At 45.4% G+C, this 58,028-nt stretch overlaps 2 protein-coding genes and 1 long non-coding RNA gene across 3 annotated transcripts; 2 read left to right on the top strand and 1 right to left on the bottom strand.

The window, feature by feature from the left end:
* Positions 1-3,250: 3,250 nt before the first annotated feature.
* NKX1-2 (NK1 homeobox 2) lies at positions 3,251-6,405 on the top strand. Its single transcript, XM_075107551.1, has 2 exons — positions 3,251-3,567; positions 4,566-6,405. The coding sequence occupies exons 1-2, from the start codon at positions 3,336-3,338 to the stop codon at positions 5,132-5,134; spliced, it is 801 nt and encodes a 266-aa protein (XP_074963652.1). The 5' UTR covers positions 3,251-3,335; the 3' UTR covers positions 5,135-6,405.
* A 1,637-nt stretch (positions 6,406-8,042) lies between these two features.
* LOC142063650 (uncharacterized) lies at positions 8,043-17,166 on the bottom strand. The gene is made up of 4 exons (XR_012662819.1): positions 16,755-17,166; positions 12,346-12,422; positions 11,478-11,619; positions 8,043-10,921 (listed from the first exon to the last, which is right to left on the bottom strand). It is a non-coding gene; the product is annotated as an uncharacterized LOC142063650 (long non-coding RNA).
* Positions 17,167-17,416: 250 nt separating this feature from the next.
* OAT (ornithine aminotransferase) lies at positions 17,417-31,979 on the top strand. Its single transcript, XM_075107617.1, has 10 exons — positions 17,417-17,519; positions 20,642-20,868; positions 21,820-22,044; positions 22,170-22,265; positions 24,951-25,078; positions 26,737-26,859; positions 28,495-28,623; positions 29,598-29,711; positions 30,513-30,657; positions 31,632-31,979. Exons 2-10 carry the CDS (start codon positions 20,670-20,672, stop codon positions 31,790-31,792), a joined length of 1,320 nt encoding a protein of 439 aa, XP_074963718.1. The 5' UTR covers positions 17,417-17,519; positions 20,642-20,669; the 3' UTR covers positions 31,793-31,979.
* The last annotated feature ends 26,049 nt before the right edge of the window (positions 31,980-58,028 follow it).

Genomic DNA, 58,028 nt, shown 5'->3' with positions numbered 1-58,028 from the left:
GCCCGGGCTGCTCGCTGCCCACAGCCCGCTGAACGGGTCGGCAAGCACCACCGGCAATAAAAAAGCAGCCCAGCGGGTCAGCGAGAGCCAGGGCTCCTTCCCTCTTTCACGATAAACTCCCCCAGACACTGCGTTCCCACGGGAAAACCTCCATCCTCTGAAATACACTCGTCACCTGAGTCAGATGCTGTCAAACGTAAAGGCAACATATGTGCTTTCTTAAAAACTTATACTGCTTTTGTCATTCCAGGAAGGGCTCCAGACCCTCAGCGATACCTTTGCAAGAGCACCCCAGGTCTTGATTCAGCTCCAACTCCTCCGAAGCAATGAGAAGCTCGGCCTGTTCCCATCCTGCAGCTCCCCTCGGGAGCGGGAGCGCGGTGGGACGGCCCCCGGTGTGAGGGCGGCTTCCCGCGCCGCTCCCCCGGCCACCGCAGGACTCAGGCTTGCTGTGCACCCCAAATCACACCCGGTATCGCCGCGGGTGCCTCTGCGGGTCTGCAGGGACTGAAGCAGGGCAGGATTCGGCCCTTGGGGACCATGGCACTGATCCACACAGCAGCAGAAGCCTGACGAGACGCGCATCAGCTCAGCCGAAACGCTGATGGGGCCGTGCCCTGCCTCGACGGTAACTTCTCATACGTGCCCAGCACTTCGGATGGAGAACCGAGAAAAAAAACACTGACCTGTCATATAAGAAGTGAACTGATCCCCTGCGTTTTACAATCACAGATAAGATTTTATCAACTGTGTTCCAGCTTTACCGATAATATTGTTTTCTCCTTCGATAAAGTCCAAATACTTTCTTATTACTAATACTATCAATAGAGTGCCACAACTCCTGGAATATGTAAGGAGCTGCAGTGGAATTGTAGTCCACTTTGTTTTAAGAAAAGCAGAGGAGCCTTGGCAGCATTGATTTGCATCACCGTTTCTGGAATAGCCTCTGGCTTCTCCTTAAAGATAATATCTAAACTGTGAAATTCATTAAATAGACCCAGAAATGGATCGGGTTATTTAAAACAACATCACTAATGGCGCAATATCTCAGCTGTCTCCACCGATAGTGAACATTGTCTTGGATAGTGTTATCAGTCCAGGACACCCGCTATGAATATTGATCTGCAGCTTGTTACAGCCATCACTTGCCATCAGGACAGGTCAGGGTTGAAACCCACCTAGCATCAAAGCAATTTAAAGACAGCACTCAGGCTGAATTTTAATGCCTGAGCTGGGAAACGGACCAACTTCAAACAGACTGCTAAAACTAATCCATGCAATGTGTGCTTTTTCGTGTGTGCCTTTCTACACGCGTGCATGTTTTTAGGTCGCTGTGCATGCACGTGTTAAACCGATGATGTTTGAAGATGTCTGCTAGCTCACAAATTAATCTCAGCGCTACAATTTCCCTTCTCGGCTCCTGCAGACACAACAACTCAAAGAGAAGTATTTGTAGTCTCACATATATCAGATTAGAGTTTTTTTTTCCTGTAAAACACAAAAAAAAACCTCTGCCAAGGCTTGCGAGCATTCTTAAAATAGTCAGCCATGCACTTACCTACCATATGACAATACATATGATTTCTCCATGTAGTTTGAAACTAGATGTTGTGCCACAAAAAGAATCTTGTTTTAAAAACATTAATGGGATCTGCACTAAGATTTCGTATCTATTTTCTGTACTTGATCTCACTTCTGCAGCATGCTGTCCAGTAACTGCAGCTGATCCTTTCCCCTTCCTTATCCTTCTTCTGCACCTCAAGGAACTTTAAATGCCTAAGCAATACTTAGCGAGCACACAGGAGTTCACCACTGCCTTCATTCTCACGCAGGGTGCAACCCCAGAACTGAGCTTTATTGGTCTGTAGCTCTAGCGTGTGAACTTCTCAGGACAGAGCTCCCTTCTCTTCTACACGTGTGTGGTATCCCATTCCAGCGGCCAGTGCCAAACAGGCTCTTGGACGCTGCCGCCACATAATTAACAATACCAATTACTTGTAATCATGTCACCCTGCACATCTTCATCTCACCTTCTTCCTCTCCTGTTACCTTAAGGCCTATGCCTTTGCAATGGCAAATAGAAAGCCCAGTTCTGCTGGGGCTGAGACACCTGTAAAGAGGAGGAGGGCTGTCATCTGCATCTCTTCCTAGGAATAAAAGCAGATTCCCACCGAGGGCTGCCTTCCCTGGCCTCCTCCGGCTGAAGGGAGCCCCTTCATCTACACCTTGGCCTGATTCACAGAACCAGAAAACCACTGAAACGCTAAGGAGAGGGGAAAACATCCCCCTGAAGGGATACAGATGTATGGAAAGACATTGCTAGGAAGTTTTTGAATGAGCAGGGCTGGCTAGGAGTGCTCATCGTCACGGGACAGGTGCAGAGGCTTGACCCGCTGTTGCCTACGCTGTCCTCATTACAGGTATGATCAGACAACGAGGCAGTTCCACTCCAGGCAGGGAGGGTTGGTCGGGGGCTGCTTGGTGGGGCAGGTACTCCCCCAGCGCCGGCATGCCTCAGTTTCCCTGCCTGTAAACTGGCACTAGTGTAAACGCCACAGGTGAGCTGCAGGAGTTAGGGCCCAGAGTCTGGACTGGACAGACCCTGAGCTGCCCCAAAACGAGAAGTCGCTCATTTCTCCCTGTGGACCGTGCAATAGATTCACATCCAAAACCAGCGGCCGCTGGCAGAGGGAGTGCATCAAGTCTGGAGCCTGCTCGGTGCAGGAGAGGGATGCGGGAGCCATCCTCGCCTCCCTGGGTCCCTCTGAGGCAGGGGGTTCACCCGGCTGGCCCGCCGCTGGCCCGGGGGAGCTGCAGGTGGGTCGGCGGGGGGGACAGAGGCAGCCGCTGGCTCTGCGATGTGCGATGCGATGTGCGCTCGCATCCCCGCGCTGCCCCGGGTGACGGAGCGGGCTCTGGTGCCAGGGCTCCGGGCCGCCCCCGGCTCACCTCGCTGAGCATCCTCCCTACCCAGCCCGGGGCAGGTAACGGGGAAAGCCCCGTCGCCAGGAGGATGGGATGCAGGGACGGAGGAATGGAGGGATGGAGGGACGGAGGGAGGCGACCGCTGCGCCCCCGCGGAGCCAGCGCGGCGGGGAGGGGGCGCGGGGGCGGCGTGCCAATGGCTGCGCTGCCCCCTCCTCTGCCCCCTCCCCGCCCGACCCTCCACCTCCTCCTCCTCCTCCTCCTCCTCCTCCTCCTCCTCCTCCTCCTCCTCCTCCTCCACCTCCTCCTCGGGAGGCGACCCGGCTCCGCGCCCGGCGCAGCCCTCCGCCGCCGGCTCCGCGCTGGGAGCCAGCAGGTCTCCGGGAAGCGCGGAGGGTGGAGGGGGGGTAATGCCGGAATGCCCGGACCGCGGGGCCAAGGCGGCCCCCATCCATCATAAAATCTCCTTCTCCATCTTAGACATCCTGGATCCCCAGAAATTCAGCAGGAGACGCGAAGCGGCCGCGGGGAGCTGGGGCAGCGCCCCCCGCTCGGGAGAGCGGGAGAAAAGTTTGGGAAGAGTTGAAGTAGGAAAGGACGCTGCAGCTCCCGGCAGCGGGAGGAATAAACTAGAGGCACATGGTAGGAACGCGCTCGAGTTTCTGCGGCCGGCGCTGGCGGGGCGAGCAGGTGGAGGCGCCGGCGGAGGGGGACCCCCGGCCCCCGAACTGCGCTCCCGGCGCGGGGCTCCCGCAGGAGGGTGGAACGGGCAGGGCCGGGGAAAGGGGGAGCTGGAGCCGTATTTTAAGTCTGGATCTTGCAAAGGGAAAAGTTCTCGGCCTGTGTCTCCGTCCCCACCCTCCTCCGCCGCGGCTCCCGCCGTGCGGAGCGTCCTCCGCCGCCCCAGGAGGACGGGGCGGCCCGGGGGTCTCGCCGCCCCATCCCGGCCCCGAGCGAGGGGCCGCGGTTCTTGCCAGGGCACGGCACGGGGTGGGTTCCCCCCCCCCCGTCCCGCAGCAGGGCGGCCCCCGGGGCTCCCCTTTCCCCGGGGCGGGCGGTGGTCCCCGAGCCCCCGGCCGGGCTGGGTGATCGCTCCGCCCGGCCCCGCCGGAGGATGCCTGAGCTCCCCCTGATCGATATCCTATTACCGACTCCCGCCTATCTCCTGCCCGCAGCTTGCAGGTGCCCACTTCAAACCTCCTTCCCCCGGCCTGATCCTAATATTGTTCGATTAAAACTTACCTTTAATAGATGACATCTATCGATCCGGCCCTCGCAAATCTGAAACTCCATTAGCGCGGGGATGGGGAGGGGGGGAGGGGATTTATTTCGCCTCAGAAGGGGACTTTAATAACTTCTTTTTTTTTTTTTTAATTGGTAAGTAATCCATACGGGACCCCCCCCCGCCCCCGCCCGCCGCAGGTGCGATGGCACGGCGGGGAGCGCGGAGGTGCCGTCGCACGGCCGGCGGGGTTATTTTTTTCCTATTTTCCCGCCCCCTTTATTTTTATTTTAACGATCGCCCTTATTTTATCGCGTTCGGGGGCGTCGGGGAGGAAGAGCCGGGTTCGGCGGGGGCGGCTCGGGGCGGGAGGAGGGCTCGCGGCCGCCCCCCTGACGAGGCCGCCATCTCCCCTCAGATGCGCACTCCCCGGCGGAGAGCGGCGCCGAGGCAGCGGGGCACGAGCGCGGCGAGGAGGAGGACGGCACCGGGGCCGGCAGCCATCCCGCCGCCCGCCCGCCCGGTGCGGAGGAGCCGGGCTCGCCGCGGGGCGCCCGGCGGCGGCGGGCCGAGGCGGGGTGCGGCAAGCCGCGGCGGGCGCGGACGGCTTTCACCTACGAGCAGCTGGTGGCCCTGGAGAACAAGTTCCGGGCCACGCGGTACCTGTCGGTGTGCGAGCGCCTCAGCCTGGCGCTCTCCCTCAGCCTCACCGAGACCCAGGTGAAGATCTGGTTCCAGAACCGACGCACCAAGTGGAAGAAGCAGCACCCGGGCGCCGACGGCGCGGCCCCCGCCGCTTCCCCCGCCGCGGCGGGCGGCAGCCCCAGCCCGCCAGGCCCCGGCGCGCTGCCCTTCCAGACTTTCCCTTCCTACGCCGCCGCCAACGTCCTGGTCCCGCCGGCCGCCGCCTTCCCGCTGGGCGGCGGCCCCTTCGCGCCCTTCCTCGGCCCCGCGTACCTCGGGCCCTTCTACGCCCCGCACCTGTGAGGCGGGCAGAGCCGCCGCCGGCGGGGCGAGGGGCTGCGAGGGGCGACGGGAGGCCCCCGGGAGCCGGACACGGGCCTCGGCCCTCCTCTCCGAGCGGGGCGCAACGCCTTCGCTTCTGGTGGTTGCATGGCGAGTTGAAGTGTAAGTTGATTTTTTTTTTAACCTAGTCGTCACAGCAGCATGTTTAAGGTACATACTTTGACAAAGAGAAAAAAACCCACTGTAACCACTGGATTTTATTAGCACGTTCGAGATGTAATTATAGGCGTCGGAGATGGGAAAAGTAACCCTCTTTACACATGCCTGACACTAATTCCCTCCAGATTCTTCTCCTAGTTCCTTTTTAAAACACTCCTCGTTGCCGTTTGGCTTGCCAGCACATGTCTGAAACCTCGAGAGCGCGGGAGCTGCGGCGCCTGGTACGACTGCTGTTACCCTGATGCTGCTGCGCGCGGCCGTTTCAAACCCCGGGGATGCTCGCCAGCGAAGACGTCCCCAGCATCTGCTTTTGCCCTGTTTGACCCAAGTTTTATTACCGTTTCTGACTTCTGAAAACCGCAAGCCGTGTACTTGGTACCTTACCTGGAAGAGAGTTTTTCTTTGTGTCTGAGAAGGTGTAGGAAATTGCCACTCCCTGTCATCAGGCGACGAGCAGGAAATCTGCCCGGTCAGTGGGAGAGCGTTCGGTTGCTGATGATGTACGTGGCCCTTCTGCCTTTCTTTTCAGCTCATCCCCAGTGACTTCAAAGCTTTTGGATGAGATGTCTAAAGATCATTCTTTTTGCAGAGAACAGTTGTTCCTGTAATAACGCAGCATTAGTGCCAAATGAGGCAGAAAACATAAATCAGAGAAAATGATTACATTATTCATTTCTTTAAAAATGGGGCATTTGTGGTAGAAGATAAGTAAAACGCAGAATTTCCAGCATGCCGAGACCTATTTTCCATAACAGAGAAACACATGCTTTTTGGTTTTTGCTTTTTGGAGCGTTTGTTAGAAAGGAAAATCACATTTCATCTTCATCGTTACAAGCACCGGAATGAAAAGGAATTTTAGCTGGGGGCTTCTCTGTCCCTGAACGGATGGGAAGTAATTGGTTTAAAAAAATCTGTCTCATGCAGTTTCACAAATTATTACAACACGCTGTTCAAGACTGTATCCCCTTGGTCTCTTATGAATGCTTTAAAGTACACGTTGGCTCTCCAACCAAAAAACTTAGCTCACAAATCCTATCTAGCTCTTGTGTTTGTCTAAATAAAAAGGTTTTTTTTAAAGTATTCCATGTTTAATTGTGTTTAATTGTACTCAGACGAAGAAGCATTTGCTTCGTGGGCTGCTTTGCCACTGGGTGTGGATCTGGAGAGTGCCCCGAGTCATGCAGCAGCGACTGCAGGTGGTACCCCACCGCCCCGGGCGGCTGCAAGGAGGGGCTTCGCAGGACACCCCTCTCTCCCAGGCATCACCTTCCCGGCTTCCAGCTTCGCACGGAGCCAAGGTGTGACACCGGCACGGCCAGGCTCAGGGAAGGCGGCTGCCCATACGCCGCCAGGCCGCTGGGCAGGCTCACTGGAATCGCCTGCAGTTGTCTCTGCACACCACAGAGGAGGCATTCGGCCTCTTCTCAATTATTTGCATAGCTATTAACAAAACACGAGGTTCCCCTCGGGCCATGATTTTGTAAGTCATAACTGCTGCATGAATGTATTTACTTGCAAGTTAATTAAAGTAACTTTTTAACTCTAATTTGACTTACGTTAGAGTTACAAAAGATGGGGTCATGACAACCGCTCAGCACACATTCAGAGCCGCCTTGTCTGGCTGCTGAATCAGCAGTGCCGGGTGTCTGAGCCGCCAGGACGCAACGCTGCTAACGGGCCGGCTGCCCCTTTGTAGCTGCCTGAAGTCAGCTCAGAGCTCAAGCCCCGCAGGAGGAGAAAGGCGTTCCAGCAGGCTCGCCTAGTCCATTTTCCCTGTCTCGAGTTAGGACAAACCAGACCTAAATCCTCTTGACCCGTTTGTGGCCTTCTACTGGTGACTGTCATCACTGTGCATGCGAAAACGGGTTCTTGGTTCTCTGGCTGTCACTAAGACATTACCAGAGCACGAAGTCGTTGGTCACCTGCAGCGTACTGAAAGCTCTGGTGGAAAAACAGACCCGTGCCCTGTCGTTTGTCATATGATTAGATCTTTTCCTTAAAAAGTGTAAATCGTAGCAAAAAACTGGGAAGGTTACAAATCAAACTAACACGAATAGTATAAATTGTTTCCTTCAAGATGCAGTTCTGCTGTTTGTGGACCTTTTTGAGACTCTCTGGTTTGCCTTTGGCAAAACTACGTGCGCTGTATAGGAAACCTGAACCCTTGGTTCCTACGCAAGAAACGCCAGCCTCTTTTCCACCCCTCCGTTCGGTCACTCCTATAGCCCTGGAGTCACAAAAGGTTTACGATTAATTCCAGAGAACATAACGACCACGGTTCCTGCTTTGCGTGACTTGCACCTCGTGCAGCATGGGAAAGGCGATGCACAGCAATGGCACTGCAGGCTTTGGGGCACTGATCCCAGGCCACCAAAGCTTTTCTGGCTAAACGCTTCCAAGCCCTTCGGACAGACCCTTCCCCTCCTGCTCTGCCGAGGGGGCGGCTCCTGGGGTGGGTGATCTTGGCTTCCAGTGAGGGATATGGCAACTGGCCACTTATTAGCGCTGTAATTCAAAACAGTCCTGGAAATAGCAATTGCTGTCAAACACCGCATTGTCCAGATTATGCATTTCGCACTGGTGACGCTTTTGGAAGTGCCCCACTGAGTATCCATTATCTCTAACAATTCTGAATACAGACTTGTGCAATATTTTCAAGCACAGACAAAAATTGACTTTACTTGCAGCTGAATATAGATGTTAAAGGGAATCACAAGTAAGTCCCATGTGTAAAAAGCAAAAAAAAAAAGCATCTATATTAAATTAAAAGATTTTAAATTCACATGCTCCGGAGAGAACAGGAAAGCTGGTAGCCTCCCCCTTCCCCACCATATCGTCCCTAATAACAGTGTCTGCAGGGAGCAGGCGTCGGCAGCTGGGTTTGAGGCTGCCCAAACCATGGTGACTTCTGGGTTGCGCAGCCCTCGGCAGAGCCGTGCTCATATCCTCTGCACTTCTATTCCAGAAGGTAAAACGGCAGCCAGGGCACGGGGCCCGAGACCTCCCCAACAGCAACAGCAAGCACTTGGTGCTTCACAGGACAGTGAGGAAGTGTAGGCTGTGCTTCAAGTGTAGAAAGGGAAAGCTCTTGGCTCATACAGTGTTCACCTCTGGACAAAAACCATAATTCTTTGGTACCTTCTCTCTGCGCAGGCAATATTTATCAGTGGTCCAAGAATCACAAAAGCACTTTGGAAATCAACTTCATTTAACCTGATAATGAAAGAAGTAGATGGGGGAATGCCAGGATATCACAGTTAGGGAAGTGTTAGAAATGGCAATTTAACCAGACTTTCAGACCTGTATTTAAAAAAAAAAGACAAACTCATGTAGTTGGGTTTGCAAAGTCTGAAGAATACACTGAACAATTAAACACACTGAGGAACAAAAGATAAAATATCTATTGAAATGGCAGTGAGCAAGCATTTTTCATGAAGAAAACCAATATGATTTGTTGTGTAATACATGACTGGAAAATTAAACTGAAGTCTATGTCCTCCCACCCCCCCTTCCTCCCTCCTACCCCCCATTATTTGCTAGGACATCTGTAATAAGCTATGTGCTATCTATACACAGGTTCCTGAGCTGAGGATAGAATCCCTTAGTTTTCAACTGGGGACTTTTTCCTTACTGGGATCAAGTAGGACCATTTAGAGAGAGGCAGGGATGGCCCAAGCCCAGGAGCAGACAGAGAGCTCAGAGGCCTCCCACTGCTCCCAGCTTCTGGCAGAACAGCTCCTTCAGAAGGAACGCACCCACTGATTCTTGTTGTCACTGCGGAACATGTAAGTCCCACCTCCTGATGGCAGCACAGGTTGTGTTTACATTGCGAGGTGTGTAGCAATGCCTTCTGGCAGATGCCCTCTTGGCCATCCACACCCACAAAGACTCACCCGTGCTGCGTGGGACGGCAGATGCACAGGAGATGCAAACGCGGAGGTTTGCTGCGGCTGTTCCCCATATCAGCTGCCCTGCGGGCTCCAGGTAGCGATCGCTGGACTAAACTAACTCCTTGTGCTTACGACTGGAGGGGCTGACTGGGAAGATGCGCAGCAGGAAATGTGCCAGGTGTTTCAGTATTAGTTACTGCGGGCTGGGTTCCAAACAGCAGTTTTCCTGTAGGATATGCACGCAGCAGACCGAGTCCCTTTTAAAGACACAGATATCCAATCCTCCGTTGTATTACAACAGGTATGTGCAAACCCAGTCTTGGTATACTCAGTCCCACAGCTAGAGTCTTGTTATTGTTCACCTCATTGCATAAAACACCCCAGATACTATCTTTGGCCACCTGCCCGCTCTATACCATGTTCACAAAAGCAATGAAAGTCAGGGTACCCATGTGTTTATCAAAGGCCTCACAAAATATAACAGCTGATCTATTAAATGCCTCATCAGCCCACTAAGTGGTCAGGTGACTCAGGAATGATTGAGAAGTGTTGCTGTGGTCCCACCGACCGGTCACAGACGAGATCAAAGTCTGATTTTCAGCAGCTTTACAGCTCACAGGCAGACTAGACGTCTAGCAAAATATTTGGTGGGTGAGATCCTCCTGAAGAAAAATTGATAATAGGGTTCTTGCATCACTGGACTTGGACACGACTTTTGTTTTCCAGTATGAGCCCATATCAGCTGAAGTCACCTTGAACAGATCTTTACGGCACTTTCTTGACACGGAAAACTCGTGTTCCAGGCCCTGTTTCTGGTAGAGTACTCAATACAAGCTTCTGGGAAGGTCACGATGCATGCAACTAATTTACAAGCTGCATGTCACAGGTTTGCTTTAGCCTCTTAGTTGGCACCTTTGCCATCTTATTCACACGAGCTGTTCTGTGGTTGCTGTGATTCGTGTAGCCTGTAGCAACACTACCTTTGCTTACTACTGTACCACAAATATTAAACTCAATTTCTCTTAGATTTTCCCCTTCAAACACTGAAGAGTTCCCAAGCTAGATTTTTTCCTCAAGTTGATAATCTAATTTTCTATGTTCTGTGTAATGCCACATGAAAAATGTAATTAAAAATGTGGCATTCCATGGGGCTTAGGCATGTTGTAACATTGCAGAGGGATTTCAGTTGTGTTCAGGATCCAGGCCCTTCCACTGAGAAGCTTCTGACATACTGAAATACCTTCAGAGATACCAGATCTATGTACAAGATCAACACAAACAGATGATTTTACTCCTTTCTACACACTTTCTGCTGACTTGTTATGGTAGCTTTGATCATGGAAGTTATTTTATTGCTATTGTTTAAAAAAAGAAGCCTTAAACATTCATTTTTTTAAAAAGAAGGGGAGAATACAGAGAGATAAATAGCCTTTGCAAAATATGAACCTTAAAAGATGTCAGGTTTGGTGGGTCTTTAAGCACCTGACATAATAAATTGAGAGTCATCTGAGTTGAAACCTTGTCCTCTCAGGTTAGGTCAGTTCTGTGATGATGTCCCAACATCCAATACCTTTGCTGACACCTCTTGTGTAGTGCTGGTGGACGGCCGTCAGACTGACAGCTTTTATCACTCAGCCCCTTCCGTTGAATGACACTGAGAGTCACAGGTATCGGCGAATTCAAGAAATGCGGCATTTCACTGAAATTACCACGGAAGAGCATTTTAGTTTGAAGAAATGATAAACAAGCCACAGAAAGCAAAGAACAGATTAAATGTTTTACTCGTTTATTCGTCCCTTCTAAGGAACAGCCGCGTGATAGTTTAGTAATAGGTAACTTCTGTCAAGATCTTTCTGCTTTCTGAAGATCCGACTTCCTGTTGGCAATATGCCAGTCATATTTCTGATATTTCAAGTTGTGTGATTTTTTGAAACAATAATTACAAAAGAAATTGTTTTAAAACAATGGATTTTAAAGCAAAGTCTTTTGTCCTAACATTATCAAGAAAGCCTGTAATTTTCTGAATTATCTGGTATTCTAGAAAATGTAAGGCTAGTTTAAAGTCGTGAACGGGGAAGTTCAGGAGCTGACAGCATGTCATCCTGAGGTAACAACAAGTGACAGGTGATGCGATAGGTTACCTCGCTAATCGTTCACTGCAGTGATGCCAAGTTAAAGTCTGACTTGGACGAGGAATTATGTAAGTAAGTTCTTCAGTTTCAGACTACAGTAGCCCCAAGCAGATGAGTGCTCACCATTTAGCAAGATTAGCCATCTTTGCTGCAGCAATGTCAAACACTTGAACAGCAGGGCCCGCGGGGATGTGCCATGGCGGAATTTTGAGAAGAGTTTCCCAGCTCCCGAGATAAAGTGTATCCAGATGTTCAGTGCTCAGTCCTGAGATTAACCAAATTGACAAGATATTTATTCTTATTACACAGTTAGACGTATTTATGTTCATTTTCTGTGTGCTCTCATGACAGTAATAGCTGCCATCTGGGTCGGATTTTGAAAGTCTGGAGAGCAGGTAAAGCAGTTCTCTTTTCCAGAAATCACTGTCCTGATAAAATCCAAGAATGAAGTCGACAGAAGTTAGGAAGCAGGTCTGCAGGATCAAAACCAAGATATATTTGTACAAAAAAGAAGCAAGCTCATACAGGAGGCACCTGAAAGCCTGAAATTCAAACTTAGTCTCCCTCCAATTTGTTTTGGATTTTATTTTACTACTGCTAATTTTTATGCTAAAAAATGCCATTTATCAGGGTTCTGTGGCTTCTCAGTCTCTTGCCAAATTTCTCCTCTCACAGATCTCACACTTGGATCACGTTGCTGCTGGAACTGCAGGTACACAACTGTCAGAGTTGCACGTCAGGACTTGAGAAGAATCTAAACCCAGTCACTAGTGAGCTGATGATATACAGCTCTTTTCATCTGTCTCAGTACATCTGAAAGTTGTTTCTCCCAAACACTCTCCTATTTGTGTCTTCTTGGTAGTGTGATGCCCAAGGAATGTGATTGATGCTCACCAGAACTGTGAGCATCACATAGATATAGAAAATATAGAAAAAGGCTCTTCCGTTTAATTAACTACAAGTTCAGGAAATAGAAGAGCTGATCATTTACCTTTAACTCCAGGCTTCACAGACAAGTAAAATGTCTCATCTCATTTGTGGAAGGCTCTGGGCATAGGCATCGATAAGCTGCAAAGGAAAAGAACTGAACATAAGTTCAAACATTGGAAACACAGAAGACAGTAACTTAAGCTATTTTGATTCTATAATTCAGTTACCCATGCTGTCATCTAACAAACAGAACATCACTGAAATCTTTGTGAAATAAGCCAACAAACAAATTGGGGAGGATAAGTATTAACTATAGCTCAAGGCTTATATTGCAGTAGGAATATCAGCTCTAAGGGTTGTTCATGGTGCTTTGAGCTGTGTTAACTAACGCCCACCCAATAGAACGGCACTATTTCGAGGGGGTTATGCTATGCTTTGCTAAACTATCTTGAAAGATACGAACTAAAAAAGAAATCTCTAACTGCACTTGAGAGGCAGTTATGGTTTGCATGCATTACAATTTGTTGCTCCTCTGTTTTGACACACTGCATTGTAACATATTCTAGCTGTGCTGCAGGAAAGACTAAAGTTCCTCATTCTGCAGGAAATGTCTTAATGTGTAATTCTGCTGTCAGTAAATAATGAGAATAACATGAATATGGGCCATGGAAAGTGATTTTTCTGTATAAGGCACTATCAAAAATCAGCATGAACTTCAGCTCTCGCTGATGAAAATGCAAGATGGAAGTGTACCAGTAGAAAATTCTTGAGATCACCCACCGACCCACTGGTATCTTATCACCAGAGTAATAAAGCACCTTCATCTTCTTGCATCTTGTCCAGAGGCATCTTTTCAAACAGGAGAGACATCTGCCACAGAGGATTCTCACCCCTGTGTAGGCTCAGTACAACGCCAGGTGCTTTCTGTCAGCGGCCAAACCAAGAAACGTTTATGGGCTGTGTCTCCCTGCATCCACACCTACACGTGTTTACCAGAGTCCCATCACTGCAGCCTGTTCTCTTGTCAGTCCCTGCTCAGATAACACAAACATCTGCAAGGTTGGCCTGCAGAGTACGTGACACCATCGCACTCGTCTCAGAAAAGTGTTTGGCGTGAAGAACCTGGACAGCGTCAGACCGGGACTGTAGGTTGAGTTCTCCAGGGCCATATGCTACCCGCTACGTTTGCCTTAAAACCTGCCTTTGCCTCAGAGAGGCATAATTTTTTTTGCTGAGTGGCAGCACAGTTTCAACATGAGGAGAAAGCGTGAAGACTACCCTTGTGGCTTTCCTAGGGATGAGAAGAAGGTTGGAACTGTCTTTCTGCCAGCACTGTAGACTTGTATGGGTTTAAGCTAATTATGAACTTACACCTTGAGCCTCATGACTTGGATGAACTCCATATCCAACCTGCTGACTGCCCTGGCTCTCACTCTAGGCTGAGGAACTCTTCCTCTGAGCTCAGTAAGAAACTCTCGTGCCATCACAGAATTGAACGCTTGGTGCCGCATGCCTGAATGTTGGCTATCGAGGCACTTCGGACACTTGCTGCAGCAGACCTAAGAGAGTGTCAAACTGAAGAAAGGGTACTGCAACCCTGCCACTGGTGCCTTCAGCAGCTCCCACAGCAGCTCCCTGGAGCGCACGAAGCTTGTGCAGCCATACCGACTTAGGAGGCCACAACTGTAATTCCCTCATATTGGCCCTACCCCTAAATAACCACAATAAGTGGGATGCAATTCCTCAGTCTCTTCACGTGCTTAATTCCCAATGACTTCAATGAGCATTTCTGCCAGAGACAGAGCTGCAGAATTAATCCTAACAACCGGCATGACTTAACTTGTTCCTTCTTATAACTTTATGGTTTACTTACATGTCAAATTGTATTTTCTGGATAAGCGGAATGAATATAATAACCCTCTTTCCTCAAGTAGGTCAAATTTTCTTTTCTGAGGGGCAAATTACTGTAAAATATGAACATTTCATGTCTTCTGTTTTTCATATTTTGGTTACTGTCATGTGGAGTCTTTCAGGTATCTACAGGTAACTAAACAGTGCACATGAAGCTTCTGTTTTCCTTTTTTAAACCACAGGAAGTACCACACCAGGCTGAGAGCAGCTGCCTCAGGTTCTATGGTAACAGCTTCCACTGTGCACAATGTGAACAATTTAAAACTCCAACTTGATAGCATTTAAAGAAGAAAAGTGAATGTTTTCTGCGTCTTGATTATAAGTGCCATAAATAAAGGAGGAAAGAAAGTGAGCCACAACAGGACTACGCTGACCCTGCATAGAACTGCGATCAAGCTTACAGTAAGTAGGGGTTGGAAGTCACTCTCTCTCGAGTGTTGAATAGCTACATTCCAGTTGAGAGTTATTTCATACTCGTAACTTTTTAATCTCAGAAACAGTCCACAACAGCATTAAAAAATACATTTACATGTGGCACCTATACATTCCATATTATGTCTATATCTGAGCATACAAGCCTTTTATCTTCTTCTTTCAGGCCTTGCAGAATCCAAAAGAAAGCAGCCCATTCTTGCTTGAGGGTTATTTCTTTGTTTGATTTTGAAACTCTGCATTTTAGACACAAATCTTCAATGTTTACTTGGGTACGTGATCGCCGTTTTCCCGGGAGTGAGGCTGGATGCCTGCCTCCTGAAATCACCTCCTGGGGCAGGATGGCCCCAGCTCCACGTGGCACAGCCTCAATGCAAGATTCAGCAATTGATCTTGGCTGCCTTTCGTTTGCATTCTTTAATTTTTCAAATGTATATTTTCCTCATACAATGTGTGCTATTTAACCCTTTGGACAGATCTGTCCTTTCTACATTTTTGTGCTTCCTCTGAAAAATGTATGGCTGGATGAATCTAAAGTAATTGGAAGTGTCCTTGAGAAAAACAGCATTTAAAGGCAGGCAAAAGGCTGCTTTTGAGCTGAGTCTATGAAAGATAAAAAGAGTGTAGCTCCCAATCTTATTTTTGTGGCTAAATAGGTAGAAAGCATCATTAGCATGACTTTGGCAAACTGATAAGCTATCTCCTGTGCTAATGAAATACCAAAGTAAAAAAAACCAAAAGAAACACCAAGCCAGGTGGCTTAAACCTGCATTTCTTACCCAGGAAAATCCCATCAATCTCACAGATTGCAAATCCTGGCCCCTGTCTATCCAGGCTATTAAAGACATGTCAGTGTACAACAAACAAAATTATGGTTTTTTTTTCCTTACACCAGCGATGAACCGGGACCAAGTATAATACTCAAAACAGATGGGCTATTTTCAGCCTTAAAATTTTAGGTTTTTCACAAAAAAAATATACCTTTAACTAGAATTAAAGGGATTTCAATAGCTCCTAGATAATGACTGCTTCTGGACTTAAGAAACTTGACACACTACAACCATGTAGTCATTCATCAGACATGACTGTGAAATGTGTTTTGCAGTTTTGCACCTAAGGCACGACATTTTGGTGCTTTATGCATTCAGCTTTGGCAGCTGATGTAGGGCACTATTCACTTGCAGAGTTAGGCTAGTAAGAGACATAAATCTATTAGCAAATTGAGCCTTACTGTATGTATATTTATAAAAAGCACAGTATCATCTGTTCTACTCCCAACCCTCGCTGCATCAAGCTGACTGCACACTGGGAAAATGTTCTCTGAGGGCATTGTTCTGCAAATGCATAAGCAATGCTGCTCCCTGACAGCCGAGGTTTGAACAATTTGGTTAGAAGATATGATATAAGAACCAGGAATATTTTCAAACATAGGGTCGCTTTAGCAGGGGGAAGATATGCAAATTCTCTGTACTGGCAACCTGGGATATCATGGGTTTTTTGTGGGGGAAAAAATGAACTCTTTTCCTGCATTGATAAACCTGTCAGGACAATTTATGAACAAAAAGCAAGAGGCACCTAGCAGTCATCACTGCTAAGACTGAGTCTTTTTGAGTTTTTTTTTTCCTCCTAGTGAGGTGGGTAAGATAAAAAGGAAAATGTTCTCAATGTTCTTTTTTTGGATTACAACTAGCAGGTATGTATAAAACACATCACACAGTTCCTTGTAAACTTCCAGACTTTCTGGTCACAAAATGCTCTGCAAGTGTAATTTAACCTGGGGAAAGGTCAGGGTTGCTAGTTACAGCCTGCCCCTGCCCACCTGCTGGCTCCCAGCTGAAAGCTCCCTGCCAGAGCATGCCGGGCCCTCCTGCAGCAGACCCCCTGCCCCACACACCTCCCTCCCTCCGAAGGCAGCAGGGTGTGAAGACCAGGGCTCCGTCAATGCCAGCGGAGAGCAGCAGCCAGTTCCTGGCACAGTACCATGCTGGAGGAGCTGTGGAGGAAGTCGGCGCATTTTACACGTAGGCAGGGAACCGTAAGGAATTCATCAGCAAACAGTGAATCCCTATTATTTTTTGTAAGCCACAGACTATCAAGTATGAGAAGATAAGGAATAAGCTCACGTACAGCTCTTGTGAAGCAAAAGAACAGGACTGTCTTCCACTATCCTCTCAGGAGCACTTCTAAAAATACCAGGGCCGTAAAGACCTGCAGACACCACTACTCATGCAGGCAGGCCACGGGATGGCGAGCAGCAGCCACCACCGGCCAAGAGTTACCACAATCATCCTACAAACCTTCCACTTCCATCAATTTCTTCCCAATCCCTATAAAAATTTTTCTGTGCTCGTCCTTTTCTACTAGCTTCCCAGACGGGGGACAAGCGTGCCCAACGGCTGACGGGTACTATGGAGGAGCCGGCTGAGCGGTGACGCCCGGCCGGAAGGCGCTCGGCCCGGCCCTCGGACCTCGTAGGGTGGTGATGGGGAATTCTATGCCTGCAAAAAATTGTCCCGGAGGCCCAGCTCGGTGGGGCGGAGCGGAGGCCGGCGGGGGCCTGAGGGAAGGGGCGAAGCGGCGGGCGAGGCAGAGCCTCGGAGGGGAGCGAGAGTCAGCGCCCGCCGGGGCGGGGCCTTGGCGCGCGGGTGTGCCGGCATCCCATCTCGATTGGCTGAGCGCGGGGCGTACTCGCCACTCGGGGAGCGGTCCGACCAATGGGAGGCGGCCGTGGACGGGAGGGCGGGGTGGAGGCGGCCAATCGGCGGCGGGCCGTCAGCGAGCATGGGCGTGGCGGGCCGCGGGGCGAGGAGCGGTGACAGGCGCCGCGGGCAGCCTCCGCCTCTTCGCCGCGGGCTCCAGGCCGAGAAGCAGCAGCAGCAGCGGCGGCGGCAGGTACGGTCCGGTGCGGCGGGGGCGGCCCGGCCCGGCCCGCGGGGCGATCCCTGCCTTCCGCGGGGCCGCCGTGCCCCGGGTTCCGGCCCGTGTGCGGGCGAGACCGCGGCGGGCCCCGAGACCGAAGGCGGCGGGAGGGGTCGGCCCGCCCCACGGCGGCCGGTTCCCGGGGCAGGGCGGCGGCGCCGGGGACGCCGAGCCGCAGAGAGGGCCAGGGCCAGGGCCGGAGCCGCGGCGGGGCCGGGCCGCCGCCCGTCCGCGCTGTGCGGGGAGCCGGGGAGGTGCCGGGCCCTCCCGGCGGGCTGGGCAGGCCGAGCCGGCGGGGAGCCGCCTTCCCGCCCCGCGCCGGTTGCCAGCCTCGCTCCCGCCCTCCGTGGGGTCCCGAGGGACGCGGTGTCTTTGCCTTTGCGGTGGCCTCAGCCGAGGGACGGAGGCGTGGGGCTGGGATTTCTCCGCCGGGTTTCTTACTCTGCCTTGGCTGCCAGTCTAGGTCCGCAGCTGTTTGTGATTTGGTGCTAGCCCGAAAAGGTGGTTTGGCATGTCCAGACCGATATCCCTCCTGCTGTAGCCTGTCTTCTTGAGCGCTCACCCCTTTTGTATTCCCTTGGTAAAGGCTGCCGTGCAGCATGGATTCTTCTACGCTGTATCAACATGCATCTCAGCGTTTTTCATGTATCTGATAATATATGCCGATTTACCTTGGGGCGTATTTCAGTGTACGTCAGGGATTGGGTATATAGAACCATTGAATTTACCTGCGAGGTCTGCAGGTGCAGTGCTCTTGTCTGGATATTCTTGCTTGGCACTTGAGCAAAGCTGCTCAAGGATGTTTCACAGCTGTGCTTTGAGTAGCTTTTCTATTCTGATGCAAGACCTTTTCCACTTGGTGAAATGCCCTGGCTTCTGATTCCGGTACCACATGCTGTAGGGCATGGTCATATTTCTCACTTCCTCACAGCTGGTAATAAGTTTTTCAAAGTTTTTTTTCCTCTTACTGTGCTCCTCTTTCCTGAAATTTCTGTTCATCTTGTGTTGCTGATCATCAAAACCAAATTTTTCTTCACCTATTAACTCCGGATTCATCCATAATTCTCAGCTTTGCTCAGCCCTATTCCGTGTAACCTCCCACACTTCAGATAAAATGATGTGGCCTCACTAGTGTAATTTGCAGGGCATTTCTCCTCATGGAGGGCAAAGACCTTTTAAAAATTTCTGTGTAAGATTTTCCAACCTGAAAGAAGTAAAAGAAGAATCTCAAATTGGTGGGCTGTAATTCTTAATGCAGAAAGGTAGCTGTCTGTTACAGGGCAGATGAAAGTTTCATTTCTCTACAGCTTTCATTTCAAGAATGTCTGGAAAATCTCCAAAAATATAGAAGCGTGTTACAGAATCAGCTGCTCTGTCGTGGAGCTGTGCCAGGGGCCGGGATGTCACTGACCAATTAAATTTTAGGAGTTAAGCAAGTTGTAATTTTGGGTGGCGCAGCTGAGCTGAGTTTCTGTCAAAACTTGTTCCTGCACAGAGAGGTGTTTGCCTTTTTTATTTGCAACATCTTTGAATAATGCTCTTGAAGAGTATTAACACAAATAGCTAATATTTAATGGCATCGATGATAGCTGGTAAATGCCCAGAGCTGTGGAGCTGCCATTCATCTTGCTGGGATGGAGGCTATTGACTCATCCTGAAGACTCGGATTTTGGTAGCTAATTTTGGTAGAAGCAGAAAATAGTCTTCTGGCTTTGCTTAGAAGTGAGGAGCAGCAATGTAATATCTGAGGAGCCTGCGGAAAGAAATGCCTCTCTGTTTAAGGTGCACATCCAGCGTGCAGACCTTTTTCCAAAATAAATTTGGAATAAATCCGTGACTCAATATTTCTGTCTCTGCAAGCAGCCTGAAATAACACACTTGTGTAAACCATCACTGCGTTCTCCTGTTGATATTTAATAAGTATATTTTTATACTGTATTTATAAGTATAAAATAAGTTCTACAGTATGCTTTTGGTGTTAGCACAGCAGTGTCAAGATTACGCAACTCTTCAGTTTGCTGAGGAGTACGTTTCAAAGGAGGCTGTGTTTGATAACCAACGTGCTTGTCACTGTAATCTGCAATCTTCCTTTTGGGTTTGTACCTTTTGCTGTTTATAAGCAAGACTAGAAACTTGAGCTTTGACAACTCTTGGTCTTGCTCAAGCGATCATTGCTTCCTTGCTGGCTCTCTGCCGTTCCCAGTACTTGGTGCTGTGAGGAGAGCTTGCCTGAACAGCTTTTAAAATGCCAATGTGGTTTCCCCTCTCTGGGATGTATCTTTGCATTGGCTGAGGTGAAGGCACAGGGCAGAAATGCAAGTGCGTTGTCTCATGGAATTCTACCCTCAGATTATCCTTAGATGTTAACAGTACAAGGTTATTTGGGGGAAATCACGGAGTTTTACTGAGAAAACACAGGGTGCTATAAGGTTCATTAATATCCAACATACTAGCACGTTCCATCTGTTTTTTTGATGGTCTTAAAATGCTACTAACAGTGAGTGCTTTATGTGTGGGTGGCAACATTTTAAAAACAAGAATGCTGTTTATATAAAAAGTCACAAGTTCTGTTTCTTAAAGCTGACCTCAGTTAAAACTAATCAGTCATTTATAAAATCTGATAATATTATCAGCTAAACAGTATATGGGCTAGGGGCTTCTTTCTGGTATTATGTTATTTACGTCCTGATTTTGTGACAAGATTTGTTTTATGGAAATCTTTGTTAGATGAAAGGCATTTCAATAGCACGAGAAGTTTGATAAACTTAACGTTCTTATTGTAGTTTATATAAATCTAGTCACAATTTAAGGCACAATGAAAAAGGAACAGTTATAGCAAAAATCATGTGACTATTTCATAGATTTGGTGAGTCACACATCTTAGTTTTGTTTCTGTTCGTGTACGTTAACATAGAAAAAAATACTTATTTGAAGCTAGTACCGCAATCATTTATACTTCATGTAAGCTTTCTTGATTGAATTGCAAAAGAGTTGAGAAACCTGTAATCCTGGCAGTAAAAGCAGTTTAATCGCATCATACATTTCTTCTGAAGTATTCTTAGTGCTAATTATTAACTTTCCTTTTTCCCCCCCAGATCTATAACAGCATACCTGAAGTCAATAATGTTTTCCAAACTAACCCGCTCTCAGAGCATTGCCGTTCTCTGTCGAGGTGTTCATACTTCACTGAGTTCTGCTACCTCAGTTGCTACCAAAAAAACCGTTCAAGGACCTCCATCCTCTGATTTCATATTTGAACGTGAGGCTAAATATGGTGCCCACAATTATCACCCACTACCTGTTGCTCTGGAAAAAGGAAAAGGTATTTTATTTAGGTCTCCCTGGGTGGTGTAGATAGGATGTGTGTGTGTAGATGGGACGGGATCATGGCTTAATGATTTTGACCTAATAAATTTCTGAGCCTTTGGGGGCTGGGGGTGGGGTGGGATTGAGATAATTGATGAAATAAAGACAGCTAATTGCTGGTTAGAGAACTGGATCGTTATGCATGAAGCCACCTGATAAAACTGTAGTCTTTCTAAAATGGTTTATCTAAACAGACGTCTGAGTTCTGATAATATTCATAATTCAGAATAACTCAGCAAGAAAGTTTTAAGGAACTTTGTTTCTTCCCTTACCTTGTGTGGAGAGGTTTAATGTTAATGTGAACACAGAAAGGTGCATTGGAACCCTGTGTAAGTCCTTGTGTACTGTATTATTGCTTAATTTAAATTTACTCTGGCCTTTAATTATGTTTGAGGGGCTTTTATACTCTGCAGGTTAAATTATTTGAGTTCATATTGAAATGCTATCAGTGTAGTGATCCAATAGTTTATCAGTAGATGTTTTGACAGCTCAGAGCTGCCAGTCTCAAGTTTTGAGACTACTTGGTTTCTGTTGGTTTTGTTCTCCAATTCTTATCAATCCTCTTACAAAAAGTGTTCTTCTCTATCTACTTTTCAGGACCCAAAACAGGGACTTGAAGGGGAAGTAATATTCTGATATTACTTAGTGGAATGGCAGCTTTATATGGGAAATACTTATTTTCTCGATTCCTCATTGGGCATTTATTTGTTCTATACTAGTTTGTTGCTCATGCTCTCCTTGTCAACTGATTATTTTCTAGTTAGAGAGCCCTTCAGGTGTGCCCTAAGGAATAGCGAGAATACCATTTATATTTGACCGGGTTGGGTTGTAGCTCTTAGCTTATATCATTTAGTATTACCTCACGTCTCCTTTTATTTTGTGATTGATCATACCTTTGTCTTCCTAGGTATTTATGTGTGGGATGTTGAAGGTAGAAAGTATTTTGACTTTCTGAGTGCTTACAGTGCTGTTAATCAAGGCCACTGTCACCCAAAGATCGTGAATGCTCTGAAAGCTCAGTCTGAAAAACTGACCCTTACATCCAGAGCATTCTACAACGATGTACTTGGTGAATATGAGGAGTTTGTCACCAAAATGTTCAATTATAACAAAGTTCTTCCAATGAACACAGGTAAAAAACTAACTTTATTTCCATTATTTCTTGTCTGTGAGGTTCAACTGTTTTGTAATGTTTGGTACTGCATCAATGGCCTGTCTCGTGTACAAGGGTGATAATGGTATTGCTTTATGTTTTAGGAGTGGAAGCTGGAGAAACTGCCTGTAAACTGGCTCGGAAGTGGGCATACACTGTAAAAGGAATTCCAAAATACAAAGCAAAAATAATATTTGCAGGTATGTAAAGTGCATGTTCAAGTTGAGGTACTGAGGAGGAAGGGAGCTCTAGACATTGGATATAGCACTCTCATTTCTCCTATAGCTGTAGCGATTACTTCGCAGTATTCCTAATGTTTCATTTTTTTTTCACTGAAGCACGTCTGTTGAACGTCTCTGTAAGCTTTGACATATTAATAATGTAAGCTAAGATCTCAACCTATAATAGGTTTTGTTGTACTCGCATATCTGCAGTTGGTAATTCTGATTAAAAAACTACTGCTCTGGCTACAACAGTCCTTACAGGACCTTAATGTTCTCTTGAGTGCCACCTTCTAAATTGTGAAGTTCAGTCTTAAATATATTCTGTTGACAAAATATTCTGTGTATGCTTCTGGCTATTTGATTTTTAACCTTAAGTAGTTCCAATGAGTTATAAACAGTTTTTAAAATGTAACATCCTGTAGGAAATGCATGTGATTGTAATGGAAGTGATTGTAAAAGCAAGAGGAATGAATATAATTCCTATGACAAATGCATTTCAGATCTTCTCCCTTGTGGAGGTGTATGCATTAAGAGGCAATGAGGGTAGTTGTGCTTTGTCAGGAGCTGCTGGTGTAATGTCTGTTTTTGCAAGGGAAGTGCGACGATGAACTTAAATCCAGGAAGGAAACCATAGTTATTAAGGTGGTTTATAAAGCTTTATAAACAGCAGTGAATATATAAAGTGGACCTTATTTGTACTACTTAAACTTTTTGGTCATCAAAAACTGAGTGACTGCCTGCCATTCAGTCCTTTCTGCTCTTTTAAGCACTGCTTGGATGTTAAAGTGCAGTATCTTTTTATTCCTAATTGGTTGATTTTTATATACCTTTCTCTTTAATTCATTCCTCAGATTGCTGCCACCCCTCTCATAGATTCCGCATTTGGGTTAAGCCTGTTTCCCTCTTACGCTTTGCCTGCCCGTGGCTTTCTTCCACATTCTTAAAGTCTTCCAGAAGTTGGCATTAACCCAGTCAAGACATACTGTAGTCTTGATCATGTAATGAAAGTAAAAGCAATATTGCTGAAGTAAATATGGGGCCTGGAAAGTCCATGGTGTATTTCTTCCCTTTATCTGCCTGCTCTGCCTGGCTCTGTAACAGGGAGAAGTTTCCTGCCCCTGAAGAGACCATTGTGCTTTGCTAAAAAAATTCAAATTCAAATAACTTGAATTTGCTATTTTTTTATTACAGTTGAAATATTTTTGTCAATTCTAATGTTATTCAATGGTTCTGTATTTTATAAAACCTTCCAGAATCAAGCTTACTACTTAAATATTGACTTTTTTTCCAATTGCTACAGCTGCAAATACTCTTTTTGACTTTTGGTACACATAGTAGCTGAACCATAAACTGTCATTAGACAGCATTTATAAATTGAAATTCATAGTTGCATATTGCATTATGGTTTCTAGGACCAATTAGATTAGATTTTCTTTTTCTTCTTCTGGGAAGCCTTTGAACAAATATATTTCTCCCTCCTTCTCTTCCACGCATATTTTTGTTCTTCAGTCAATTAACCTTTAAAAAGTGCTTTCTCACCTTGATGAACTGGATACGTCCTCCATTATTATGATCCCATCTCCTTAACCACAATGTTTAATTATGTGCCAAGTAGTTAGAACAAAATAACAATCCTCTTATCAGGAGCCAGCATTTTGGCAGAAAAAAGTTCTCTTGGGTAGGTAGGGTCAGAACAAAAAGTGGCTTTAAGCATCAGTCCAGAGAACTTGACGTAGGTCTGAGGTCGATGGTGAGCCAAAACAGAGGCTGGAGTGCTAAGATGGGGACAGCCTGCCATCAGCAGACAGGCTGCTCTGCTTCAGGTGATTCAGTCATCAGGGCTTTGTTTCAGGATACGGTGGATTGCACTAGCATGACCTTGAGGTGATAAGCATGTGAGTCAGCAAAGTGTGGCAGGGATTGTTCGGCTAGGAGACATTGCTATAGTGAACAGTGTAATGCTATTTACGTTGGTGTAAATAGAAGGGATGCCTAGAGCCCTAGAGCCGGCTATGTCAGTAATAATTGACTTCAGGATTTACTGCAGATTGAGAACATCCTCTGCCCCTAGGATCACAGCTACACAAAGAAATCAGTGGGGGCAAGAAAAAGCTTGTGAATCTCTGAAGGCATTGAATCTTCCTTTGTCTCACTAAGCACCTTATTATTGATTAGCTGAGATTGTGTTGATTTAACTGAAATATTAAAAAGAATATATCATAGTCTTGGTGATAGTTGCTTCCTAGACATTTTAACTGATGTTTCTATATCAAATACTGGAATGCCACAGTATTTTTACAAATACAAATGGGTTCTCCTGGAACTTCAAAATGCACAGAAATGTTTTTTGGTTTAGACTTACTGGCAGCTTTATTTTTAGGACACAAACTCTGGGTGATGTTTACTTTTTTATCTGCATTTAATGAATAATATTTATGTAAAAGCTGTACATCTTCTTTAAAAAGATATCTTCCTGACATGATGTAGTTATGGCATCAATGTAAAATGCTGACAACTAATGGAAAGATGCTACTATGCTACTGTTAGACAGCTCTTAAAATGCATTACCAAATGGACAGTATGATGTCCTATAAACTGTTCTGACTCTTAGTCAGTTTTGTTACAGTACCCCTCTTTTTTTTTTTTTTTTTTTCCTTTTAGCTGGCAATTTCTGGGGCAGAACCATGGCTGCTATCTCTAGTTCTACCGACCCATCCAGCTATGATGGATTTGGACCCTTTATGCCAGGTTTTGAAGTGATCCCATACAATGACCTACCAGCTCTTGAGGTATTTGACAATTTTAATTCTCTTGTACAAAATCATTCTGCAGTGTCTCTTTGGTAAATAGCAAGGCAGGAAAATCAGAAGTTTATCCTTTGAAACACGTGCTTTGACATGAAGATGTATGCATCTAGACATATATAAGAAATAGATATGCTATAATTATGTATAGGAAATGTGTGTAAATTCTGCTTTGGTTTTGATATTTAGTTTTGCTTTAAGATGTAAAAGGGAAAACCATGTGATCTCTTTCATTTCCCTTGTTACTAAGATGTTCAAGGTACAAAAGAAGAATAGCAGATAAACCATAAGGGAATTCAGATCAGTAGCGTACATTCCAAAGTCAGGACTTGGATTCTGAAACTAATAACTTTACCTACTTTTCTCAGAAATGCTGTGCATTCAGTCAGTGACCAGATGACTAGAATTCACTGCAGCTGCAAACAAGTCTTTCCAGTTTCACAGCATCCTTAAAACCATGCCAGGCTGGTGTTTCACTTACACAGAATCACTGCCATTTCAGCAGCTTTTCCCTGCATATTCTGAGATGAGAAACCGCTTGGTTTTTAGGACAAGAGGGAACAGCCTCAAGTTGTGCCAGGGGAGGTTTAGCTTGGATATTAGGAAAAACTGAGTTGCTGGAGCATGTCTGGAGAAAGGCAACAGAGCTGGTGAAGAGTCAGGAGAACAAGTCTGACAAAGAGCGGCTGAGGGACCTGGGGGTGTTTAGCCTGGAGAAGGGGATGCTGAGGGGACACCTTATCGCTTTGACATTACCACTTTTCCATCATCTGGGTAAATCGACTCCATGAATGACAAGTTGGTTAGTCCTCTGCCTTTTGGATCTGCTGAGTACCAGTGAATCGCCTGTGAAGGTTGGAGGGTTTATGGGTCAGAGGTGCTTGCCTCCTAGGAGTTTGGTTAGGGGAGATAAAGGTCTCTCTATTATAGTCACAGAGTGAAAAAGCTTCCTCAGATTTGAACCTATGTAAGGCTGCCCATTGTGAAAGCCCTGTAAGTATTTAGTGGCTTTCAGCCAACTTTGAGGCTTTAAATGTGCTTTGGAGACCTGAAACTTAGATCCACGTCCATCAGACTGATAACGGAATTCGTTCTGTTCATGGGGCAGTACTGAGAAAAGCTGTAGTAAATTCATGCTGGGAATCGTTATGTCTCTTGAGTCTCGTGGACTTCTAAACCTGTTGGAACTTGATGGTGCAAAAATGTAGCTGTGGACTTTGCTTTAAGGTGACAAAATTGTTCTGGAGAGGCTCCATTCTTTTTTGTTTGAGGGAATTGTTGAGCAATTGTTTGTCTTGTATGGGGTAACGCAAAACTGAGAGTATTTCTATGGTAATTTGTGAACTGATCTGATAATCTGCTTGTCTGGGTTTGCAATTTTTAAGGTTTGTCATTTCCCAAGCCAAGCACACCAGCTGATCTTTCCAGGCAAAAAGTGACATAAGTTTCTGTGCTGGAACTGAAATGGCACTCAGGGATAACTGCCTGACATGAATACTATTATCATCATTTGAGGTGGAGCACCAGGGTTAGAGCTAGGTTCTGCGACATGTGTTCATCTCCATATTTTCTGAATTTGACCCGAGTAAAAGTTTTTTTTATTTTTCTTTTTGTCTTCCCTATCTGTATGTCCATTTTTACAGCGGGCCCTTCAGGATCCCAGTGTAGCAGCTTTCATGGTTGAACCAATTCAAGGTGAAGCAGGTGTGGTTGTTCCTGACAAAGGTTATCTCACAGGAGTGCGGGACCTCTGCACAAAACACAATGTAAGGAATTTGCTATAAGAAGGTGGCTTAAACATTACACACTGTGTTTACTGGCATATCTTGTAAGGTCATCCTCATATATAACATATAGGGTTTCATATACTATTTAATAATTTCCTTTTCTTTCAGTGGAATAGGGTGGGGATACTTCTCACAGTTGGACTTGATGATCCTAGAGGTCTTTTCTGAACTTAATGATTCTATGATTCTTATATTTCCTGGCAATACCTTACCAGGAAGTACTTCTTAACAGTGAAAAATATGCACTGCTTCGTACTGCTGTCACTGATTAAAGTTTCTAATGAATGTTCTTGAAACTGCATTTATTTTAAATAAATTTAACTTTTAATTTTTCACGTGATAAGTTTCTTGGACCAGAAGCCAATTACTGCAGTTGTTCTACCTTGGCTGTCAAGGGACGTTGTTGCTGGAGTGCCTAAGTGCTACCATGAGTTAGTAACAGTAACGGGTCACAGAATGAAACACTGAAGAAAATGGTCATATGTTTATGAATGGTCTTCTAGGTTCTCTGAAGAGCAGAAGTCTTAGAGTTTTGTTCTTTTGTTTGACATTTTCTCAGATCCTGGTTTATACCACATTCCTCACTCCTATTCTGAATATTATGTCCTGCCTGGATTCTACTAAGAAGTGTTTAGTTTTGAAAATAAGAGTGTTAGATCCATAATTTCTCTTCTCTGCTAGTGAAGACGCACTGAATTAGACACTTGCCTTCAGTGTCTCTGGAAGGGTGGGAAGATGTGTTTCTACCTATTTCCATGTCCTTCAGTTGTCTTTGGGTACTGCTACTTCTCACAAGCAGGCTGCCCTGCATTCTCATTCCAGGACCAATGTGGTCACCCTCTCCCACAGGCCCAGGCCACGTCTTTTGTAAGTGTAAGGAAAATAACAAAAAAAGGTTTGCTGATTTACAGCTTCTTATTCCCTTGGTGTTGCCTGTCTGATTTAAAAATCCGTGGTCTCTGTTCCAATAGAATTCTGATTCTTAATTTGCAAGTGCTACCCATAAATCCCTCTGTACCTTTAGAGGAAGGTATTGACATGTAATTAATAAAGTTTTCTTTATTATTGCTGAGATTCTTACCTGTAAGAAAGAAATAAGAGCTACTTTACAAATAGTAGTACATGACAATAGTGCAGCTTAGGAAAACAAGATCAAAAACTTGGATTTAGGTTTTCAGAATTATTTAGACACAGACATCAGACTACAAGACCTGCAGAGTTGCTAAGATGGCATTTTTCAGAAGTTTCCAAAGGTCAGTGTACAAACGATGCATTGGGAGTAACGATAGACAAATCCTAACTTTTTGGGAATCCTACTCATTGTTATACCGCAAACAGATTTTGGTTGGACAGCGTCAATGGGCTATGCCTTATGTAGAAAAGAATATGCTGAAGCTGTTGGAGAGAGTGGACAGTGTGTTCACTTGTTAGTAGTTTCACAGAATATATAAGTCTACAGAAGGTTTAGAGGACGTAAAGGAAGGACTTAGTGCGATGCACCTGGCAGGTCTTTACTTACTGTGTAATAATGCTGTATTGTTTGAACTGAGTTAGGAATGGTAGTGGAAGTCATTCTCTTATGTGTGGGTTTTTCTTCTTTCTGTCTCTGTAAAGGTTCTATTTATTGCTGATGAAGTACAGACTGGTTTAGCCAGAACAGGGAAAATGCTAGCTGTTGACCATGAAAATGTGAGACCTGATCTAATTCTTCTTGGAAAGGCCCTTTCTGGTGGCTTATATCCTGTGAGTAACAAAGAAATACTCATTTGTTGAATGATGATTTTTAATTAACACTGAAAGTCTGCTAGTTCAATGAACAATAAATCTGATGTTTGTTGTAGTTGGGAATCAGTGTTTACAAGCTTACCTATGATTTATGACCCGGATAGTCTAACATGTGAGAGATACATAATCAATTAATGGAATACGTAATACAAACTTTAGAGCTGAAATGGCTGTATAGAGTCCTGAACTTTCTATGTTGATACTTGACTTGCTAGGGTGGCACGTTATTAGATGCCGTCTACTTAGGCTGGTGATTTTTAGGTGTTTTAGCCCTTGTCCATTAATTGAATAGATGCTCTGTATCTGTTTTCTTCAGTTCGATATTATCCTGTCAGGAAAATAAGTGTCCAGTGGCCAGCTTTTCATTCTGGAATTACCGGTTAGTCTCTTGTACTCTGGAGAGAAGTTCATCACAGACTTGCTGTGATTAATTTCTGGATAAATTCTGTAAAGGAAAAAAAAATACTAATGTATGTTAAAACATATATTTTAAAGTTATTTCTGAGCAACTGGCAGTATTTCATTTGTTTGGCATTCCCACATGACTGATTTTATCCTCTTGGAGTGACTTAAATTCCTGCTGATTAGGCTGGAAATTACAACATGCCTTGAACTATTTTGGCCGATTGAAGGTATTTCTCAGTTGTTAAAGGGAGTATTGAAGCTTAAACTCTTGAAATAGTATTCAGTTTGGAGAAATGCCCCTCAACTGTAGTTAGATGTTATATGTTACCACTGTAGCAAAGTGTATTTAAGGGATTAAGCTGTTATGTGATTGTCAGATACATTCCCAGCTCTGTACAGAGAGTGTAAGTGTAATTTATAGGCTGAAGATTATCCTTTCCTGAGCCCTGAGGAAAAGTTTACTTCAGAGTTAAAGCTTACTGTTACAAATACGTATGTAAATGAATTGGCTGGTCTTCCCATTTTAGGTCTCGGCAGTACTATGTGATGATGAAGTTATGCTGACCATTAAGCCTGGTGAACATGGATCTACGTATGGAGGAAATCCATTAGCTTGCCGTGTTGCGATGGCAGCACTGGAGGTTTGTGTGTTGTAAAAGAGAGTTGGATTCCAAACCAAAAAGGGTGTCATGCTGGCATGATCTTTGTTTAAACAAATGATATTATTTGTTTTGCTACGAGTAGAAACCTAGCTTTAAGTAAGAATGGAAAACTGGTAGTGGGTAACTGTTTGCATAGATCACAAAACAAATTCTAAAGTCTTTACTAGAAATATGTTCTAATTTCTGTGTTCTTATGGTCGTAATGTCTTAAGTGACAAGGTATCTAAGGGAAGTTTCAAGACACTGATGTAAATTCAGTAAAATAGTCCAACTAATTTCACAAAGACATTTTTAAGTTGGCTTATATTACTATACCATATTGCTGAGGCTGCTGTTCTGTCATCTTGATAACACACAGATGCTACTGGAGCTCAAACAGAAGCTAGTAAAATGTCTCGTCCAGAGTGCATATTTTAATTACTCTGTGACTGCATAATTGACTACATGTAATGCAAGTCACTCAGAAAACCTCATTATTACCGAGTATGTGGACCTGGACAGATTAAAAGTCTTCAGAGGTTTACTGTTTACTTGTGAATAATGGCAAATGAAAAGCAGTTAGTTTATAATAAAATTTCAGAGAGATCATTGGTTCTTGTAAACATGAATGAGTAAAGGCTTAATATTAATCTGCTTGGATATACAGCCTTTGCAGTGACACTTTGGATGCAACAGCTTTTGTATCTCAGCGATTGTAATGCTGTTAGTCATCCATCCCAGCATGGTACATAAAACAAATGCAGTGCCCTTCAGTTGACTTTAGATCTGACTTCCCTTTAGGTAATTGAAGAGGAAAACTTGGCTAAAAATGCAGAAATAATGGGTAACATACTAAGAAATGAGCTCATGAAGACACCATCTGATATTGTAACTTCTGTAAGAGGAAAAGGACTATTAAATGCAATTGTAATTCGGGAAACCAAAGGTAAGAGATATAATCAACTGCAGAATCATAGCATGAAAAAATATTTTTCAACTTAAATTGAAAGTACCTTAATGGAGTAGGGGGATGGCTCACAGGCATCATGTTTGGGTTCAGATCTTGGCTATAGTACTGTAGTACCTACTGAAAATTTATTCAAGTGACTCTGTGCTATTAAAAATAAGGTTTTTTACCAAGTAAGTCTGAACAATTATGTCTTTTTAATGATTTGAATTCTTTTAAGATTTGATAATGTTCAGACCTGGTGGTGGATCTGGCTCCCAACAAATATCCTTTTGTCTCCTCATCAGAAGAAAACGAGCCACATCTGGAACACTAGTTTTTGTCAGATTATGGCAAGATTGGCTGAGGTTGGTTGTTTCCAGGATAGAAGAGTAAAATGAATACAGGAGGGTGCAAGGAAGGGAAAACCTAATGACTGAGAACAAGTTTCTAGGGATTAACACCTTGAACTGTATGAGGAAACTGCTTAGAAGCCAGAGCAGACAATTATTTTTGTCATGAATATGCTAAGTGACGAAGTGCTACAGGGAGGTGGTGTAATTTCCTAAGGCGTGCGTGTGATGCCCTGGAATCCAGGCACAAACGTTACCTTGCCTGAGGTCCTATCCAGATGTTCCTCACCTCCCCTTTGCATGGTTCACATTTTTAAATTTATTGCTGCATCCAGCCAAGCACTTAGCTGTGAAGGAGCAAAACTTCGTGTGTTGGAGGCAAACTTGTGGGTCACTTCAGACAGATTGCAGTTTTGCAGCAGTCTTGCGTGTTCACTGCAAATTCTGTGGAGTTGCTCAGAAGTGACCACTTCATTTGTGAACACGCTTCATCTTTTCACTGCCAGGCGGCAAGGTGTTTACAGTTTGGCCCCATGGACCACGTGCTGCAGTTGTGCCACTTTTTCTGCTGTAGTATAAGTTTCTTCTTTTTTTTTTTTTTTCTTGTTCCTTTAATTGTAGACTATGATGCCTGGAAGGTGTGTTTGCGGCTTCGTGATAACGGACTTCTTGCCAAACCTACACACGGTGATATCATTCGGCTGGCACCTCCGCTTGTGATTAAGGAGGATGAAATCAGAGAGTGCATCGAAATAATTCATAAGACCATTCTGTCTTTCTGAACTCATGGCTCTTAAAGTATATCGCTGACTGACCCAAGGTGGTGTGCTGAAATATGTGCGATGAAGGCCTGCTCTTGAAGCAAGCATCTCTCATTCCATTTGCCTAAGAGGACCTGACTCTTAAAAGATAGCTGTGTCTTTAAATTATAATGGTTCTGAAGAAAATAAAGAATGATTTTAAAGAGTTTCCAATCTTGGAATACTTGGAAATGAAGTGGTGAGGTTCTGTTCATTTAGTTGTATACCTGCGGAACAGTTAAGTCAGAACATATATAGGGAGATACCTGTAGAAATCTGTTTAATTGTTGAAAGTCTTCGCCAAAGTTTAAAGTGTAATTTATATATGTTTTAGTAAGGGTGGTCTTGCATTCTCATATCGCTCTCCAAAACATCACATTTGGCATTTTTGCCCCTTGGTGAGACGTCTGTAGGGTGGAAGCACTTGTCATTTTGGATAGAATTTGTTTCTCGTTTGTAGCTAGAGAAAACTTCTCCAGCTGAAGGTTTGACAAACTAGGTGTTATGCTGGTGAACTTGAGAAGCATCGAGCTGTGTTCTGTACGTACAGTATTTTGATTGTATGACAGAGATGCTGTTTTCAAGCCTGGTCTCAGTGTTTGGCTTTGCAATCTTGTAAAATGGGTCTAAGCATATAGATCTGTTTTTACTGTTACAAAACTTTCTATCGTCTGGATGTTCATATTAAAACATGCCTTGCATTAAAAAAAAAGTTAATATGCAACTAAAACATGTGGTGTATTCAAAAAGTGCAAGCCCCACAGAAACTTGCAGAAACTCAAGAGCCCCAGCAAGTGCTGCCTTTGTAGTCTATGAATTTCCATCGATCACTATACGGAAGCTTCTTCTGTGCTTTTTTACAGGGTGAGTGCTTCTGCACTTCTGCGCCTCAGGACCCTGCCAATCCCGTGTTCGGTATGCAGTTGTGGAGTTGGCTACTCTTCTTGCACTAGCTTGTTTTTTGTATTTCTTAACTGAGTTCATTTTAGCTGAGACTAAACCCCGATTAATCACTGCTAATGCAAAGTGTTCCCTTTGCCAAGCACAGGGGTTAAATGCAGTCACATGTTTGTAATTGGAAGTGGTAAATAATCCCGTGGTATTTTAAAGGCAACTTAGTTTATGGAAACGAGCAAGTTTGCTGGTCAGGGTCACAGAACCATTCACCCTACCGTGTTTTGGGTGAGACAAAATGACTTGCCATCTGCTGAAGATGAAGTAAGACTGATTTCCATTTGGAAGGGCCTCATTGTTGCAAGCGGCAATGTGTCAGAGTGATTGTTAGTCTTAGGAGTGAGAAAAAAATGCAGAAAGGTGTTGCCTAGGAAGTTTGGCATTTCTGAAAGCTGTGCTTATGTAATCTGACTGGAAAGGAGTGAAATAGCTGAAAGAAACAGTAATGTAAACTGCATTTCCTGGAGTCCTTTCAGAGACCAAAAGGTAAACCCCAAACAGTCCTTAGCAGCCAAAATGTTTACTTTTGTAGAGTAATAGGGCTGGCAAGGACAAAGGACACAGTTATATAACTGTGTATAGGTATAGCTATGTCATTGTTTGCCTAATTGCCTGAAAGGGCTGTAGGGCGGAAGACTCCAGCCTTCGTTTCAGTGCTTCCCTGTCCTTACTGCTAGCAAGTATCCTACCGTATTCTCCATCTGTCTCTCTTGCTGCCCATTCAGTCCGTCAGGCCACAGAGAACAGATCATTTTCCTTCTCTGCAACAGCCTTTTACATGCCTGAAGCTTATCCCTCCTGTTCCAGTCATTGCTCCTTCTCTAGTTAAAATTCTGTTTATTTCCTGAGAGGTAATGTTTTCTAGAGCCCTTCATCATTCTTGCTCTTCTCCTGTGATTCACTGCTCTGGCTGTGCCCTCGCTACTGCTGAGCAGAGCTAGACTAGTTCATGTGGCTTGTATGCTGTGCAGTAGTTTATGCCCCGGTGTTGTGGTTTGGGTTTTCCTGCAGTAGCATATTTTTATCTCTCAGCCTGTGCTCCCAGACTCGCCTTTGTGCAAACTGTTTTGAAGAACGGCTTTGAAGCTCTTTCCCCCCATTTTTTTATTTGTGTAATAAGCATGAATTACATGCATGTAAAATTTTGTGGTCTGCTCTGCTGGCTTTCATCCTCTATTACTAAGAATTTTTCTCAGGCTTCTGGTGATCAATTTGAGCTCTGATCTTGTCCAACCCACTTTCTGGTTGCAGATTTACTAGGCCAAGACTGCTCAGAACTTGAGAAGTTTTTCTACAGCAGACCGTAGCTGACTGATTTCTGGGTGCTTTATTCATCTTAGGTTTGCTTCATGAATCCAATTTTTCTTTGCAAGCTTATGAAAATCAAGGTATGTATAGCCTTTCTGAAGACAAGTCAAAAACTGTCATCTTAAATTGCCCTTATTTAATGATGGGGCAAATGAGTTTTCTGTTTTAACCTGAAAGTTCTCTGACTTGCTCTCAACCCTGCATCGTTCCCACAGCCATAGCTACCTATGTGAGGGTGGTAGGTGCACGGTACCTGCCTAAGCAGCTCAGAAATTCAGGGGCAGTGTTGAGGTTGGCAAAGTCCCCAGAGCTCATGGGCATGCTTAGAGCAGAAATACACGTTTCAGGTGGCCAGGGCCCTTGCAAGGCACAGCGGCAGGTGGTTCTTGCCCTTTGCATTGATACGGTGGTGGATAAGATGTGCCTCCAGGAGGTGGCTCTGAATGAGCAAGTCCCATGTCCTACACGAGTGTGTTTGTCACTGTCTGTCCTTCTGGGGGTGGGACAAATTCTGTTCATGCTTGTGAAACAACTCTGTTGTGTGCAAACTGGGGAAAACCTAGTGGGGCGGGGAGCAGGGTAAGGATGAGCGTGTAGGAGCTAAAGCAGACAAGGGTTTTCTTGAACGTTTGGTTTAATTACAGTTCAATGCTAGAACAAGTACAGATTTACATATTTCGGGAGTGAAGACGGGAACCCAGGACTTCTCTTCCCAGACATTGAGCCTGTCACCCATTAACCTCCACCTCAACAACAGTAAATAACATCTTGGCAGTTGTCAGTGAGGTACCGGGAAGAGCTGCAAAGGCCAAAGGAAATGTCAAAGCTCCTCCTCTTCTGGTGTGCAAAGTGGCAAAATTATAGGCTATCAGCAAGATCATCTGCCTTTGATCTGTGGTGTGTGTTTTGAGAAAGGGGGCAAAAGAAGGGTTTGCTTTATCGTGGAAAGTGTTTTTTCTGTCTTTTAGCAAGCATAAACTGGGATTTGGCCAGCTTTCAGTGACACCACATAAACCTCTCAAACTCAAATATAGCTGCTTGTATAACTAATGTGCTTGTAAATCAGTCTCTGGTTTTGTTGTCTGGGATTTTAATTAGCCTTAGACATTTTCTTCAGGGCTTCTATTACCAAAAACATGTAGACAACCAAAGTGTCCTTACTGCTTAGTGCCAGAAATTCAGCGCTTTTGGGTTTGTACTTGTTCCACTTATTGCTCAAGTGTATATAGCTCTGCCAGATGCAGGTCCCGGGCAAAGTTTAATTTGAAGGAGGCCAAACTGAAAATCATTTACAAATTAGTGTAATATATACGCTGAAATGTGCAAAGAAAATAGAGAAGACATTTCATAAAATGAGTTTGTTTTTTGCATCATAACTTTATAGGAGGTGAGAAAAGCAAGCTCAGAGAATGCCCTTCCTGTGCCTTCCCGGTATTTCTCAAGTGCTTTTCTTTGTATTAGTAAGAGTTGAGAATGTGGCAATGGCATTTCTTTAGTGGTGCTTTTTGCTGGTGTAATTGAAATTTATTTTTAAAATGGTACTTGAAAGAGATCTGTATTGCTTATTCAGAGGGTTTCGATTTCTTTAACAAGAATATACAGCAATAAAATTTTGTAAAGGTAGACATATGTATCTTCAAAATGGTGCTTTAAGCATTTGGCTGCAGAGGCTTAATCTGTCTCCATTATATTGCCTGCACATATTTTTGTGAGTAGCTTCTGATGTTTCTTTGCATCAGCTATATGAAACGCTTTTCTAAGTGAGTAGTGACTCTGCGTTCAGTGCTGTGCAAACACAGGGAGGTGATCTAAGCACCCAAGAGCCCAAGCAGCACTCCTGGGGCACCCAGGGCAGCCCTTGGCTTCACTGGAAGCTTTGTTTGCAGAAATAATGCCCGATTGTGCTGCGGGCCTGGGCACTTTGGCAAGAGAGGTGTGCGTGTGTTTTGGCATGAAATCATGGAATAAAATACTGGCATAAAAAATATATTACTCTGTTTATGGATAAATGTAAACCAAGATTTAAAGGCACCGCGTGAAACACGACAAGAGCAACATCGTGAACAGTGGGGAGATAGGAAGACATGTAATGCAGGTTCTCCTTTTTTCTTTTCTCTTTTCCTGATGGCAATCTTGGGAACCATGCTTATGACAGGGTCCTTTATCCGGGCTTCTTTTCAGCTGCAAAACCGTGTATTTACATCATCAAACAGTATTTTCTAAAGTTAAAAATTATCAAAATAGATTGCTTGCTTAATAGGACCCAAATGCCTATCGGTCATGAACCGGTACAGAGCTGCACATCTTGAACTTGTTAGAAGTTTCCATGATGAAGCAATCTCTGGTCTTCTTGGTTTCTGTTTTTTAGTGTTTTTTTGCTTTCAACAGCCGTGTTAATGGATTAGGTAAGTAGAAAAACAGGCTTTGTTGTATCTTCCCCCCCCCCTTTTCTCTTTGGCTGTAGCTGCTTCTTGTTCCCTTCTCATCTCTTCCAGCTTTCTGGCAGCAGATGGAGCCAGAAGCTCAGCTTTAAGCTAAGAGCTTACTGCGAGGTGTATAGTTTTTTGGAGTTTGTAACTCCCAGGGGCTTGCTTTTGGTCTACTAAAAGAAAAATGTAGTAGACTTTAGTCTCATCTCTGGGTGCTGCCTCAACCCATAACTTGCGCTGTGCACTTGCGTGGCTAATCTTGTATGAAGGGGATTGTAAAGAATTCCTGTATCTCTAGTGTGGCAAATGCCCAGTAATTCATAGCTGTCGGCATGTGACCGATAGGGATGTAGGGACAGCTGAGAAGGGATAAAAAAGAGGCATTCCTTCTCACATCACTGAAGGAGAGCAAATCAGAAGGTGGAGGTTTGAGACAAAATTTTAAATATCTCTTTAAATGGAGGAACTGCTTTCCCTGGGCCTCCCTGTGGTGCTTCAGTCCAGAGTGAGAGGCTTAACCAGTTGGGGTTGGTGTATTTGTGCAGTAGAAGGAGGTGTTTTGCTGAATGTTCACTCCGCTCTTGGCAGGAAAAACAGACAAAAAAAAAATGGTCCTGGCAGTACTAAGCAATTAAAAAGCCGTAGTACTACCCTGGTAGAAACCTCACAAAACTACCGTGTTGACCACCGTGTGGACAGGGTCTTGGCATCTGCACCAACTAGCTTTTCGTATGGCTCTGTCTGTAAAACCCTGGGGGAGCTGGAGGGACTTCTCTGAGCCCCATGCAGTCAGATTGCTCACGGGTCAAGGAAGAGCTGTTGACCTGGGCCACTGGTTAAAATGCCCCTTTGTTTTTTTCACTCCGATGCAAGTTAATGCGCTTTTATTTTCATCCTTGAGGCAGCTTGTTTTCACCCTGCAGGGCAGCGTGCTGAATGCTGACGTAGTGTAGATAAGAGGTGACTATAAGGAATCCTGTTTGGTTGTTGTTTCCTTCCTCAATGCTCCCTGTTAGTGTGCTCAGTCTTGTTTAGAGAAATCTGAGCAGAGACTGCGCTGTCTGGAAAATCCCTGGGCTGTGATTGGCACCAGTCCAAATAAATAAGGGTAGAAAGCAACTCCTACTCATTCCTGTATAAAATCCTATTAATCTGCTATGATTTAGGCTGCGTAGAAAGCCCCTCAAGAGTATTGACCCTTTGCACAACACATAAACCAAACAAAGGCCTGGACCTTGGATGAACTCCCTGCCCTTCCCTGGGGCCTGACACATGGGAGACCTAATCCTCAAGCTAATACAGTCATTTGGAATAGCTGTGAAATGAGAAAGGGGAAAAGCTGGCCCAATTATATACCTTGACTTGAAATAACAGAAGGAACCGTACGTAAGAGGGGGTAACTTACCCTCTAAACACTCAGTTCCCTGCCTGCTGTAGTTATTTCCAGCAGGCACTCAGGCTGCCCTGCCTCAGGGGAGTTATGCTAGAGCATAGTTTTATGTAAGAAATAAAGTCGTGGCTCAAACAGACTGTCCAGGTAGGACTGGCAGCGACGTATCATTCCCCCCTTGCAGGCTCTCCTCGTTTGCTGGCAATACAGCCAACGCCTGGGCAATATGTCTTCAGGTATTTGGCAGTTGGGGCTGTGCTGAAGGAGCTATCAGCCTCACGAGGATGCTGTGGGAGTTTCCTTGAGATTCAGAAGTCGTGTTGAGGCCATCGGGTGAGAAGATGCCCAGGTGTCCTTCCCTTACCACTGCTGCTGTCTGCCCCTACAGCTCTCTCTGTTGTGGCAAGAACGTTTCTTTTCCAGTATTCCTCTATAGGTTTTCATCTTTCACCCTTGACAACAGATGTCATTAAATATTAATTACTTGGTATTTCTGAAGCATATTTGAATAATGTGTGAATAGCACAGCTTTTCCAACAAGGACCTTCATTCATTTCCACCCTGATGGGGGCAGAACAGCTGAGGCAATCACAGAGTGTATGAAAGCTCTGGCTATTAGCCTGTGCTCCAGCAAACCACACCTTCTGCCACAAGTTATGTGGCAGCTCCTGTCTACTCTGATGATAAATGCTCATCTTTTTGAATTGCAAGGATAGGGTGAGTCCCCCAGAGACCGGCCAGCTCCGTCACCACAGGTGGGAGCAGGAGGAATTGTACCGATGCAGGAAAAATATCCACTTGTACATACTGTACTTCAGTAGTTTAACACGCAAACCTTGTGTGCTGGCTGTATTGCGTTACAGATGCATAACTGCAGACTGTCCTTGTGGTGGGTGGGTGAGGCCTTATTGGAGTGGGGGGTGTGAGAAGCATCCTTTATTTGAGGTTATGTTGTTCACATGGACTGGAGCCACCGGAGGAGTACCCAGCTCTGTTCCCATTTTCTCTTCAGAAATATCCCCAAAGACTTTGCTTTTTGGCTGCCCACTCTGGCCTAAGGAGCTGGACTGTGTTAACCATTCGATGCTTGGTTCCTCTTGGGGAGTCCATAGCAGTTAATGCTTCATTAGGTGCTCGGGTGAGGAAGGGGGTGATGGAGAGCTGCAGGTCACTGCTGCGGAGCTGGTGCTCGAGGAACTGCAGTGACCTGCAGATAGTCAGCCAGTCCGTGCAGGACAGGACCCACAGCCCCCTGCTGAGCACAGCACCTTGCCCCTCTACGGGTCACGGATAATGTACATGCTTTCCTTCTGCCACTATGTCTGACTGACTACACGCTCTTGAGAGAGCAGTAAGTGCCTCTTACCCTGTGCCTGGCATAACAGGACCATGATTTCTCCTCTGGCATCTGAGCAATACCATCAGGTGAGTAATCCCCATGTAAATGATGCTGATACACATGAAGGATTTTAAGCTTGCATTGTTCAAAGCAGAATAATATAAACAAAGAAAAAAGGACAGGTAAAATGATGCTGTTGTATGGCAAGCATTACACCGCTTTGTGTCCGTGCACCGGGCTGGCCCTGTCCCTGGGGGAGGCTGTGTGTGCGCATGGACCAGAGCCACGTAATCAGGACATTTTGTATTGTCTAGACTGCAATAAATGTCAGGCAGCTGGAGTACAAACACAGAGCCGTGGCCTTGCTGGTATACTCCTTGATCTCTCCCCTTCTCATCTGCAGGAATAGTTCCTTCACATCAAGGTTAAAGGCAGTGTGAGAAAGGGACTGTTATTTGCATGCAGTGTGGGCTCTGAGCAAAAGAGCTCGGGTCTGAGCTCCCAGCTCTGAAGTTAACCTTCAAGAACACAAAAATGAAAACAAGATTAAAGCCAAATTGGGCAGGCGTTCCTGTGCAGCCACTGTATTTGTAGCAGACATTACCTGCATCTTTAAAGATATTAGGTGGGTGCAGAGTGGACTCTCCAAGTGGAGCTGCTCCTTGCTAGTGAAGGAGCTAATGAATATGATTTTGAAAGGTCCTCCTCTTTGTGGCACTGTGGAGATGAACTGGGATCCTGTAACTGGGCTTTCTAAGCTCTGATACCCCTACTTATGTCCACAGGCATAAGCCACAGGGATGCACATCTCATCAGTGGGCAATCTGGATGAGCTTTGTCCCTGGGAAGGAGGGTCCCTGGTGCATCCGTGGGTGCTTTCAGCTTCGTGGGTGTTTTTATTTTGTGGGTGAGGAATCCAGTTGTCAGATTTTTCCAGGAGAGTCTCAAAAGTATTCCTGATGGTCCTCCAAATGGATGCTTGCGGCAGCCCGGACCCCTCACAGCGAGGGGGAGGCACTGTGGTGGGGGGCTGGGGAGCACAGGGTGCTCAGAGATGGATGGGGATAGTTTTTTCCAAGCTGAGAGTCAACAATTTGTAAGTCACGTGACATGAGTTTAAGCAGGAACATTTTGGTTTAATCTAGTCCTCTGCCCACACTATTCTTCTGCAGGCTAGTGGGTGGTCACATGCTAAACCAATAACAAGTAAATTAAAACCAAAAAGAAGGGCAGACAACCATGGTGGTGTCTGGGACCCGCTTCCCCATGCGGTACAACTTTCCTTGGCTCATTATAGCCAACTGTGCCCATGCAACCATGCCGGCGTTTCTTTGTGACTTAATCCAGAAATGAAGGTAAAATTGACAATTAATAAACAGAGGGAGAACAAGGTCTGGGTGAAAACCAGCACATTCAGAGATGTACTGGTGCCTGCCTTGCCTCACGAGAGAGTCCTGAGAGTCCCCCCTTTCTTGGCAGAGCTAAAAATCTGGGGCTTTGGAGAATGTGCTTTCACAATGTAAGAGAGACCTGGAACATGTTGAATATTTATCTGAAGAACAAAAAAGTAATGAAGATGTGAAAACGTGAAATACCTTGGTGGGAGAAAGCATAGCTAGCTGAGGTTGCACGATAGCAATGAAGGAGCTTTGCGGGAACAGAAACAAAGAGCAGCAGTCACGGAGCACCTTTCAGCCATGCTTTCCAGGCTAGTGTGTTCTCCCCAAGTCTGGCAAGCCTCAAAAAGTGCTCCCCTTCTGCCCAAGGGGGTCTGGGTCGTCATTTCCCACTCACCCCTTTCATGCCTCAATTCCTTGCTCTTATCACCCAGTCCTCGGAGAACACTTTATTCTCGTCTTAAAGATTTAGCACATGTCCCCTCACTCTTCACTTAAGGCTAAACAATCCAGATGTTGAACTGTTTCTGCCAATGTTTTGTCTTCAAGATTCCCCAGCACTTCTATTGCTCTGTGCTTTGCTCTCTCCCCTTGCTGTGCTCCCAAAACTGGCTGTAGCCTTCAAATGAAGCTTTTCCAGGGCTCATGCAGAGCAGTACCTTCAAGAAGGCTATTTTCCTTACTTAGACATCTAAGCAGGATATTTGCTTTCTTTTAATATTTTTACAACAGCACAACTAACTTCTTGCTGGTAACCTATGATAACAGCCCATGGCTGCTTTTCCATCATCTGTTAATTCAGTTGGTCATTCCCTCCCAAGTGTTGCACTTGGCACTTGTCCCTGCTGCCACGTCTTTCTCCAGTTTCTCAAGATCTTGCAGATCTTCTACCCGCTGCCCATCCCAGCTCTGTCAAGTGTAGCCTGCCCTGGGGGCCGTGACAGCACTGCCCCAAACCAGTTCCAGGACAGACCCTTGCTAAATACTTCGTCCCATGTTTCCAGGGACCTGTTGGTAGCCGCCAAATGATTAATTTGTACCCGATCCTACCGCAGTTTCACGCAGGCCTTATTTCCAGAGCTTAGTTTTAAGTGCAGCAGCATGAGCCTTCCCAATGTGAGGAGATCCAACAATCGCTACTTTTTCCCTCAGTCACAAATACTGTCAATCTGTTATGGAAGGGACTAAAATTGATTTACATTGTATTTTCCTGATAAATCCATCATGCCTGCTAATAATAACCTCGTGTGGGCTTTGTTTTGTCAGAATATCCCATGCAGGGGTGGGGGGTGAAGTGTCACGGTAGATTTGAATAGGCAATTTTTAAAGAACAGCAAAGCAGCCAAAAACTTGGCAATTAAGTTTGGTCCATCTTGTGGCTGGGAAGCTTTAAAATTAAGGAGGGAGATTAGTCACTGAGAAAGAATGAAGACTGTTAGTAGAATATGATCCCTGCTCATTACCAAGCTCCAAGCAGATGATGAGTGTTTAAGAACACATCACACCAATGGGGGTAAGCGCTGGTCCGTGGTCTTGTATGCCCCAGCCTCCATCTCACAGTTATCTCTGCGAGGTGATAATTCAAACAGCTATTGGCAAAGGAGCTCAGAAAATTAAAGCATGCTTTGATACTAAGCAGTGGCAGAGGAGGTTGCAGGTGGAGTGGGCTGCTAGATCCCTGCAGCGGCTGGGGCGCTTTACCCTGCCCAGGTTGCATTACAATTTGGGCTGTTTTTTCTGGCTGAGCTTATCAAGGTCACCCACTTCTGCCTCTTCAGCATGTTGTCCTTATCTCCCTTACCTCTGTGATGTCTGCAAGCCTGATTAGGGGCAAGCTTTCCACTTTCTTCCTGCTCATCAATAAAAGTTTAAAGCAGCAGAAGACCGAGTTAAAGCTAATTGGAAGGGACCTGCTGCTCACAGGTTTCTACAATAAAAGCATTTGCTCGATTACCTGACCATTTGCAAACCTGATTTCCGTGTGGTATCACACATCACATCACACTGTTCCTGCCAGTGCACGCGGCTGCTGTCATCCTGCCTTTATCTGAAGCTCGGGCTCATCAGCTGCGTTTGGGCTGATCCAGCCTAAAAGCGGCCCCTCTTTGAAGGCTGCTGTGGGAGCAGCAGTGTGCCTTCTGGGCTCCTGCCTGGGCCTGCCTGTGCAGACAGAGCACTGGTCTGCAGAAAGGTGTTGGGAAAATTCTCGGGGGCTATGACGCCCCGTTCCTCCTCCACTCTTCTTTGCATCCCCTGGCACAGGATGAGAGGAGAATGGGGAGCACCGCTCTGCCCATGGGCAACCCAGTGCTCCTGGGGTAACACAAGTAAAGGTGTATTTCTCAAGGCTTAAGGTGAAGGCTCAAAAGAAAATATAATATTCAAAAGCAACATAAAATGTAGTCTAGGCTAGATTTACCTAGAAGACACTTTTTCACATGTTCTTTGAGGCTCAGTATGGGAAGTCTAATTTTTTTGTATGATAATTGAATGCCCTATTAGCCATCCTAGCTCTCTGAATGAGTCTCTTGTCCTCACAGAGCAGAGACCTGGGCTTGTCCCTCGTCCAAATCGTTGAGGGACCATATTCAGCAGCTGACTATAGCTGCTATTTGCAGCCCTCCCCCTGCCCAGACGCCTCTCCCCACTTCACACCTTCTTAGCAGGGTGTTATTTTAGGATCAGCCGCTTTGTCTCTGCTCACAGGACTAGCTCATGCCTTTAATCTCTGGCTGTTCACAGAAAGCCGTTGCTGCTTGCCTGACTACTCCAGCCTCCCAAAGCCTCCTCTGGATGGACATCACTCGAGGTCTTTTTGGATGTATTATTAGAAAGATGCCTAACGTATGAAATCAGTGTTGTCCTGGATGGTCTGAGGTCAGCCCCATCCCCTGCACGCCTGTGTTCCTGCTGCTCCAAACCCTGAGCCAAGAGTCCCACCGCCACCTCCGCAAGGGTGGAGGTTGCTTATCAGCTGCTACTCTAATAAACACGTTCTGCTGCCACCGGCCCCTCTTCCTGGCAGGATTTCTGGCTTGCGGGAGGAGACAGTGTCTTCACATGCATTAATCAAACTTTTCCAGATCCATCTTTGATCATCCATGTACTGAAGGTGGCAGCTGCTGGCATGTGCTTGGGGAGCTGCACCCACATCCTCGGACAGCACCCACGCCCTGGCCAAAGTTTTTATTCTAAGTAAGAAATGAGATTTAGCCACTTGAAGGGGCAAGATCATCATACGTGCCTCTGACCCAAGAGAAATACACATAGAAACCCCAAACCAGCTGCTTTTAACCACTCCCCACCCCACTGTAAAAATGCCCTTTCATGTCAAATTAGGGAGATCCAAACCTTGCGTTTCTTGCGGTGCCCATGCCATGGGGATCAGCTTCCTTTCTTTGCTGTATAATCTCATTTTTTCCTCAAAGCTTGAATTCCTGACCTGTCTACTGGTGCCGACCTATTCACTGGTCTGCTGGAAGAAGGGGCTGCCCATGGAGAGAAGTCAATACATGTGGCACCTTGCGACCATGCCTTTGCAGCTCTGGCAGCGCGCACCCGTGTTCAGATGTGACCAGCAGTTTTCTAGCCCAAACTTCCAAAAATGTGTTTGAGTACCTCTGACATAGTTCCACGGCTGGAAAAAAGAAATATTGAGGGCTAAGAAGTAGTTGGCAGGAATTGTTTCAAAAATCTGCATTCCTTAGAGAGCCCATCGTCAGCACAGATGATGTAATGGGCATGATTAAATAGTTAAGTAATATGTAAAAGTGATGGGAACAGTGATCTTTCATGTGATGTCCCACTACATCATTCTCCTCAACAAGATTCAGTGTGATTCCCAATATTTTCCTTTATGAAATATAGACCATAACTGAATGTGATGTACATTTTTCCATGTAGCAAACAGCAACAGCAAATTTTCTAAGGAGACTTGAAAATTTGGAGTAGACGTTGTGCTGTTCACTTGCATTCATTCTTTCTCCAGGGCAAGTGGAATTTCCCAGGATGTTTTTTCTTCCCGCGACTCTTCCTGTGCCTTATTCGTTATATTCTTTAAGCCTCACTTAAATGAAAATTTCATTCATTAGATCTTCGTCACCTTTAATTTCCAAAAGGTCTGTCTAATTACACCCATAAATACCTCAGGAGAGGATTTGTAATCAAACTTCATTCATTTAGCGCTCACATATATTGAAAGCCACTCTCTGAAACAATGACTCATCTCATTCTACTTGCCAAAGCGCATGCCTTGCATTTTTAATACCTGAAGTATTTTTTCACTTATAAAAGCCTGGCTTGTAAAACTTCATCAGATAACATTCATGTTTAACAACTGTGTTTAGATCACATAAATCAGCACACACACTGCCTTGATTCAGGAACAAGCGGTCCGCAAGGCTTCCAGCTCCCCATCTTTACCTCATTCGCCACGTCCATTTCTGCATCGGTATAAAAGCCATCCTCACTGATGGCCCAACTCCATCATCCGTTTTTACTGATCTCCTTATTTACTGTTTTATCTGCAGGGCATCTCAGACTTCCTTGAGGACGTCTGGGGGGTTTTAGGTGCATTTCCCATGCCTGGGTGGCTGCCAGGGGATCGTTTTTAAAGATGAACTGAAGGCAGGTTTCGGTCTGGTCGCAGCAGGGTCAGTGCAGTTCTGCCTGGGAAATCCCAAAATACTCAGTGAAAGCGCCCAGTGTTGTATTTCCTACCTTCAGACCCAGCAATGCCACGCTTTCGCAGCAGGTTAGGGGAACACGTTTCTGTATGTTTCCATTCCATCCGTCACTCTTTCCTCCCAGATTGGTGGAAGCCACAGGGTGGAGGAATATTCCAGGCTTGTTTATTAGCTTAGGAACTTAATTAGTTTGATGCTGCCTGATGACATTTCATTAAGCAATAAACTGCTGAACCTCGTTTTGTTGAGCTAAATAGGGGAAATAAGCAGAACATTAGTCTGGCTCTTATCCTATTGCCTGATACTGTCCCTGACTCAAAGTCCTGTTCTTTTAAATCAAATTTATTCCAAATATCATTAAAATTATTTGCCTTATACCCAGCACAAAGCTAAAGGTTTCGAAACAAACCTTTTTCTTAAGTGTAGGAAAAATGTGGCCTTTAATGTAGACTGATAAAAAACAGTGGGCTGTTGTTTCTGAGCTAGGCATGTGTGTAAATCACAGTGGTGGGGCAGGACAGCAAGGAGGGTTTTATGGTTTCTTTGGGCTGTATAGAAAAGTCTGCTTTTTGCCCAGATTTGTCTGGCCCCAGCTGGTTTATCTCACCTCCAGTGATTTGCAAGGACTATTTATTTCTACTACTTGTAAACCATTTCCCCCCATGCAAATCCTCCCTCAAAATGACCTTTTCCTGGATATATACAGATTACGCAGCCCAGCATCCTCTCAGGCTGGGGATGAGCTGTGACTGCACCCTCTGTTACGGTTTTCCTCGTGTCCCAGTTCTCCCATGTGTTGGTTTCCTTTGCTGGGGGGTCCTTCTGGTACAAATAAATTATCCTGAGCAGTGATGTTATAAATGTGTGTTAAGAAATGATGAGCAGCAAAACCCATGGCTACCTGACGCTGAATACTGCCCTTCCTAGACATAATCTCTTATATTTGCATACATTTGTCTTCCCCTGAGTGTCTGGCATTTTCCCATTCCCCATTGAGCGCATTTTGCTGCCGGGCTGGTTTCCCCATCCTCAGGTTGCAGGGGACCACCAAGGGGTGGGTGCATCTGTGGGATCCCTGCAGCCGTGGGACCACCGGCACCCTCAGCCTTCAAGTAGCCCAAGCCTTTGCGGTGACAGCAACAGTGAGTGGCCTCACTGCTGGCTTGTTCATGGTGTAAAAAGGGACAATTTGGTGTGACACAGCTGAGCTAACCCCCATCACTGTGTCTGCCTGGTGTGCTCATCTCACCAGCAGCTCTAGCACATAATGGATTGCTGTCGGCACAGCAAGAGCGGGACTCAATTAAAACTGGCTATTTGAACTTCAGTCTTTAAAATGTGTCACCGGTTGTAGCATTCCTCCTCATCCCTCTGCAGTGAACACCTGGAGGAGGTATTGGTGATGATGAGCATCACACCTGTTTCAACAAATCCTAGAGGAAGCCTGGAAAACCGCTGACGCAAGCTTCAGCAAGCTGGCACAAGTCGTCCTCTTACAAATTGCTGGCGCCCTGGTGTTGTCAGGGTTTGGTACATCCTATTTTCCCTGCTATACCTGTATATTCTGGAATGATGCTTTTGTAAAAGGGCCTGTTATGGATATTCACCACTGTGCCCCATGGTCTGTTTGGCCCTCTCCCACAGACTGCTCTAACTGGAGAGTTTCTCTGAAGAAATCACCCCCCGGCAGTTACCTTGGCCAAAGACTCGCTTCATCCTCCTTCCCAAGGAGACCAGCTGGACTATCCCAGCAGCCCCAGTCCCAGCTAACCAGCCGTGCCCCTCCCTACCATTAAATTAGCATACATAACTCAATAAATGGTGCACATTAATAACATTCCTGATGAATGCCCGGGCTTGCAGGTTTTGACTCACCACAGCTTCATGGCTGTGCAACCACCTTCTCATGAGGTGCCTGGGAGCAGTTGGTATTTACAGACCTACAGGGCAAATAAGAAGAGATTGATGTGTTCGTGTCAAACCTGCCTCCACCAAAGACAGGCAGTGAATTGTATTGAAGCAACAGTGAAGCAATCTGAAGATAATGTGTCTGGTGATAAATTAATTGCAATTTAAAGTTAGTTGGTTTTCCTTTACAAATCCCAAAGAAAGCAAGAGGCACTATATAAAGCAGATGGTTTCTTGTCAGTCAAGGAAACAGAATGAACAAAGCGTGCAGGGATTCAAACCTGTGTGAAGGAGGTGAATGATGGGTACTGAGACAATCACTAAAAACTGGCCATCTTTTTATTGCCTGTTATTCTGTATCTTTGTCTCCAAGGGCCTGTGCTTCTCCCCAGTGATTTTGTGGAAACCATCCAGAGTTTTGTTTCTTTGGCGATGGGCAAGAGTTTTCAGTGGATAAATGCACTTTTACTTTCACTCCCAATTTATCACCCAGCCTGCATATTATCTGAGTGCTCAGGCACTGTACCATCTTACACTCAGTCTGTTTTGCTTCCTCTAAAACATGTCCCAGGCACCCAAACAATGCAGCCCACGTGTCGGTGCTTGTGTGCAGTGGTACACAACCAGCTCCCCGGCTGTGGGATTTCTCATTGTGATCATCATCTCCTGGCTGAGAAAAAGGAAAGGCTTGTCACAACAGGCTCATCACGTGGCTCTCCAAACTGCGCTGCAAGGAGTCAGCTCTCCTTCAAAGCTCAAAGCCATGAATCATGGTGAGCCCATGACCCAGAAGCTCAGATACATATAATTAAGGCATGCTTAATATCAGGGGCAGGTTCTCCCTCTCATATAATATTACAGCAGTGCTTAATGTTGCAGTGATAAAGCATACCCTATTGCTGTTGCCCTCACTTAAAATAGCTGACTTGTGGGACATCTCTTTAAGAGTAACATTTAATTTCCTATAAGGTGTTTTCAATCTGTGAAACCAGAACTTTAATTTAGTACATTCAGGGAATTTTGGATGGTCCTGTTTTGCTTTCTGCAGAAACTTAAAAAGAGAATTTTTTTCAAGTTTTCTGTATTTTTCTGTGATATCAAACAAAATGCCCTTGTAAAAATTGATTTTAAGATACATTCAGACAATACCCAAGCATTCTAAGAGTCCATATAACTCAGGTTAGCTGCAGTTTTCAGACTCTGTATAGATCTCTTGGCCTAGGAAAGTCCACTATGAAATAACAGCAGGCGTTGACAGGGTTATCATTGCCAGACCTGCACTGCAGGGATGCCTTCTTTCTGCTATGAAAAAGGTCAAATGAACAAGGTAAAACATCTCTGAAGAAAGTTTTGCAGTGCAGATTTGATCATCTTCTGTAACAGAAGTTTGCAGTTACTTTCCATTTTGCTGCTGCAGGGCACGAGGCCAGTGTTGGGAAGGTTTCAGGGCTGTATGTTCACCCTGAAGATGTCTGTCCCTTGAGCCATCACTGCGATGCAGCAGCCCATCAGGGGCGTCCCACCATAAAAGAAATGGCACCAGGGTGGCCTCACAAACACTTTTTAAGATGTGGGGACACAGACTGGGAAAACATGCAGTGACAGCAAGAATCAGTTCATCCTTTCCCTTCCCCATGACGATCCTCATTTGTTGACGATGACCTCGACAGCTGGCAGAAAGATGGAGGTAACTGTGTTGTTTTCATCCTGAGACCACCACTGGACAATCGAGACCCTTGCACATCCAGCGAAGGGCTCGGTGCTGCTCCCTCTCCTGTGCCTGTTGAGAAGCTCGGACATTCTTGGTGGGGTGCAGAGACACCAGTGTCAGGAAAACCTCTTGTTGATCCATCACACAATTCAAGGCATGCTCTTTTTAAAAATAAGGCTAGCTGAAAGGAGTCTGAAAACCAAGTGGCTGAATCTTGTGTTTTGCTCCTTCCTGCTCTTTTTTTCCCTCTTGTCTCCATCTCTCCGTTTGGGGCTTGCTGCTCTATTTCCCCCTTCCTAAGCCTTTATTACCTTTATTAATTTTAATTAAGTTCTCCCTCAGATTCATAAGCTCAATAAGGTTAAAAGAAAGGAAGTGAGCTTGCCCAGCAGGCTGGCTTTCCCCAGCTTAGCATTTCATGGCCTCCATTACCCTTCGGCGTCTCCTGGTCTGAGTTCCAGCACTCCTTCTCCTCCTGGGGTGCAGAGGAGGACAGGAGCTGGAGTGCTGCAGCAGGCCAGCAAGAGGATGCTTTCCTTCCTGAGTCATTGGTACTGACCAGCTGTGGGGTACAACCATGTGGGGTGACCACCCCTTGTTTTTTTGAAGGGTAAACTGCCCTGCTCCCATCCCCACTGGATGCCACAGCTGGCTGGAGCTCCTGCCAGGCCTGCCGCAGGGCCACCCACTCCCGAGTCCCTCCTAATGAACAACGTTGCTGGCTCTGAGTCCCCACGGTAACACTGGGCAACAGGGAACGGGCTGGGGGTCAATGGTACCGTGGCCACCTTCACTTCCAGGGCTGGGTTCCCCCATGACAGCCTCTCTGTTCGCTGCACAGGACGTGGTTTCTGCCTCAGACACCGAAGAGTTAATCCCCCTCTGAACTAGTACGAGTAGCAGGTTCCTGCAGCAGGAAGGTAGACCTTCAGGCTACTCTTTAACAGAGGTGAACACTTTTTAACTCTTGGATGGTGGTGATTCACCATGCAGCTCTCCAGCACTGTATTAAACTTCCTTTGCTAAGTGCTCTGCAAACGCAGCTCCTTGTTTATCCTGCGATCACACACCTTTAGTACCCAAACAGCCCTCGGTCATGTACATCATCTCTGCATCTTATTACACAGTTAGCATCATGTTAGATATATATACACTATTCCAGAGCTTGTTACTGCTCAACCAACAAATGAATACGTTTACAAATTCAAGTACTCATCAGTCTGGTATTGCTGGCAGTACTTTTCCACACTCCTATAATTAGGCAGGTCCTAACTGAACTATGTGTAGGAGTCTGGCTAGGTCTGGAAATAATACGTTTGTTCTCTAGATACCCTTCTGCTCTACTGCTTTAAATGGTGCTGAGGATTTTTGTTGTTTACAGTGATTATTTATTCTTACTGCATGCCTAGATTTCATCCACATCAGCCTATCTCCTGCTCAGTGTTTCCCCTCTGCATCACCTTTACTAGTAACCTGACTTCATAATAAGTTTCTGGAGAAGCCGTAGAAGTTTGAGTGTAATTGGCTTGGAGTTGCCTAAAGGGACTTCTCTCTGCAAATATTTGGTACTTGGGCAGTGCTGTGCTCTGAACCTCCCAGCAGAAAGAAGTTGCTGCTTCTTTTTTCTACCACCCTTATGGCCTGTGATCCTCAGCTGATGGAAACTGCCTAGAGATACATTTTGGAACAAAGTTAGTAGATACTTGGATCCCAGAGCCTGTCTGAAAGCTGGGAGATGGCCTGGAGAGTTGGAAAAGGGCAAGAGAGCTGGCCCAAGGTAATCAGAACCACAGATGCATGCAGGCACCGTTAAGGTATGTGATCACAGAATCACACAATCACAGGATGGCGGGGGTTGGAAGGGGCCTCTGGAGCTCATCCCATCCCACCCCCGCTTGAGCAGGCACACCCAGGGCAGGGGCACAGGGCCGCGTCCAGGCGGGGTGTGAATGTCTCCAGGGAAGGGACCCCACAGCCTCTCTGGGCAGCCTGTGCCCCTGCTCTGGCACCCGCACAGGAAAGGAGTTTTTTTCTCATATATATATATATATCATCATATATTGGTCCTTTGATATACCCAGAGGGCCAATACCACGTTCTGTGATCTTGGCAGTTATCCCCAAGTCATATTTTCCATGCTTAAGAATCGTCTTTGAAATGCCACTTGTGTCCCAGACACAGTAGCTACTCTTGCCCTTCATGTATTTTACTTCTATGTATTTATCTTGGCCACTGCAAGCAAAAATCCCTTCCTTGATGTAGCCTCATTACGCCTGTGCTCCTCCTCCTAGCCCACGTGAGTACAAAACACAGCAGTACTTGTAAAATGCTCGCCACGGCTGTACGATACGCTTACATGGCACAGACTGCGCTGAGTGGACTCACCGTGGGGGTCACATCCCTACATTAATGATCCTTTTCTACTTGAATTCAGGAGCAAGGCTCATTAAGGGTCTTGAGTTAGTGCTGATTTTGCTGTGTGATAATCTGGAGTATTTCCCTGACAACAATGAAAGGAAAATTTCTGCTTGAGCACAGGGGGAATAAAAATCACAAGGGGCTTTGCAGAGCCTTAGACCGTATATTTCAGTCAGGAAATAACACCTTTCTAGTTCCTTTGTGCACCTCAAAGGGCTGCTCATGCTGCCAGCCCAAATGTGCAGTCTCTTACATCCAAACAGGCTGGACACAAAGATGCCGAAGTATAGGGCACATTTTAATACGCTGGAGGTATGGACCAGCATATGAAATGGGTATTCCCAGGGAAGAAGGAGAAAACAGGAGGCCACGTCAGGAATATAAATGCGTAGTCCTTGACAGGGAGGCTGATGCAGGGGCTTCTCTGCTAATGCCCAAGGATTCAGCTTCAGACTAGTCCTAGAGGCTGGATATTAGTGGCAGTTAGATGAATGTAACCAAGTTTGAGGGCAAGGTGGAAAATTATGAACAACTGGCAAACCAGCTTGAAAAAAAATCAAGCTATTGGAATGAAACCTTTCAGCTTAAGCTACTTGCCTTCCCCTGCCACATACAAGGAAGAAATAGAAAAAAGACCAAATCTTCATCCCAGGTCCCTGCATATTTCGCACCGGCTGCCAGAGCATCGCATGGTGCCGGTGGATTGATGTGCTGACGACAAGCTGCCGTCGTGCAATCTATAGGTGCTGCCGGGCACCCGGGATCCCGCGCTGCCCTGACCCGCGGCTCATCAGGCAGCGGCGGCTCAGGAGGCTGTGTCTTAATGAGCAAAGGGGCAGCAGGGAAAAAAACAATTTTGCCTCCTCCTGGTTTTCTGCCCTGGGTTCCCCTCGCAGAGGCGGCTCCCGTCGCTGATTGCTCTGCCTCTGCAGCGAGGCTTTGCCCTCTGCGAATAAAGAGGACAAACCCAGCCTAGGGAATTTTTGGTGCATCTGATAAAAAGCCTCATCTGCTCATTTTTTGTTACTGACCGCAACAGGCAGCTGGATTATTGCATGTTACAGCCTCCCAGTAGCTGGAACTCAATAAGTTTTATAGCTGTCGTTTTGCTCTTGATGGTTCAGCTTATGATGTAGAATTGGATTTGAACATCAGCTTCGGTTTTATGAGCATGTGTTGGGTTAAATGCAGTGAAGTTACACTGCACACCTGACAGCGAGGCAGGAACATGTATTTATAAACAGTGATGTTATCAGGAATAGTAAAGTTGGCTGGACAAACACATTTGACCTTGCAAGTGTTGAGTTTTAGTACTGGAAACCATAAACATTACTGCTTCGATTAGGAAGCACAAACTGCACTGAACGACCAGCCCATCCAGTCTGAGGGGCTTGGGCTTTATCGCTGGATGGTAAGAAAAGACCGTAAATATTATTTTTCTTTTAAATACTTATAGGACTGTCTTTACATAGTACATTACAGCTGTTAATGCCCTCTGCCTATCCCTAAGAGGAAGGGGAGTGCTGCTACCATCTTACAAATAGGTAACGAAGGCGCAGAGGAGCTGAACTGAGTTTCTTAATGTCAGACATAAAGTCTGCTCCAGAGTAAGGAGACTTGGCTTTGATTTGCAAACCCCAGCTCTCTGCACTAACCAGGGCACAGTATTTCCTTGTTCTTCTAGCTTCTGAAAGGGCCACTGAGGGTTTGGATAAGAGCCCTTTTTAATAAATTGGAAAAAAAGAAAAAAGAATGAACACTTTGGCCTATCAAGTGTTATTTGCTGAAACTGAGCACTGGATTGTGAATCTTCCAGATCAAAGGTTGGCTCTGTTGTGTGTTTGTATGTTGTTTAACACAGTGGGTAATTAGTCCCAGTTGGGATACTTTGGATGTAAAAATTATGCAAATATATTTACTACAAATAATAAAAGCAGTTACAAAAACGGGCAAAACCCTCCTGCTATCTAAAGCAGTTTTTCTTTGAGCCTCTGCATTTTCAGTTAAAATTCAAATAATTCATTCAATACAACAGCCTTCGCTTTCAGGTTCCCTAATCTTCTCCTCTGGGGAAGTAATAAACCCCATTTTTCCAATCGTTTTAATTTTAGTTTTTCTAGATAAAAGAAGGCTTATTCCTAGCCTTGATCTATCAATTGTTGCTTGATCTCTTCAAAAACCACTCTCATTCTGCTCAGGGCTGGCGCATAATCAGGTTGTGAACAGAAATGCTGCTCATGGGCGACAACGCCAGTTAAAAATGAGCAGTCAGAGGGGGGTTAAAAAATGCTCGGTTTAGTCTTTGCTTACAGATGATGGGAACAGTTTTAGAAATTTTTGAAATCCCAAATGAAATTAGCCATGAAAATAGTTGGATTAGAAAAGCGTTGACCAGTCAGATGCTGGAAGATAAGAGGTTGGGATTCACAGTCTGAGATGTATGACATGAGTCACCGCAGCTCTACTGGGTCAGCAGCTCAGTGTCACGTAGCTTCTCAACTCCTTTTCATTCTTCTCAATTTTTTTTGACTCAAACTAAAGGCAATAGCAACTCTTACTTGTGTGGATCCTGTAACTCTCAAACTCTTGAAATGAAAATCAATGATAAATTAATTCTGAGATTTCTCCCTATCAGAAGGAGATTTTCATTACTGTGTAATACATTTTCCAGAGTAAAATAGAGAGGAAAACTTCCAGTTGCAATTTCAGTTGTTAACTCTCCTCAGGCATTCCTGTTTTACGGAGGCACATACAGATGAGGCCCCCAAATGCACAAGAGCAGGTACATCTGTGCTGCAGAGTAAGGTTGCTTATGGCCTTGCAGACCTTGGCACTGCACTGTGGTGAGTGCTAAGTAAGTTTCATAGCTGAAGGGAAGAGGTGTTACCAGAAAATAATGGTTTTTCCTGAAAAAACCCACACTTTTTTCTGCAGGTTTTATCATCGTGACTTATCAGTCCACATCAAAAGACTGGCCAAAATGCATTTTTTTCCTGTCAACTCCAGGCATGAGACAACAGGTTCATGGATAAGATGATAACACAGCCTTCAACTGCTGATGCATAACAATTCATAATATCCTTTTTTTTGGTGCCTGATCATTCCCAAACTTGCCTGTGGAGGCATTCAGAGTCATTCAGCTGTTTATTTTAATGAGAGAACCCTTTAAAACACTGATGTATTTGCCTTCATGTCTAAAAAGTCAAGACAACACTTAATGCTTTGTGGGTGGGTTGTGGGGATGATGCTGAACACTGCTGAATTAAGCAGCGCTCTTCCTACCCTGACCTCTGCTTTTGGAAATCACTTTTGGCTTCACTAGGGAATAAACAGGAAAAATTAACACAGCATAAAACTAATTTCCTTAAGAGTTCTAGGAAACATGCAGCCAGCTAAAGAGCAGGTGAGACTGGCAAACCTGCCCCATACTTGGGCCTGTATTTCTCTAGTTTTATTAGGAACCATTGAAGAATATCCACGCTAAACTAGCACCAAATTTCTAATGGAAAATATTCCCATCAGAAGCCAGACACATAGGAAAGGGGCAGTAAACTGGTTGCTGGATAGAGAAGAACAATAAAGTAATATTAAGTAAGGAACAACAACAAAGGACAGCTTGTTTTTGAAATACTACTGAAGAATTGGTCACAGAAATTTCTTGATGAACAAACCTAGTCAGTTCCCAGATCATTCAAGAATGTGACATATTTCACATTGCAATCTTCTCACAAGTTTATTTATAATTTCCCATCTACATTTTCTCCAGGGTCTCGTATTTTCCATTTCGTCAGGATAGCCAATAGCAGCCACTTCCAAACCTTTAACATCAAAATGACACAGATGTAAATAAGACACATAAATCTCACGACCCTTCACGTCAGGGAGCAAAAATGCTGCATAGCTGTTCTTTAAAAACAGGAGAGCTACTACTGACCTGCACAGCCCTTGGGACCCCTTGTATCACTTACTCGTGCGATGGAGCTCTCCTAACCCACCCTGGCGAGAGGGGAGGGTATGTGTGCATGGCATGGGGAAGCCAAGGTCCCCTCCCCCGGCTGACAGTGGCTGGGGGTGGCACACATACTGCATGTGTGCACATGCACCATCCCCAAAGCAGCACCTAGGTTTGGTCCTGGTGTACCAACAAAAGACAGTGAGGTCTTCACCTGCCACCCACTCTCCCTGGGAGCTTCCCAGCAAAACTTCCCAGACTTCAAGGCCAGGTTGGATGGGCTTTGAGCAACCTGGGCTAGTGGAAGTTGTCCCTGTCCATGGCAGGGGGTTGGAACTAGATGATCTCTAAGGTCCCTTCCAACCCAAACTGTTCTGTGACTCTATGACTCTATAACTTTCCCAGCTTGCCCCTGATGTCCTACCAGATACCGCTGCCAAAACCAAGGAGGTTTGTCCTTGCTCTGTGGGCAGCAAGACTACATTTACCAACATTGTTGAGAAACCTTGAGCCTCTTCCAGTTAGAGAAACCTGAAGCCATTAGATCCGCCCACCAAAAGCTTTATCTGGAGCCATGAAGCTCTCTGCTATGGGCGACCTCAGGTTCTGCTTGCTTTGAACTGTGATTGGCACAGAGCAAATTTAACTGCCATGGAAATAGGACTCTTCTTCCTAGTCCCTCATATACAGAGCTTATAAGGAAGCTATTGTTGTCACAGAACTACAAGTTACATTAAAGTCACTTTTGAAGCCAGCTCTGCTTTCTCCACACATGGCACAACGATGTTGTTTTCAGTCTAAAAGACTTCTATTACCCTTCAGGGAAAAGAGTACTAAGAAAAACAGCAAAAGTCAAATCTTTTAGGGAAGATGAGCATTAGGATTTGTGTCTGCTGTCTGACAGGCTCTACTGAAACAAATGCAAAGTGGCTGCCAGGCACGGCGGTGAATGAGGGGATGCCTTAGAGATTTAAGAGTGCAATGTACCAAAATAAAGACATAACAGTCCCATAGTACATGCCCCACAAATCTCTGTAAGTGTAATTACACAGCAATCTGCAGGAGACGGTAAATATCCTGCTGCCACATGTTATTTATTAGTGAAATCTACAAAACTGAAGAATAATTGAAAGATAAGTTACATGATATTTGCACCCAGTGACTCAGTAAAATCACTTTAACAACTGTTTTGACATAATGTTCACTTTATTTACAAAGAGATTGTTATGCTGAAACAGCTGTGAAACTGCTTTTAATGTTGCTTGACTTTACATCTATTCATAACTGTGGCACTAATAGAAATCTTATTTATCTAAATTTTTCTGTGTGTTGAATAAGCTACAGAGGATAACATTTTAGGAGTGCATTCACAAGACTCTGTGCAGTGAAACCACTTTCTGCTTGAAATCCCCCTAATACTTCTCTATAGGAAAAAGAAAAGGTCTTTTAAGCCAGAGAGTACTCCCCATTATATAAACAGGACCAACTCACCTAACACTTAGAGAAGTGCAAAACTGTGCATGACGAATGTATTTCATGTTGCATTTAGTTACCTCTGTATGAGACTGGAGAAATTACCCTGAAAGCAGTTGCCTTGCACGAGAACAAAACTGGCAGCAGAACTGGGCCAGTGGATGCTGGTTGGCAGGAATTGTCCCGCAGGTTTCTGCTTGCTGCATCTTGCTGACATTTTCTTATTTTAACTAGAATTTTTCAGCTTTTCCAAAAGTGATTACACCTTTCGGTACATTTATGAGACATTTGGTTTTTTTCCTGGTGGTTTCTTGAACTTGCTCTGCACATCTCAAGGGAAGAGTCATCCCATCTTTAGATCGGGGGGGGGTTGGTCTCTGGGTGCTCCTCTTTTTCTCCATCAATGCTTAGAGTAGGTATGAAACATTTAACTCCGTAAAGCTAGAGGAGATGAATCCCGTGCTATGTGGGATATGGAGTACACATGTACGCATGCTTATGCTCCAGGTTTTTTCTAATGTTTAGGTTATCAGCACTCGCTTTGTATGCCTAGCTAGCAGGAACGCAATCAGTTAAAAACCATAGGCTGGCTGAACTGATATAAAGTACTAAGCATAAGGCTGAAAGAGCAGCAACAGCTCGCGAGCTGAGCTATCACTGCTCATCTCGCATTGGGCATTACAGCTCGGGGGAGACCAAATATTCCTGCTCTGTTCTCTGCTGTCAATAGCCAACAGCCCCCAGTCCCCTACATCATCCCAGAGCATCGCCGTCCACAAACCCAGGGGATGAGAAGCCGTGTGCACTCGAGCTTTAGCTGCTAATGCAACTGTAGTTGTAAAGAAGTCTATAGCTGCAGGGTATAGTTCAAACTCAGACCCCCATCTCACCTTCAGTAAAACCAAGCCCTTTTACTGCCTTGTCAGTGATGCTGGAGACACAGCCTTGCTTTGCTGATGCTTGTCCAGCCCCCTGCCCGCTCCAGCAGTGCTCTCGCATGCTCACTTTCCCTGCTTTCCCAGCTGGTCCTTGCTGGGGTCTGGGCACTGACTGGACACAGAGCAAAGCTGTGCTGGATAGGACGTTTTGGGGCTGGCGTGGTTCCAAGAGCACACAGGGCTAAGCCATGGCATCACTAATAATACTACTGCTGTGAGCCTTGAAAAAGCTGTCCCATCAGAAGAAATGCTGGGAAAAGAAGGTAGAAGTTGTCAAGAACTTGTAAGACCAGAAGTTTAAAAGTGGAATAAAGTG

Source organism: Phalacrocorax aristotelis, chromosome 12 (assembly GCF_949628215.1).
Source record: "Phalacrocorax aristotelis chromosome 12, bGulAri2.1, whole genome shotgun sequence".
In the NCBI taxonomy this organism is placed as follows: domain Eukaryota; kingdom Metazoa; phylum Chordata; class Aves; order Suliformes; family Phalacrocoracidae; genus Phalacrocorax; species Phalacrocorax aristotelis.
Note: the sequence above shows the minus strand (reverse complement) of the source record. Positions and strands in the feature narration are given on the sequence as shown.

Bases quoted from the DNA above. Each gene is read 5' to 3' on its own strand.
- OAT (XM_075107617.1), top strand. From the start codon at position 20,670: ATGTTTTCCAAACTAACCCGCTCTCAGAGCATTGCCGTTCTCTGTCGA. The intron at 22,045-22,169 runs GTAAAAAACTAA...TTTATGTTTTAG, and splicing joins AGTTCTTCCAATGAACACAG to GAGTGGAAGCTGGAGAAACT. The intron at 25,079-26,736 runs GTATTTGACAAT...CCATTTTTACAG, and splicing joins ATGACCTACCAGCTCTTGAG to CGGGCCCTTCAGGATCCCAG.
- NKX1-2 (XM_075107551.1), top strand. From the start codon at position 3,336: ATGCCGGAATGCCCGGACCGCGGGGCCAAGGCGGCCCCCATCCATCAT. The intron at 3,568-4,565 runs GTAGGAACGCGC...ATCTCCCCTCAG, and splicing joins GAATAAACTAGAGGCACATG to ATGCGCACTCCCCGGCGGAG.